At 36.9% G+C, this 72,089-nt stretch overlaps 1 protein-coding gene across 1 annotated transcript; it reads right to left on the reverse strand.

The window, feature by feature from the left end:
- Positions 1 to 21,614: 21,614 nt before the first annotated feature.
- On the reverse strand, positions 21,615 to 55,791 carry Crispld1 (cysteine rich secretory protein LCCL domain containing 1). Its single transcript, XM_076924290.1, has 15 exons — positions 55,328 to 55,791; positions 54,195 to 54,514; positions 38,373 to 38,491; positions 37,927 to 38,059; positions 36,980 to 37,095; positions 36,127 to 36,227; positions 33,988 to 34,128; positions 33,529 to 33,589; positions 33,354 to 33,420; positions 33,017 to 33,147; positions 31,037 to 31,080; positions 30,882 to 30,954; positions 27,769 to 27,844; positions 24,549 to 24,679; positions 21,615 to 22,773 (listed from the first exon to the last, which is right to left on the reverse strand). Exons 2-15 carry the CDS (start codon positions 54,450 to 54,452, stop codon positions 22,722 to 22,724), a joined length of 1,503 nt encoding a protein of 500 aa, XP_076780405.1. The 5' UTR covers positions 54,453 to 54,514; positions 55,328 to 55,791; the 3' UTR covers positions 21,615 to 22,721.
- Positions 55,792 to 72,089: the final 16,298 nt, after the last annotated feature.

Here is a 72,089-nt window from a genome sequence, read left to right on the forward strand (position 1 = left end):
TTACATCATTCAGAAGCTCAACCTTGTGAAGACAGCATGGAAGATTGGCAGAGGCGTCTTCCATGCTGGCATCTTGTGGGTGGCAGGGCTGGGTCTCTGGCCACCTGAGCTGGTGGCCTGAGCCAGGAGCAGAAAATACACTGCTGCCACTCATGACCTCAGGCCTAAGCTGGTCAGGAAGATGGCAGCTGATTAAGAACAAGCCAGATTGGATGCAGCCATTTTTAAAATATTACAGTAACAAGCCTCCTTTTCGACTTTCTCAATAAGCTTGCTTGAGGGTCTCATAATATTACTTCTGCACTTACTCAAAAGATCTAGAAAAATTGCCAAGGACCCACCTCAGGTTGGAGAGGAGCTCTGGGAGTGGTGAAATAAATGACTGAAAGTTAAATCATGGGTCTGAGCTGGCAACCAATGTTTTGCTCAAAACAGCTTTCCAGACTGTTCTCTTTCTCTCTCTTTCTCTTCTGTTTGAGAGCTTTTCAGACTGTTCTCTGTGCACTCTTTCTCTACACTGTTCTCTGTGTTCTGCTCTACTCTGCTCTATTCAGTTTTCTCTTGCTATTCTAAAAACTCTCTGAATGGCACATCTCTTGCAGATCAAAAGCCTAATTTTTATTATGCATATCAATTCAGTCATTACCCTAGGTTTCCTTTTGAAAACTTATGAATCAGCATCTCATGACCCCAGCCCCTTGATTCTTAGAAAGAGACAGCAAGCATAAGCACAGGCAATAAGGTGGCTGGGTGGGATGCCACCCTGAAATTACCATTCCAACCACATCTGGACCTAAATTAGCTCTGTCCCAGATTGATATTGGACCTTGACTTGAGTCCCCCTGCATTTGTAAGCATAAACAAAAGAACTTAGTTGAAGGGATCTTCTTCCCTTATGATCACCATTCCTTAACTCTGCTTATCTCTTTCCTTAGTATCTTTCTGACAATCTGGCTCATAGTACAGATGCCTCTGTTCCTTTAGATCTGTGAAGCTCCTTATATAATTCATATTGCATTGTTATATTTTGCATAGATGAGAAATTATATATATTTCAAACTCATGTCTTCAGCAATCTTTCTCACTGCCTTAAGGGCTGTCCTGAAGGTCTCAACATTCTACCATTCTGCTGAGATATGGACACCCCCTCACCTCCAGGACTTGTGCTGTCTCTGATTATTAGGAAGTCATTAACCTTGTCAGCAAGAACATTTCTCAAAGGAGGAATATGGAAATATGTACACAATTATACAGACAAGCCTTATGGTCATATCAACCGTCCATGGAGGCCCATGCCCTGCTTGCTCTGTTCCAGGGGCAGAAACCATGTCATGCTGTACTTTACAATGCAAAGCCAGACTCAGTAGAGAATAAACATTGTTCTCCAGAATTTAACCTTAGAAGTTATATGTTATAATTTCTGCCATAGTATGTTGATCACTATACAGCAGGAGGATGCATTGGGAACATACACTTTAGCAAATCTTACTTGGGATGGAGACTAGTTATTGTAAAAATAAATAAATAAACAAACAAACAAACCCAAAATAGAAAGTCCACACTTTTCTAGATATGATTAATATCATATAGATATTTAGAAATGAATAACAGTACTTAGTGCAATTAGTACTTTATACATCATTAATCTACTTCACACTTGATAAAATCTTATTTAAAAATGTTGAGGCTGTTGCATAACTAAAGAGCAGTGTTAACCTAAATGAAATGTTTGAAGAGAAGCTGGGTAGAAACATGTGCTCTTGCAAACCAAGCAAAATTATAATAAGAGAGGATTAAAGAGCACATGAAATGTAAAAGTTTGGGGAAAGGGATGCAGAGCTAAATGTGGTGATGAGGTTAGAAAAGCTGTTTAGAACAGCTTTCACTAACCTGAGGTTTTGTTTTTTTTTTTTATTCCAAATGAATTTGTAAATTGTTCTTTCTATGCCTATGAAGAATTAAGGTGGAATTTTGATGGAGATTACATTGAATCTATAGATTGCTTTCAGCAAGACTGTATTTTTATTATATTAATCCTGTGAATCTATGAGCATGGGAGATCTTCAATCTTCTGAGATCTTCTTTAATTTCTTTCTTAAGAGACTTGAAGTTTTGTAATACAGATTTTTCACTTGCTTGGTTAGATTCATACCTAGGTATTTTATATGATTAGTGACTATTGTGAAAGGTGTCATTTCCCTAATCTCTTTCTCGGCCTGTTTATTTTTTGAATAGAGGGAGGCTACTGATTTGTTTGAATTAATTTTATATCCAGCCACTTTGCTGAAATTGTTTATAAGGTTTAAGAGTTTTCTGGTAGAATCTTTGGGTTAGCTTAAGTATATACTATCATATAATCTGCAAATAGTGATATTTTGACTTCTTCCTTTCCTATTTGTATTCCTTTGACATTCATTTGTTGTCTAAATGCTCTCACTAGGAATTCAAGTACTATAATGAATAGGTAGGGAGAGAGTGAGCAGCCTTGTCTAGTCCCTGATCTTAGTGGGATTGTATCCAGTTTCTCTCCATTTAGTTTGATGTTGGCTACTGACTTGCTGTATATTGCTTTTACTATGTTTACGTGTGGACCTTGTATTCCTGATCTTTCCAGGACTTTTACCATGAAGGAGTGTTGAATTTTGTCAAATGCTTTCTCAGCATCTAGTGAGATGATCATGTGGTCTTTTTCTTTGAGTTCATTTATATAGTGGATTACATTGATGAATTTCCAAATATTGAACCATCCCTGCATTCCTGGGATAAAACCTACTTGATCATGATGGATGATTGTTTAGATGTATCCTTGGATTTGGTTTGCAAGAATTTTACTGAGTAGTTTTGCATCAATATTCATAAGGGAGATTAGTTTGAAGTTCTCTTTCTTGATTGTGTCTTTGTGTGGTTTAGGTATGAGCACAATTCAAAGAACAAATTGGGTAGTATTTCTTCTGTTTCTATTTTGTGGAATAGTTTGAAGAGAATTGGTATTAGGTCTTCCTGGAAGGTCTGAAAGAATTCTGCACTAAAACCATCTGGTCCTGGGCTTTTTTTGGTGGGGATACTTTTAATGACTGCTACAATTTCTGGTGCAATTATGGGACTGTTTAGGTGGTTTATCTGTTCTTCATTTAACTCTGGTACCTGGTGTCTGTCTAGATAATTGTCTATTTCATCCAGAATTTCCAGTTTTGTTGAGTATTGGCTTTTGTAGTAGGATCTGATCATTTTTTGAGTTTCCTCAGTTTCAGTTTATTTTGTCTGCCTTTTCAGTTCTGATATTATTAATTTGGATACTGTCTTTGTCCCTGCTGGTTAGACTTTGTAAGGGTTTATCTATCTTGTTGATATTCTGAAAGAACCAGCGTCTGGTTTTGTGGATTCTTTTTTTGTTTGTTTGTTTGGTTGGTTTTTGTCTTTATTTTGTTTTGGTTTGTTTTTTTTCTCTTTTTTCTCCTTTTTTAATCTCTCTTTTTTTAAATTGGGTATTATATTTACCTTTCAGATTTTATCCTCTTACCCCACTTCCTCCCACCACCCAGAAACCTCCTATCCCATCCCGCTCCTCATGCTTCTATGAGGCAGTGCCTGCACCTACCCCCCCACTACCCACTCCCCACCCTCACATTACCCCCCCACACTCTGTGTTCATTTTTTATGGGACCAAGAAACTCCTCTCCCACATATGCCTGACAAAGCCATCCTCCCCTACATATACTGTTGGAGTCACGGGTCCCTACTTATGTGCTCCCAGGCTGGTGGTTTAGACCCTGGGGGGGCTCTGGTTGTTTGGTATTGTTGCTTTCCTCCTGGGGTCACAAACCCTTTCTGCTCCTTCAGTCTTCTCTCTAAGTTCTCCATTGGGAAATCCTTGATCACATCAGTGGTTAACTGTGAGCATTGTCCTCTGAATGTGTTAGTCTTTGGCAGGCCTCTAAGGAGACAGATACATCATGTTCTTGACAGCATGTACTTCCAGCCATCCACATCAGTGTCTGGCTTAGGTGACTGTACATGGGATGAATACCCAGGTGGAATGGTCTCCTGGTGGCCCCTCCTTCAGTTTCTGTCCCATGTTTTGTTTCCATGTTTGCTCCCTTGAGTATTTTTGTTACTCATTCTAAGTAGAACTGAGGCATCCTCTCTTGGTCTTCCTTCTTCATGAGCTTCATGTGGTCTGCAGGTTGAGTCTTCGCTATTCCAAACTTTTGGGATAACATTTGCTTAACAGTGAGTAAATACCATGTGTGTTCTTTTGTTATTGGGTTAACTCACTGAGGATGATAATTTCTAGATCCATCCATTTACCTAAAAATTTCTCGAATTCATTAGTTTTAATAGCTGAGTAATACTCCATTGTGTAAATGTACCACTTTTTTTTTATCCATTCCTCTGTGAGAGACATCTTGGTTCTTTCCAGCTTCTGGCTATTATAAATAAGGCTGCTATGAACATAGTGGAGCATATGTTGGAGCATCTTCTGGATATATGCCCAGGAGTGGTATAGTTGGATCCTCAGTTAATGCTATCTCCATTTTTCTGAGGAACTGCCAGACTGATTTCCAGAGTCATTGTACGAGCTTGCAATCCCACCAACAATGGAGGAGTGTTCCTCTTTCTCCACATCCTTGTCAGCATCTGCTATCACCTGAGTTTTTGATCTTATCCATTCTGACTGGTGTGAGGTGGAATCTCAGAGTTGTTTTGATTTGCATTTCCCTGATGACTAAGGATGTTGAGCATTTCTTAAGGTGCTTCTCAGCCATTTGAGTTTCCTCAGTTGAGAATCCTGTGTTTAGCTCTGTACCCCATTTTTAATAGGGTTATTTGGTTGTCTGGTATATAATTTCTTGAGTTCTTTGTATATCTTGGATATTAGCCCTCTATCAGATGAAGGATTGGTTAAGATCTTTTCCCAATCTGTTGGTTGCCGATTCGTCTTATTGACAATGTCTTTGCCTTACAGAAGCTTTGCAGTTTTATGAGGTCCCATTTGTCAATTCTTGATCTTAGAACATAAGCCATTGGTGTTCTGTTCAGGAACTTTTCCCCTCTGCCTATGTATTTGAGGGTCTTTCCCACCTTCTCTTCTATTAGTTTCAGTGTACTTGGTTTTAAGTGAAGGTCTTTTATCGACTTGGATTTGAGCTTTGTACAAGGAGATATGAATGGATTGATTTGCATCCTTCTACATGTTGACTTCCAGTTGAACCAGCACCATTTGCTGAAAATGCTGTCCTTTTTCCACTGGATGGTTTTAGCTCCTTTGTCAAAGATCAAGTGACCATAGGTATGTGGGCTCATTTCTGGATCTTCAATTGTATTCCATTGCTCTTCCTTCCTGTCTCTGTACCAATACCATGCAGTTTTTATTACTATTGCCCTGTAGTATAGTTTGAGGTCAGAGACAGTGATTCCCCCAGAAGTTCTTTTGTTATTGAGAATAGTTCTTGCTATCCTGGGTTTTTTGTTGTTCCAAATAAATTTGAAAATTGCTCTTTCTATCTCTATGAAGGATTGATTTGGAATTTTGATGGGGATTGCATTGAATCTATAGATTGATTTTGGAAGATGGCCATTTTTACTATATTAATCCTGCCAATCCAGGAGCATGGGAAATCTTTCCATCTTCTGAGATCTTCTTCGATTTCTTTCTTCAGAGACTTGAAGTTCTTGTCAGACAGATCTTTCACTTGCTTGGTTAGATTCACTCCAAGATATTTTATATTATTTGTAAGTGTTATGAAGGATGTCATGTCCCTAATTTTGTTCTCAGCCTGTTTATCTTTTGAGTATAGGAAGGCTACTGATTTGTTTGAGTTGATTTTATATCCAGCCACTTTACTGAAGTTGTTTATCAGGTTTAGGAGTTCTCTGGTGGAAGTTTTAGGGTCACTTAAGTATACTATCATATCATCTGCAAATAGTGAAATTTTGACTTCATCTTTTCCTATTTGTATCCCTTTGACTTCCTTTTGTTGTCTAATCACTCTAGCTAGGACTTCCAGTACTATATTGAATAGGTAGGGTGAGAGTGGGCAGCCCTGTCTAGTCCCTGATCTTAGAGGGATTTCTTCAAGTTTCTCTCCATTTAGTTTGATGTTGGCTACTGGCTTGCTGTATATTGCTTTTACTGTGTTTAGGTAGGGGCTTGAATTCCTGATCTTTCCAAGACTTTTAACATGAAGGGATGTTGAATTTTGTCAAATGCTTTCTCAGCATCTAGTGAGATGATCATGTGGTTTTTTTCTTTGAGTTTATTTATGTAGTGGATTACATTGATTGATTTCCAAATATTGAACCATCCCTGCATTCCTGGGATAAAGCCTACTTGATCTTGATGGATAATTGTTTTGATGTGTTCTTGGTTTCAGTTTGCGAGAATTTTATTGAGTATTTTTGCATCAATATTCATAAGAGAGATTGGTCTGTAGTTCTTTTCTTTGTTGGGTCTTTGTGAGGCTTAGGTATGAGTGTAATTGTAGCTTCATAGAATGAATTGGGTATTGTTCCTTCTGTTTCTATTCTGTGGAATAGTTTGAAGAGAATTGGTATTAGATCTTCCTGGAAGATCTGATAGAATTCTGCACTGAAACCTTCTGGCCCCGGACATTTTTTGGTGGGGAGATTTTTAATGACTGCTTCTATTTCTTTAGGGGTTATGTGACTATTTAGATGGTTTATCTGCTCCTCATTTAACTTTGTACCTGGTATCTATCTAGAAAATTGTCCATTTCATTCAAAATTTTCCAATTTTGTTGAGTATAGGCCTTTGTAGTAGGATCTGACGATTTTTAAAATTTCCTCTGCTTCTGTTATGTCTCCCTTTTCAGTTCTGATTTTATTAATTTGAGTACTGTCTCTGTGCCCTTTGGTTAGTCTGGCTAAGGGTTTGCCTATCTTGTTGATTTTCTCAAAGAACCAGCTCCTGGTTTTGTTGATATTTTGTATAGTTCTTTTTGTTTCAACTTGGTTTAGTTCAGCCCTGAGTTTGATTATTTCCTGCCATCTACTCCTCTTGGGTATATTAGCTTCTTTTTATTCCAATGCTTTCAGGTTTGCTATCAAGTTGTTAATGTATGCTCTTTCCATTTTCTTTTTGTAGGCGCTTAGAATTATGATTCTTCCTCTTAGTACTGCTTTCATGGATTCCCACAAATTTTGACATGATGTGTCCTCATTTTCATTTAAATATAAAAAGTCTTTAATTTCTTTATTTCTTCCTTGACCAAGTTGTCATTGAGTAGAGCATTGTTCAGTTTCCACGTTTATGTGGGCTTTCTGTTGTTTTTGTCCATGTCAAAGAGGAGTCTTAGTCCATGGTGGTCTGATAGGGTACAAGAGATTATTTCAATCTTTTTGTATCTGTTGAGGCCTGTTTTGTGACCAATTATATGGTCTATTTTGGAGAAGGTACCATGAGGTGCTGAGAAGAAGGTATATTCTTTTTTTTTTAGGATGAAATGTTCTATAGATGTCAGTTAAGTCCAATTGGTCATAACTTCTGTTAGTTTCATTGTGTCTTAGTTTAGTTTCTGTTTCCATGATCTGTCCATAGCTGAGAGTGGGGTGTTGAAATCTCCCACTATTATTGTATGAGGTGCAATGTATGCTTTAAGCTTTAGTAAAGTTTCTTTTATGTGTGTGGGTGCCCTTGCATTTGGGGCATAGATGTTCAGAACTGCGAGTTCCTCTTGGTACATTTTTCCTTTGATGAATATGAAGTGTCCTTCTTTATCTTTTTTGATTACTTTTGGTTGAAAAACGATTTTATTTGGTATTAGAATCGCTACTCCAGCTTGTTTCTTGGGGCCATTTGCTTGGAAGATTGTTTTCCAACCTTTTACTCTGAGGTAGTGTCTGTCTTTTTCACAGAGGTGAGTTTCCTGTATGCAGCAAAATGTTGGGTCCTGTTTATGTATCCAATCTGATAGTCTATGTCTTTTTATTGGAGAATTGAGTCCATTGATATTAAGAAATATTAAGGAAAAATGAATGTTGTTTCCGGTTATTTTTGTTATTGGCAGTGGAGTTGTGTTTGTATAGCTACCTTCTTTTAGGGTTGTTTGAAGATTACTTTCTTGCTTTTTCTAGGTTGTAGTTTCCCTTCTTGTGTTGGAGTTTTCCACCAATTATCCTTTGAAGTGCTAGATTTGTGGTAAGATATTGGACATCTTTGCTCTCTTTTATACCTATTATCCTTAGGTTTGGTCTTCTCCTTGTGTCATGGATTTCCTGGAAGTTTCAGGTTAGGAGCTTTTTACATTTTGCATTATCTTTGACTGTTGTGTCAATATTTTCTATGATATCTTCTGCACCTGAGATTCTCTCTTCTGTTTCTTGTATTCTGTTTATCCTGCTTGCATCTATGACTCTTGATCGCTTTCCTAAATTTTCTATCTATAGAGCTTGTAATTTCTTTATTGTTTCTATTTCTATTTTTAGATTCTGGATTTTTTTTTCATTTCCTTCACCTGTTTTGTTGTGTTTCTTGTAATTCTTTAAGAGAGTATTGTGTTTCCTCTTTAAGGGCTTCTACCTGCTTGCCTGTGTTCCCCTGTATTTATTTAAGGGAGTTATTTATATCTTTCTTAAAGTCCTCTATCATCATCATCAGATGGGATTTTAGATCAGATTCTTGCTTTTCAGGTGTGTTGGGGTATTTAGGGCTTGCTGTGGTGGGAGAACATGGTCCTGATGATGGCAAGTAGCCTTGATTTCTGTTGTTTATTCTTGCACTTGCCTCTAACCATTTTTTCTTCTCCATTTTAGCTCATCTTGTTGTCTCTGACTGTGGCTTATCCCTCCTGTAATTTTGTGTGTCAACACTTCTGCAAGACCAGTTCTCTCTTAGAGGAATTTGGATATGGAAAGCTGTGGCACAGTGTCAGCTCCAGGGCACAGAGGGAAACTAGAAGCCCATGTCAAGTCTCATAAAAGAAAGCATTTCATTTGGTCTTACATACAGTTTCAGAGGTTTAGTTCATTATCATCGTTGTGGGAAGCATGATAGCATACAGGTAAACATGGTGCCAGAGAAGGAGATGAGAGTTCTACATCTTGATCTGACAGCAGCACAAGGGGACTGTCTGTCATTCTCAGCAGAGTTGAGCATATATGACCTCTGAGCACACCCCCACAGTGATATACTTTCTCCAACAAGACCACACCTTTTAATAGTACTACTCCCTATTGCTGTGTATTGAAACACATGAATCTATTGTGGTCATACTTATTTAATTCAACACAGACAGATAACTGTCTATCAGTCTGGGACTGCTCTTATTTAATGATGCCTTACAGACTTACAGGCTTTTATTAATCTCCAGTCTTAAGGTGATTTGTTTTCATAGGACAATTATCATTGTCCAGCTCAGATTTTCATCTTTGCAGCCTATCACTATGCTATTATGGCTTACCTCCTAGAGGCCCAACAAGCAGCTGAAAGAGTCAGATGCAAATACTTAAACCCAAGGACTGGACAGAAGCCAGGGACCCCTCTGGTTGAATAGGAAAAAGCTGTAAGTAGCTGAGGAGGAGGACAACCCTATAGAAAGACCAGAAGTTTCAACTAACCTGGACCCCTGAGATCTCTCAGACACTGAGCCACCAACCAGGCAGCATACACCAGCTGATATGACCCCCCCTCCCCCCCCCAACACATATACAGCAGAGGACTGCCTGCTCTTTCCTCAGTGAGAGAAGATGTACCTTACCCTTGAGAGATTGAGGCCCCTTAGTATGGAGAGTCCTAGTGGGGTTAGGGGTGGGGTGTGGGGATATCCTCTTGGAGAGGGGAGAGGAGGTATGTAATGAGGACCGGTCAAAAAGCAGACTGGGAGGGGAGAGCGGACAATGACTAGATTGTAAAAAAGATTAAAGAAGAAAAGAAACAACAGCAAACCACAGCTGTTTCATTCTGTGCTTGTTTTCTCTGCATCCTGCCTTTCACAGTGTAATTAGCAAATAACCCAGTTTAAGAGGGAAATTACTCAGCACACACCAGTCCCTGCCTCTCTTTGGAGGGTGCTCCACAATTTCAAACTGCACAGATCATTGTGATGGGATTATTTGAGTTTTCCTGGTCCTCTGTTGGTTTTCTTCACCAACTATTATTCTCTATCATTCTGACTTTGTAATTTAATACTAAAATTTACAAGTTTTCTATGAGAAAGAGATACTTGACATTGGGCTTACAGCATGTAGGGCTTCTTTTCATCTGTAATGTGGGAATTTGAATCCTGGCATCTCTCACAATTTCTATCTGTTTTCAGATACACTTTATTTTTAACATGATTATTATAATTCTTGACATGTATTTGTTTTCATATATGGAAAGAAAGTTCTGTGCTGAATCTTAAAATGCAAATGGAAAAAGAGAGGGTACCAGTTGGTTATATAGCTCTAAATGATCGTCCCTGAAAACATACATACAAGCAATATTGTACAGAGTGAGCAGGTTGTATCTAGAAATGTATGTGTATATTTGCATGTAGCAACAATTAATGAAAAATATGCCATGCATTTGAGGAAGAACAAAGAGCAGTATATAGATAGGTTTTAAGTACTAGTTCTCAACTGTGGATTGAATGACCCTTTTATAGGAGTCACTTAAGATCATCAGAAAATATAGATATTTACATTATAATTCATAACAGAAGCAAAATTATAGCTATGAATAGCAACAAAAATAATTTTGTGGTTGAGGGCTACCACAACATAAGGACCCATATTAAAGGTTACAGCATTAAGAAGGTTGAGAACCACTGATCTGGAGGGAAAAAAAGAAAGGTGGGAATAACAAAACTATATTACAATCTAAAAAGAAAGTAAAAAATAATTTCTAAAAGTCTAAAAAAGGAGAATAATATAACAGACTAAACCATTGTCCATATACAAGAATGAAGTAAATTGAAACTGTTGTGTTTAGTTGACATGAAGTTCTAAGAAGAAAAATCATACAAGGTTGGTGAACAATGAAACTGGAGAGGCATTCTGGGTCTAAGTAAGAAAATAGCTTGCACTGCTTTCTGAGTAGTAATTTTGTTTTTATAGCTAATGGGTACCATTAATGAACTTTGGCATGGAAATCTCATAAAATACAGGTGTAAAATTATCATATAAAATAACCCAATTATGGTGTAAAAATTAACTTGAATGAGCAAGGCTAATAGATAAGTGAATCAGATCAGCTAGGAACACAAATGTAGTAGGGCTACAGTGATGATGATGATGATGATGATGATGATGATGATGATGATGACTACAACGACGGAGGAGAGAATATGAGTTGGATAAAGTCAGCATGATTTTGTGGTCAAATGTAAGCAAAGGAAATCAGAAATGCTTAAGTTTGTGGCTGATTGAACAGGTTACCTTGCAATTATAAATTGGTATAGACTAAAAGCACATCTGCTAATGAAGAGATTTGTTGACTTTAAAGAAATTTGAAGTGTGGGACTTAAAACCATGCCAGGAAGTTTGGTAAGGCAGAGCAGGTGTTGACCCAGAGGCTCTGTGGGCACACAACTGAAGCTTAGGTCACTCCCAGCTCCCAACACAACTTCTAACTTGGAACATGTGCCATTCTTATCACATAGAAGACACATGATCTGTGGCTGTGTAGGCTCAAATCAGAGTTCTCTATGCTATTGAGGTACCTAGAGGCTCTAAGGGCTTATCTAATAAGCTTCTCTTCCCAGACATTCCTCCCTGCAAAAGGTATTTAATCTCAGGCCCACCCAGAGAAGTGTGGTTTTATGTATCCATTTTTCTCCATGACAATAAACTGTTTAGAACCATGGACTGTCTCTTTTCACCAAGATCCACAGTGGGGAGCCATAAAGAAGGCCTTTGTCTACAGTGCTGCTTCCTAATCTTCTGTAGTAGACCAGCCTGCACTCTCAGACAACTGCCACCAAGCCTGCCTTTGCTAAGCTAAGTACAATCTCCACACTGGGACAAGCCAGAGTTCCCCTCTTTTCCCGGACCCATGCTAGACGCTTCCACCAGCCCTAGTTCCCCAACTCCATTCTCTACTATTCCTTGACTTCCAACTGCACTTGGATGTTCAAGAGTCTGAGAACCCTTTGGCCCCGAGGCAGCCCCAGCTTTCCCACACCTAAGACTGTCCTTTCCCAGCCCAATCAGCGCTTCCCTACAGTACAGCACCTGAACTGTTAGTGGCATGGGACAAGGGCAAACTCCCTGAATTCTGCCTCCCAAAGTGGCCCTGCCCTGTGGTAGCACAGATGTGGGCCAACAACCCTACATTTCTTTTACAAGAACATTATTTATAAGTAGTATTATAATGGTGTTTCTAAGCATTAATAAGGACATCAGAATTTGATGTAAAATGTAAAAATATTATTCAGGGCAGTGTGGAGATTCTTAATAAAGACTAGAACCTAGACAGGTTCTTCACTGTCCACTAGCAAGGAACCAAGCTTGATTATCAGTTCTTCAAAATTAAATCAAGGTAAACCCCCCCCCCCCAAGAACAACTTTTCCCCTGAAAATTTGTTTATTCATTTGCAGGTTTATTTCCTACACAGTCTTCTACCTCGAAACACAGAAAGAACATTAGAGAGAAATGAAGATCTTTCATGACAAATAAATAGAGGTTTTTTTTTGAAAAGCAGTTTTACAGTTCATAAGAGAAATTTTCTGTAGTCAAAGTAATTCCTGTGACATATTAAATTCTTCTGTTATTATGTTAAGTATTAGATCATTTATTTATTCATGCTTATACTATTTATAATTTAAATATAGTTTTTAAAATGGAACTTTGCTTGTGAATTCCACTTCCTGAAAACTTAGGCTTTCTGCTTCTCACCTTGATAGAGAACAGGAAACAGACTTCACTTCCAAACATAAGTGCATTAAAGCTTGGAAAATTCATTTAATATCTGGTCATTAGGAAACATAGTGTCTGAGACAAAGAAAATAAACAAACAATTCCCCATTTCTAGGCTTTATGTTTTGAGGTGCATCGTAAGTGCAAGTAAGAATGCCCAGACAGAGTACCTTGTCTTTGTTGCACAGAATGGTAACAGTAAATTGGCTTTTAGAAAAAAGTACAACAAAATTATGAAAAGACAGTGAGATTCAAGCAAGAAACTATGTGAGCATACAACAACATGATGTCAAAGTTGTTATCACATATGAAATAAAACAGATTCAAAAAGTTAAATTAATTTCATCTGTCTGAGATTCTACAGAAGCTAATGCAATCATGGCATAAGACAGGGTAGTGACTGTAGGATTAGAATGGTGACAGACAGGGTCAGCAAACCAGCATCAAAGAAGCTTATGCACTGATGGAGACAGTGGTGTTTGCTAGTTAGCTATGCATTTGCCAGTCATTAGGAAATAGTATACTCAACATATACACTACAATGTACACAAATTAGATCTCTAAAAAAGTTAAATAAATGGGTACAAATGGACCTTTTGTGCTCAATCATAAAAAGCCTAGAATAATATCAATCAAATTACAACTGTAAAATAATTAATTGAAACAAAGAACTTTGAGTACCTATTTTCTATATGTAAATCATACTATAATACATTTTCTTAAGATAATTGAGAATAGTTCATGAAAATCTGAAATAAAATCAATACAAGTTATAAGAAAATTTAATATTTTAACTCCATCATCTTATTCTGCATATTCCATCATCTTATTATGGACATGTAATGATAATTTACATTTTAATTTGGAAGTACTAGGTAATTTTAACCAGGTTCTTCCATTTAAACCTCTTATATATTTTGAGAAAGTTGTGACCACATCATTAACTTTAATAAAAGTTTACTAAATCTTATATGGTATCTAACAAAAAAAGGGAACAAAACTGATATGATAACATAAAATGTCTTCACTAAACCTCCATGTTCAATCAGGATTTGCTCTGAGTTTCACATGTTATCACAATTTAATATTATCATGCAGTTGGATAAATATACACATTTTGTTTTAGTTTCAAAGGCAACATTTTTTAATGTATTCCTCTTCTACACTGGTATTAAATTCTTACTTTTTGGTCATACTTGACCTCCAGAGCCAATCTTTATCTCTCACAATCAGTCACTGAGCTTTAGCTAACCTCCAAAATCTGGTACTTCATTTCACTTCCATAGTAGCCTGCTCTTGCTTGGTAAGTATATTTCTTAGAAACACTCATCGAAGCAGTTGATGTTTTAAAATATGATATTGTAATCTATGCATCTTGGTGTCAGGTGACATAAGATTTGTCTACTTGTGTTTATGTCTGTTTAGTCCTTCCATTTAAATGTCTTGAACATATTTGAGGGTTGTAGAACAGAAGGGGTCTGAGGAAGAATGAATGATGTCTAAGAAGACACATTCTGAAAGTAGAAAGTATATTATCAAATTGCGAAGCTACTATGTTTTCAGGATACCCACTCTTTTATGGGTATGTGTAATGGTAAATAATTTAAAAGCCGCAACTCAGGCTGGCTATCCTGGCAGTGGTGTGGCTCTGCTTAGCTCAGGCCACCATGTTACATGGCCAGAAGCCAAGCACATTACAGCTGGAAGCGGCCAGAGGCCACTCGTGTCACAAATAGAATCGACCAGGGGCCATGTATGCCACAACTAGACCCACAAGATGCCATTGTGGTGGCTAGATCAGCTAATGCACCATGCTGTCCACAATGCTTGGCTGAGCCCAGATAATACCTATCATCTAGCGGTACCCGGTAGAATGAAGACCCATAATACTTAATGGCTATCCAATTGGTACATATATTTGATAATGCTCAATTAACAAATGCCCACACAATTAGAATTGTTAACCCAATTAAGTAACCTAGATATGAATAACTATCTGAGACTGCTAAAGACACTCGGACATCTCCAGCCAACTACTCCTCCTCTTCCTACCTTCATCTTCTCCCCTTCCTCTCCTTCTCTCTCTTCACTCCTCCCACATTAACTCCACTGCAAACAATGTATTAGCAGCAGAAAACCATCCTGCTACTGGTATGGTATTTGTATTTCACTTTATATTCTGTTATTTTATGAATCAAGAGAGGGAAAATAACTCATTCTATTTTCTGGGAAAAGTAGTCCACTCATTCAAATTTTATGGTTGTTTGTGTGATTGCCTCCCAAGGCTCACGTGTTAAAATACTTGGTTCTCAGTTGATATAACTGTTTGGGAAGAATTAGAGGTGTTGGTGGAGTGTTTCAGTGAGGATAAGCTTTGAGGTTTAAGAGAGTCCTGTTATTACCAATATTCCCTCTGCCTCCTACTTGTGGTTCAAAATATGCACTCTCAGCAGTTCCTGCTGCCATGGCTTCAGTCAGCCAAGAGGCTTCCAGCCATCTGGAATCATAAGCCCAATTAAACTTTTTTAAAAAATAGTTTGCAGTGCTCATGGTGTGTTATCACAGCAATAGGAAAGTAATAAGGACAACTAGCAGCCTACCTTTCTGGTTGCTGTCTCAGCCATTTTCTTGTTAATCTATTTTATGGACCAATTTTAAGAAAATTAAAATCTCTATTCCTCATTTACAATCTTCCTGCACACAGCAAATTCATGACATTTTTCAGAGTTATAAAATGTCTATTTCTCAGTGAAGTCATAATCTATATGATGAAGAATGGCATTGTCTAACAAAGATCATCAGCTAGCAGGGATAAAGATTTTAAATATAGAGAAATGGAGATGAGAATTATTTATAAACTCTGGTCCCTAAACAACGTTACTCAACAGTGGGAGTGTGGACTAGTACCCAAGGGCAGGAATACAACCTCCTATCTCTTGTTTCTTATTAGAAACAAATGATGTGTAAGATTGTAATGACATCTCTTTCACCCAGTGCATGTAATTCTTTCTCCCTAATATACTCATGTATAAGCATTGCTTACAAATATGCCAGTTATATTAATTGGCAGACTTATTGGATCCCAATAATGCCAACTACCTCACCCTTAAGTAATATAAGCTCTCTAGATTGATGTTATTATAAAGCACATATATTTTTTTCAGTCAAACTCTGCAGACCAGAGCCCAGTGAATATATTGTGTGTTATGTCATAGTGGTGTCTCTTTAAATTCAGCAATGTATATTTAACCTTATAGAGCTGGATAATGAGGTTCATACTTGGAATCTCAGTATTCTAGAGTTGAGGGAATAGGATTGCCCATATGTTCAAAGCAACTTGTATTCTATAGCAAGCTCTAGGCTTGTCTGGGGTATAAAATGAAACACTATTCTGAAATAGAAGGTCTTTTGAGGGATTGAGGATGGGACTCAATGGTAGAGGAGTAGTCTAGTAAATACAGTTGAGTTTGATCCCTAAGTGAGTACGAGGCTGGCTGGGGAAGAGATGATGCTGGGTTTTCTCTGCTCTAGCACTTACTACTCCAGAATTATAAGATACACTATCTCTTTGTATCTGCCTTCATGATGTATCTGAACTATTATCTTTAACACAGTTGTCGTGTCTAGAATGTCTGCAATAACTTGCATCTTCTGTTTGTTTTTATGCAGGAATTGTTCTTCTCCATTATCATACTCCATCTGTAAGTACTCAGCATTTACTATCAGTACTCAGAAACTTGTCTTTACTGCCATTATACCATTGTAGGCACACGGTGCTACAGTCTTCACACTAATAGCGCACACTTGATTAAATCATGATATCTATCTTGCTAACAAAAATCTATTTTTGGAGAGCATTTGTGTTTCTGAGAATTTCTACAGTATTTAATATAAACTATAGAAGATTGAATAAAGTTTAGTGTTTCCCAATAAATGGAACTAGAATGCTCTGCAAGGCAACATTGTTTATTTACTGCTTTTGCACTATATTTTTCCTATCCATGCTGTTCTCATATGTGTCATTTAAAAATTATTTTTGTTTTAACATAAGGACTCACTCAGTCTGTGCTTTCTCCCTTTGAATTATATTTTAAGTCAATGAATGCATTTAGGATGCAAACATGTGATTTCCACATCTTCTCTACATTTTTTCTTTTGAATTGAACTTATGCATTACATATATGTGGGTCCTCTGCTTTTTATCATCCTGACTGTAATCATAACCATAGTTGATAACCAATACGGTTTCAATTAGATAAAATTACTCACTATTTTGGGTACTGTGATGCAGTGATCAGAAGAAAGAGAACTGATTTATTCAGCATTAGCTGCCAAATTATAAACAGCTTCCACCTGCCTTGTTAAAATCCAAGTCAATCTTAATGCTAGTGAACTAATGAAACTTTTCAGTGCTCTATTTTAGTTCCTGAATTTAATGTTGCCAGGGTAGGACTCACACCTCATATAATTTCTTTATACCAACTAAACAACAGAATTTTTGCACAAAAAAAAATTGTCTTAAATTCCAAATATAAAATTTGGAGATTCAAAAATGATAGACTGTTTCTTTGATTAGGTCCCTGTATTCATAGAAAAATTTATGTAGGAAAAATTATGGCTTTCCAAGACTTTAACAAATATTAATGAGTAGTAAAGATTTGAAAATTACATTATTGAATACAAGATGGAAATCAACAGTAAGGGAAAAGAGAAATAGAGAAATGGGTTAAACAAACCCAAGCATGCACAAGGAAGCCTTCTAAACTCCTAGTGCATAAGTTACACACACACACACACACACACACACACACACACACACACACACTATGCATAAACATTTATTTAACCTGCATGGGTGAAGAAAAACACTGCTAGCAGAAGACAGAGATTGTTAAATGAAAGTCTCAACACCACCAGACATGCACAGGTTGAAATATTGGTCAGGTATACACCAGAGACACTCAAAACAATGCAGGTTGTTATCACAGTTTTTGTTGCCCACTATAACTAGGGGTAAGACCCTTTTCTGAAGACACCATGCATCTAGGTCTCAAAACAAAGGAAAGTTAATCTGAAACTGACCAGGAAACTTTCTCACTACTAGGTTTCACAGTACCAAAACATACTATGCAGACTTTTGCTGGGGATAAAAGGCATCAGTGCTCTTACCCAGCTCTGAACTTTGCATGCTACAATATGATTTGCAAGGCAAAATATGCCCAAGAACGCAAAATGGTAAGAATTTCTACCGGAGTAACCAACTGCTCTCCTGATTGAATTGAAGGACTCCTCTTCCAGAGGGAGGAATTCAGCCAGGTCATCACAGCTAGGGAAATTGTCAGTTCTAAGGGTGAACCTATTGGAGTTGATTTTATGGTAATTTTGATTGTCAAAGTGTTTCCTACTAAATATTTGTGTTTTCATTTATGGATTTGTGCTGCTCTCAACCTTGGTCAGGGAAGTTTCCCACTGAGGTGGACAACAGTTAACACAGAGAGGTAACTGTCCATAGTGCAGGGTGCTGGGAATAAATGATTGAACATGCTAAGCTGGAGATGAAATCTGTTCTTCAGTACTGGCACAGCCACCCAAGGCTTAGGGCACATTGTAGAGGGGGCGGGGAAGAATTTAATATCCAGAGGATGGGGAAAAGTGCTGTGACATGCTGACTTCTGGATGTGACCTCAGAGCAGCTGTAGTTACCTGCACAGACCTTCATGAGTTCAAGTCAGTCAAAAGTCCCAGCATGGATGGAAGAGAGGCTCTTAATTTCCCAATTCTATTAGAAAACTCATTTTAGCAAGTGGTAGCTATTAAGGGAGGGAAAGTCATTCTTTTTGGTGCTGGGAGGATTAGAAGACTGCTCATGCCCATAACCCCATGCCTATTCATCTATGAGAAATGCTAACTGCATTTAGTGGATTATATAAAACAGATATGAAATTGGGAAGGAGTTGTATTGGGGGAATTGTCCTCAGGGGAGTTGTAGGGATGGATTGACAGATGGCTGTGACCAAATGAACTGTGAACATATATGAACCGTTCATAGAATAAAACATTAAGAGAAAAAAATGGCCACTGGCATATGTAAACTACCTAACAAAATCAGGATGATTTGTTTTTGGTTAATATACACAGATTAGTTCAATAGATGAAAAACTATACAGTATGTAACATGAGTTCTACTCAGGTTTACAAGGTCCAACAGTGATACTAATACTATTCTATAAACATTGGCCTTTTAAAAAGAATCTGAACACAGACCAGCTGGCATATTAGTAGCTGTGATACTTTAACAAGTTAGCTTCTATTATGATAGTGTAAGAAGCATTTATTTATGTCATCCCAAATAAAATAAGTAACTAGTATTCATTCAACAATATTGACCAGCTACTTGTAAAAAGCAAATTGGATTGGAATAAAAATCAGTCATATAATTGTACTGTATGACAGAAAAATGGGGTTCTAGGTTGGGTAGAACCTAGATTCTCAGAATCTACCATTCTCAAAGAATTTATTCTTTTAAAAAAAAGAGAATTACAATTTTTCACACATATGCTGTATATACCAACAACTCTCAAACCTCTCCCTTACATCTCCCCCCACAAAATCTCAAGTTCAAGTCTATTTATCTTTTTTTGTGACTCATTGAAATTAATCAAGAGCATCTATATGACAAATGGTATGTAGCTATGCACACCCTAGTGCGCTCAGCAGTAGATACACAATTAAAGACAGAGACCCTTTCTTCTAGAATTCATCAATGTCCACTGGCTCAGGGCTATGCTGCTTCCTTTTTTTTTTTTTTTTCAATTTGATAGAAACTTGAGTCACCTGGGAAAAGGGGCTCTCAGTTGAAGAATTACCTCTATTAAATTGGCTTGCATACAACTCTATGGGACACTTTCTTAGTGACCAAATGATATGGGAGAATCCAGATCACTATGCGTGGTAACAGCTGCCTGTAAACAGCTCACCTCCATGATTTCTACTTCAGGCTCTTGCATTGGATTTCTTCAACAACCCAAAAGCCAAAGAAATCCTTTCCTTCCCAAGCTTCTTTTGGTCTCATTAACAGAAATCTAGCTAATACAAGAGGTAAAGGTGGAGAGCCATGAGTGTGCCTCCTTCCTTGACTGATTTTTGATAATGCATTCTTGTGTGGGCCCAGTGCAGGTAACTACAGTTTTTATGAGCTGAGAATGGCATTGGTTGGAGAAGTCTGAAGAAACATGTTTCTTAGTTCTGTACCCTATCTTCTATCTCAATACTTCATACTTTCTCTTGCACAGTGTGTCATGAGCCTTACAAGAATAGTATCAGTGGCTTGTATAGAAGTGGCCCCACAGCTTATACTTGAAAGGCCCCCCAAAAACCCATTAGATTAATATATATATTAATATATATATATATATATATATATATATAACACATAATATATAATATAATATATATATAACACATAAGGACAATTTATAATAATATATACAAATTAAGGGATTTATAGTAGACAGTATTTAATTCATATTAAAAGAACTGAAGGGAAATTTCTGCAAGATTTTATATTTAGTGAGACATCCATCAAAAGTTGGATGAACTTAGGTGAAAAGAATGGTGAATAAGGGATAGAGAAAGTAATGTTTTGAAAGTGATCAGTTTTTAATATGTTCACCAGTAGAAGCAGTATAATATGGTAGGTGAATAGTTTTCCCAAAGAAAATGAAGATAAAAACTAACATATCCTGATGGCATACTGCATGCCTATTGTCTTTTACCACATCATACATGATATCTCAATCTCTACAAGGTTTTACATGTTCCACTTTACAGGCAATAAGATGGAAGTTTAAAGTGAAAGACACACTTTATAGAGAAAATAAACTATGGGATAGTAAGTGTCTTAAAAATAGGGCTAGTTTTCCTAGGCATTGGAAACTCAAAGAAGGGAACAATTCTACTGTTGTTTAGCAGATGTCCTGGAAAGGACTGGAGCAGGATCTAGGGATGAGGTCAGATGGAGACACTGCAACAGTAGAAAGGATTCACAGTGAAGCTGAATGAGAGACCAGTCTGAAGGACCTTAGCCTGTCCAAAGTGATGGACATTCTCTGGGGACAAAAGTGACCAGAACACAAATAGGGTGAAAGACAAGTGCACACATGTACACACACAGGAAAGTTACAATTAAACACTTGTATAAAATGTCCTCATGAAATACAGTTCTATATACAATGAAAATATCCCAGTACGGAAAAAAATTGGTAATGTGTATTTTGGGGAAAAATAATTCTAGAAAAGTATGCTTTATAACTCTTGAACAATTTAACTGTCTGCCAATTCTCAGCAAATGACAGTGCAATTTTGCCTTATACTTAAACTACTTTTCTGAAATCAATTCTGGGTCTCTGGTTTTCATTTTTCTTTTGAATTGCCCGGTTGCTTTCCCTGATCCCTACATGCAAATTATCCCCATTGTTTTGGCTTCTACATCCCTACTCATTTAAAAATATTTGAAGTAGTTATTTTCTATTCTGCTCTTTTATAATTATAATCATTACCTTATCATCGGATACTTCTTTTCTCTTTTATAAAATTCATAGCACTTCTCTTACTCATCATTTCTCTTGTTATAATGTTTCTAAATCAATGACTATTTTCCCCCAAACAAATCTCTGCATAATTAGGTGGACTTTGTGCATTTCTACTAGGAAGAACTTATTTATATTGATGTCAGTAAGTCAAATTTAGAAAAATAAAATCAACTCTGGTTATTTATTTTAGAATGATTCTAAGTCAAAGCATGCATGCAAAAAGTAAAAATTATCTTTTGAAACTGATTAATTTTAATATTCTTACGGAAAACAATTAAGTTCACCAGCAGAAATTAAAAAAAAACCTAACATTTTACAGAATTTCAGTATCAAAGCACAATATATTTTCATAGAAACAAATACATCACTACCATAGGATCACACTAAAGAAAGGTTTTTACATAAAGCTGTTTGCCATTATGAAAACCAGTGGTAATAATAATGTAATGCACCAGTTCATCCTTGTTAGATTTTTTTAAAAATACACTTCCTGGCCTGCAGGAGTATTTGCCAGGATACAAACAAACAAAAAAAAAAAAGTAAATTCAGTTCTAAGAACGCTAGCAAGCTCTGTCTGTTGTCTCACCCTTTAGTTATGACATGATTCCAGGAGTGTTCTCACAAAACTGCTTGGGCTTTCTCCACATGCCTGTGTGGCCCTAGCTAAGGTACCAAATATTTTCACTTGGAAATTAAAAGATTATTTTAATACAAAATAAAAAGTGCAACATCAGGACTTAATATTTGGCACAATGCAACTTAATACAAGAGACAAACTGCCCAGTTCTTAGAGTAAGGCAGACAGAGATTTAGTATAGGTCAGAACACAGTACTGGACTGGTTTGGGAAAAAAAGTGACTTAAAAGTTTTGTTTAGTTTTAGGGCTGATTGTTTTTCAATGCACAGATAATTCTCTAAGGGCCATTCACAGTCACTTTAGATACACTTCATCAGTGGCATATACAAAGCACCATATAATATAAGAAATGTAGAACATCATGATTATATAATTAACTGTAGAAATAACTGCTAAGAAAATATAGCAATATTTAACACAGGATTTCTAAAACCATTAAATGTTCATTACTTTTCCCAATGCTAATGTCCCATGTTTTATTTTATACACTTTGTCTATCAAGAGTGGCCCGAATTTGTACTCTGGAGGTGGGCTGACAATACTTGCTCTCTTCTGTACAGTAATGTTACAGTCGTATACAGACGTCAGAAATGTGGCATTTGGAATGGGCTTCTGTTCCCTTCCCAAGTGTTCTCAGTCAAACAACAGCAAATACCCGGAATGCCTTTCCTCCTGTAGGGTTCTGTAAACTGCAAGAGCACAAAAGACATTAAGGTCATCTGTATATATAATCCTCCCAATAAGTCATGCTCTGTGAGGACATTCAAGCAAGTAGCTCCACATAGCCAGATGGCCCAACTGTCTCAGACTGTCAAAATTTACTGTTCCACTGAAGCTCTGGTAAGGATGACATAATCCTCTAGGTAGCAGTTGCCTGCTGGACTGAACATTACTAAAGTAACTTGAGAAGCTCATGAAGGCCAGTAGCCACTATACAGTTTCACAGCCCCTGGAGCATGCTATCACGAATTGCCTCCTTCAGTTGTAATACAGTGGATTTAGGCAGTGGCCCTTTCACCCTTGTTGTAAGGATACTGAGACTGCACTTTACAATTGGTTTATCTCATTAATAGTTATTTACAACATAGAGCCTGGCCGATACTTAAGTAACATGGTAGAGTACTGGCTTATTATCATTTCTTAACTTTAATACAATACAAATATAGACTGTATCCCCATCACTCAGTGTAAGTCATAGCATTGATAGTTTTGAGAAAAATGACAGTGAAATTTAATGATCGAATTTGGAAAGAACTAAAATATGGAAATTCTTTCTTTCTCTCTCTCTCTCTCTCTCTCTCTCTCTCTCTCTCTCTCTCTCTCTTTGTGTGTGTGTGTGTCTGTGTGTGTCTGTATCTTTCTCTCCACCTAATACCATTTGGGGTTAGTTTTATTTTATAGAAAACAAAGTAATGCAAAACTATGTATTTTTATTCTAAATACAAGGCTTATTTGTATTTTATACAAAATTTTGTTTTGTAGTTGATGAACAAAATAAACTTCTTTTTTATATTTATTCTCATACAATAAGTAGGGAAAGAATTTTAAAGAGAGAAAGTAAGGGTACTGACCAAAGTAAGCATGCATGACACACTGACATGCCATGCCAGGCATATATGTACATGGAAGACTAACTTTAAAGTCATTTCAAGGTCATGAGCCAAGATGCAGAAAGTCTTCTTCTCAGCCATGGCTTCCTGATATATTCCCATGTGAAAAAAAGGCACTCAGTGTATGAATCTTCATTGGGAATAGCAATCTGGACTCTCTATGGGCTCCATGGGATAGTTTTTGTGTTTTTAGAAACTACTAGAAGCCCTACTTTTCTCTGCTATAATTTTGAAATATGTTTCAGGAAATATCTAAAATTTAGGTATCTCCATAAATAAATGGGATATTGATGATTTTAAAAATTCATTACAAGTTTATATTTATCTTTAATAGTTTATAAACTGAGTAGATAAATTTTCCAAGTCATAAAAATATGTCTCACTAATTAGCTGAACAACGTAAGCTAGCCTGAAAAAGTTTATTTACATCACACTAAGCATACGCTTTCAAATCAAAAAAGAAATTATTTCCAGGGAAAATAAGACTCGTTGTGTTGGTCAAATACTTTGTCAAATAACTGGATTAGAGAAATACTCAGTGCCTTGCACACCTAGAAAGAAACATAAAAACTAATCTAGAAAATATGAAAGAGGATGAAGGAAATGTCTTTTTTATAAGATCAATTAACAAAAGACTGGTTCTCTGGGTAATCCGATTTCCATGTTGTTTTTTCATAAGCCTACAGGAGACAGCTACGTCTGGTACTACAGTTCCTCTCATCCCAGAAGGAACAGCAGCCATGCAAGGGCTCAAAGGAAACTCATAGTTCCGCATTCTAAGTAGAACTGCAGAGCAGCAACAAGTAAGACAGCCAACTAAAATCTTACATAATATGTGTTTTGTTGGACTTTACCTTTCTGAGAAGATTCCGTTCTGAAAAGAAGCAGTGTACATCTTTCTTTTATCCACAGGCATGACATCCACATAACCACCATTATTTCGAACCACCCCAGCATGCACCGCTGCTCTGCAGATACTAGACAGCTGAGCAAGTAAAAACAATAGCCATCATTAGGAAGAAATTCCATGCCAGACTTGCCTATTCTCTGCTCTATAGTGCAGCCAGTAAGCGGCTGTTGCATAATATTCTACTCATTAAGGGGTATTTGGGAAGTAATGCATCAAACCAGCTCTGAGCAAGTTTGAATGTAGAGGCTAAACATAGCTGGCATCGCAAAACCTCACTACCATTAATATTGTTCTGTCCCAGCAGAATTTTAGAACCAAAGGAGTACACAGCAAATTAATTCCTTTTAATTCTTCAAGCAGTTTTTGATACCATTCATAATTCTCAGCCTTTGCTGGTAGATATTGGGACATGTGCAATGGAACAATCACAATGAAGAGAAAATGATGCTCCCTTCTTTCTGATTTTACTTATAAGCAACTCAACTATAGCTCTTCACATGTCTAAGATCCATTTGCCAGAATGCAGGCATACATGAAATGGAGGGGTTTTTCTGCTGACGAAAATAATCTATGCACATCCATCTTACTATGCCATGCTCACATACTCAGCTACAAATCTAAGCTAAACAGGAATTCTATGAAGGAGAAGCTTTATTTAATGTTTCTGATCCAAATTTTCAATGTTTAAAACTATCATCTTCCCAAGTCAAATCTTCTTTTGGACCGTGGAAGTCTTCCCTCAATCCAAACATTGGCTTCCATCAAAATATTCTATGGAAATGTACCAGTAGCTGGTTATCAAGGCAATGCTGGACAGGAAGGATCTGGCTTGTTTCAATAACCCACAATCCATTTCACCTCCTGATAGTCTTTCCCCAACCTGCTGCAGGTGGCCATTTGGTTCTTTTCACAATTCACAATGGAGATGATTTCATAAGGGTTTTAATGTTCACACAAGCGTGAATGTCTGGCCTGACCTTGCTTTATCATAGTGCGCTGACCCCTGAGCATCAGTCAGGATTTATTAGCTCCAGGAGCCTGAAGTCTAATCCTTCCTCTGTTTTTGCTCTATTATAAAATGCAGTCTGTCAAAGACTACATGTCCTTCCACAGAGGAGGAGGCATCTCACATAGCAGGTTTAAATCCAAAGTGCCTTGGTCACTGGATGCAGGATGCTCATAATAGATGAAATTAAAAGTAATTTTTGGACATTTCAGTATTCCTCTTGTATTATTAAAATACTGTAATCAGCATTCTCCCCTCAAGGCACTGGAAATGCTTCCATGTGATGATCATTAATCCTGTAGGTATTTTAGAGTACTGTTTTGCTCTTAAGCATGTAGTCAACAGGCATTCTCCCTGAGTTCAGAGGTTAAGTTTCTTCCTACCCATCCTTTAGAAAAATATATTATTGAAATTATGCATTTCATTTGTGAATATAGAGGAATTTTGAACAAAGTCAGATTAATACAATCTGTAGTGAGCTACAAAAAAGATGTCCATAGTAGCAGGATACATAACATATGTTGAGCTCCATAGGCAGAAAGAGAGCAACACGCAAGGGAGGAGAAGGCAGCAGGAGAGAAGCTAGTTGATTCCTCTCTTTCTTTCCATACCAACCTTAATTGGTTTCACATCTTGTGAAAGCAAAAACATTTGGGACGCTTAGTCTATAACTCTGCAGTTACTGTGTGATAATAATCTTCCAGCTCACATATTGTCTACAGCTTTAGATAGGACCTAAAAATTATCTAAGGGCAGAACTTTAATTAGCAAGCGATCCCTTACAGACAGAATAATGGGGAAGGGATTTTGAAAAACTTCATCAGACATGACTAAAATGAGAAGGTAGGGAAATTAAAGGGAAAAACCTCTAAGGAATGACTCATTTTTGTGTTCTATGTCCTGAATCTGCATTGCTTGGCAGACAAAAAATAAGCAACTGAATTGCCCAGCTGCTGCCTCCAAAGAACTCTGCAATTAATCATCACAAAGGTCACAATGCTGGTAACACAGGCCAAAGTGAGAGAAGAGTTAAAAGAAGGCTGGTACCTTAGCTCACTATGCACCTCACAAAGCAAGTGGTAATATTTGAGAAATAAAGAGTGTGACAATGACAGGAAATTTTCAAAAAGATGTATTTCAGGTCTAAGAATTTGATCCCAAAAGCATGGATGAGTGAATTCCTGAACCAAACCCCGGGCCAGAGGCTTAGAAAAGACATCAAAGGGGGAGTTGAACTGGACAGGATTTGGACTTAACTGAGTGATAAGAACATTAAGAGGAAGAACATAGTTCAGGTTTCCTTATGCAACCAAATTTCACTGACTTTATACATCACCAAGAGACTTTCTACACTTGTTTTTGTAACTCCTTTCAAATCTGCAATGCCTTCCAAATATCTACTGCATAAAATTTGAATTTATCATCATGAAAACACAGAATCTCTATCTCCATGGACTAGTCATATTCCTTTTTTCTCTCACTCTTTCTGCTTCCCTCCCTTCCATAGGCGGCAGTTTTATGTGTACAGAGCCCAGCAAAACTGTCTTTGTTGCATGTTGAATCTCCATTCACCAACAGTTCTAACTAGAACTGATATTCCTAAAACCCTCTAGTAATCAATACTCCAAAAGGCACCTGCAGTGAGTGTATTCATTCTGAAGCCATTTCTACTAGAGCTCCTGTTCCAACCATCCTAAATGTGCTGGCAGATAGTTCCCTTTATTATGTACATTAACAAATTACCTGTTTGTGACCCTTTATTATTTGTCAAATGCCTCCTTGGCAATGAGCATATGAATATATATCTATACATATATATATATATACACACACATATCAAAAATTATCAATTATCCAGTTCACATTTCAGACACAGAAGAACCAAAAGAAAGATTAGGGAGAAACAAATTGAATTTTTTTTCTAAGAATGCTTGTTAAGGTTCTGATATACAGGCAAGGCTTGCAGTAAAATAGTGAAAATAAATAATTATACAAGCATATTTTATGTAAATATTCATTTATAATTAGCTATTCTGAAAGTATGTATAGCAGTTCAGAAACAATCCCATGACTCTGTAGGGCATATATGCACATATAAATGAGCACATGTATTTAGATCCTTGCAGATCTTGGGAGCTGCATAAATCAGCATACTTACATCAGAATAAACTCTGGATCCGATTACACGAGCATAATGTGGATTTGCCTGCATACAGTTGTGAGGACAATACACTCTGAAAAACAAACACATAAAGTAAGCTGCTATGTTCAGTACGTCTTATAAATGAAACCCATGTAGAAAGGAAATCAACATTGCTGGGTCTTCTTACCTTCATCTCTCCTATAAGAGATCAACGACATGAGCCAGCACTCGACAAAGTGCCTCCTTTCACTTAACTCCCAGTTTTGTTGTTGTTTGGGCTTTTGTTTGCTTATGTTTACTCACACTTTGGAATTTAAGCAGATAAAAAGTGTAAACAAAGGCCTATGGGACTGAGTTTGGAACTCAGGGTTGGCAGAATTTGGTAAAGGCGTAACTTGGCAAATCAGTGTGTCTGCCTGTCACTGTATGCTTCATAGCACATTTCTTCTCTGTGTTCACAACTTAGGTGTCTTGTTCAGGGTCATAGTCTTAGTTTCATCAACAGTTAATTTCCAGGTCACATCTCTGGCTGGAATGTCTCTGTTTGCACTGCGAATGCCTGCTGCTTTCTCAGCACTTCCTCTTACGTCTAATAAATATCTCAAACTTATCTGACACAAAATAAAAATTTATCTCCCATCAAGTCCCTGCTCTTCTGTGAGCTTCCCATCACAACACAATGTAAATATATTATTGCAGAAATCTCAGACATGGCCTTCATTGTACCTAGGTTCCTCTTTATCTAGTCCCTTACATGGCAACTGGACAGTAATTCTTACCACTCGTATTTAATGAAACCATGCTCCGGAGATCCCTTAGTGAGCTTTAACCATCGTAAGTACACATCAGACAGTTTGTGACTTACAGCAGCAGCCTCCCTTGTAATCTTGCTTGACTTGATTCTCCTCAATCAATTCAGATGTATTTAAACTAAAGATGGAAATCCTAACATACCATCTGTCCCTTCCAATTATCCCACAGGCTTTCTCCCTCATTGAAAATAAATGAACAGGTCCTTACAATATTTTCTGCATTTGGTAAATTTATATATAGTTCTTCTACCTTATTTCCAAGTTCCTATCAACTTATTCCTCCAACATACAAAATATGCTATGTGCTCATGCCTCAGGGCCTTTATGTTTCTCTTTTCTGCATGGAATGCTCTTTCTCCTGGTATCCTATTGCCATTGTAATATCCGATTGGCTGTGCTAATTTTCAAGAAGTTTCCAAAAGCTTGTTTTTAAATTGAAAAATCCAGTTCATAATAATTAAATACATTCTTAGAATTCAAGAAACCATCAATTCATATTTTTAAAAAAACAATGTTAATTCTTAGTTGATATTCTATGTGTCTATGTGTGTGTCTGTACATGTCTCTGTGTGTCTGTATATAGTTCTTCCTCTCCACATATACAAATAGGCACTTAAAACTGAAAACATTATTTTACATAGTATATGAGACTTAACATTGTAACTATATGAAAATAGCTTGAGAATGATCACATCCGTGTGTTTTCTAATTATATCAGTGATAATAATAATAATAATAATAATAATAATAATAATAATAACAATAACAATAATAACACTTAAATTGAATTTATCCTTACCAATTTAGATATATCCTCCTCAGGAGATAGCTTTAGTTGTTATTTCTAAAATTTGTGTGACACCATATAACACTCTAAACTGTGTATACTTTGTCAAATATATAAAGGTAAATCATAAATAATTTTTGGAGTGTGGATTATTATAAAGAACAAAGCTAGAGGTTCTGAAAACTGAAATATATCCCCACTGACTAGAAATGATCTCACTAAATGTAAAAACTACTGAGAATTCATCTTCTTCCTATGGCTGTCAAACTACCTCCCTTTCCCTAGGCTCATGCTGTTTGTATAAACTGTGCCTTACTCCTAACTCTCTGCATTAACGGCTTGAACTCTTGAACGGACTTGACCCTCTTCCTTCTTGAACGAGTTCAAGTAAAGAAAGGTGGGGCGGGACACTTGTTTATGCTGTTTTTACTATTATTCCTTATGTTCCTGAGAAGGGGTGATCTAATAGCCAGTCCTTGACTCCTGTTTGCTCTATGCTGTGAATAAAATTGCTAATCGCTCACTTTGACTTTCAATAGGTATTTAAAGTTCTAATTATTCACAGTGAGGCATATAAGGTTTACATCAATATTGAAGAAGAATAATTACTTATTATGTATTTAATATTTACTTCAAAGTTTACTTCGGATATGGAATCCCCGAGGACATGAAAATACAGTAAATTGTGGGTCTTCACATTCTTTTTGAGGTAATTCCATTAAGGATATAGAATAGCTATGTCTATGTTTAAGATCAGTTTTTCACACTGAAAGTGAGCCTCCTACAGACAGAAAAGGAAGAATCCTTTTCTAATCTAATTGGCTTTATTTTCAGTTACCAGCTGCAATTCAAGTCCTCTCATTTAGGAATCGCATAACAATGTTAAATGTGAATCATATTGATTTCTGTTGGAAGAACTTGTTGTAGAATGAATGTTATTGACAGTCCTACATGCATCTTACCCCACATTATTCTGGAGATAGGCAGGGCCTTTATGAAGGGAACTGGGCTAAATGATGTCAAAAGAGAAGAACCCTTATCCAATAGGATTAGTGCCCCTGCAAAAAGGGTAGATGGGAAAGAACTCTTCCATCATGTAAGAACACATGTAAGAACAACTGCAAGCTAGAGTGTAAGTCACATCAGTGACCAAGTCAGTAGCGCCTTGATCTTGGACTTCCAGTGTTCAGCAATATGAGAAATAAATACCTGACATTTATTATAATAGTTTATGTGAACTAGTACAAACCCTGTCTGACATATATGAACATGTGATCATGCATAAATTGTTATACCATGGTATGGCCAACACTTAGAGAAGGTACAATAGGGGTTCTGGGTCACATGTAATGTGCAATGTTTAGGGAGCAAGTCTAGATCATATACAATTCTATACCTTAGAACCAGAATTTTATAAAAACAGGTATCACAGACCAAAGTGCTACATATTAAGTGACTATGCAGATACATGTGCACATATACAAATCGCTATATTTATTACAAGGATAAGAAACTGTGCAAAGGATTACCTGGGGCAATGTGAAGCAGGTTTATGAAATGGACAAAGTTGTTCCACTGTAGTTTCACATGTCACAGCTTGAACTGAAGTTAATTAAGCAAAAACAAGTGAATTCCTTTGCAAAACATCCCATTCAAGGCAAGACAACAAGAAAATAATACTAACCTGTTACTTTGGAGACTGTGAAAGAATTAGCAGAACGATATTTGCTGAGAACAACAAAAAAAGTCAATCATTTTGGGCATTAGCAACAATGTAGCTCCTGGTACTGTTAAGAGCTTTAAATCTTTAAAAATGTTTGTTAAAATGTCTGGACAAATGCTGTAAGCACACATCATTTTTTCACATTAAATCTATACACTCATGTCCTTTCTTTACAGAGCCAGTTCAAGCCTTTAAAACAATCAATATAGAAAAAAATTGCAAAATGACAACTTTTTCAAATGGGTAGTGGTTATTTATTCAATTATTTACTTTTGTTAAAAGAACTAGAGTAAATGAATGAACATATTCTTTTTCTATGAATCATCCAGTAAAAAAGTAGTTATAAGATTAGACATACCATGATAGATTAAAATTTTTAACTGGTTTATGTATACTAAAATTTTAAGAAAATCATCTGCTATTGGGCTATCGTTAATTTGAAAGTGATATTTCAACATGATTTATCCATTAAGTTACTTGCCTAGTATTAAAGACCTTAATATTTTATTTCTACCACTTTCATATTTAGTGCTTAATATTTCTCATTTCTAATGTGATCCTACAAATTAAGATCTTTCTCTTTACAAAATGAAGAAACTAGATAATGTATCACATTTCATATTTCATTAGCATTTCTATAACAGTCAATCCAAAATGAAGTTTAAGAGAGAAAGACTGTCCCTTAGCACGTCGTCACCCGTATCTGCTTTAATAATGACTATAATTTATTAAGGATTATTTCTAAATTTTGCTAAGTGAATAAACTAATAAATTGTACTAAGAAGAAACATTGCCAATGAGTAAAGCCACACAATTTGTACACACAGAACGTCAGCACACCAATTTGCCAGGAACATTCTAAAGATTATATTTATAATTATGAATTCCATTTTTTGTTGTTTTTTTCAAGACAGGGTCTCACCATGAGCTCTGACTGTCCTGGCACTCACTGGCTGGCTTTGAACTCACAGAAATGTGCTTACTGTGCCAAATGCTGGGATTAAGGAAGTGCACCACTATAACCAGTAATGAATTCCAATTTAATCTATGAAGGTTCATGCAATTGTACGCTTACAAGGAAAGAGTATATGCTCCAATCCCTAAGGAAAGTTTCTTCTGTCACATTCAGTATTATCTTTTATATAGAAGGAAAATGACACTACTCAAAGACATTTCAAAAAAGTACACTACTCTACCTTGAAGCACACATGAAAATGTTCTCTTTTAGAATGCGACACATCATACTAAATTTGAGAAGCACTCAGAAAGTGATCAATGCTTTTCCTGTGTTTAAATTACACTTAAATAAACAAAAAAGACAAGAGTACATTGCATGGTTAGAAAACTCTTCAAAATCCTCTCTTCCTTGGTAATCATATTTATTATATTAGTCAAATTACCATTATGTGAAATAAGACATCATTTCATTGCATAAAATAACATGCAATAAATTAGCCTTCTTTAGGTTATTTTCTGTCATAGCTGAAAAATTTACTCCTTAACTTTAAAAGATAGCAATAATTTAAAAACATTTTTATTTTATACATGTAAGAGTTTTTTCCTACATGTATTTATATTCATCATGTGCATGCTTGATGCTTGCCAATTCCATGAGAAGGAGTTGGTTCCCCTGAAACTGGAATTTCAGACAGTTGTGCCCTTCAGTATGAGTGCTGGGAGCCAAATTCTGATTCTCTGAAAGGGTAGACAGTGCTTTAAAACACTGAGTCATCTCTTCAGCCCAGAAACTAACTATACATTTATATATACTTATTGAACCTCTTGAAAATTAAAAACTTTATCATGCCTCTAAGCAAAAAGATCTCCATCATTTAATGTATGAGAACTATAAGCTAAAATGAACTTTGAAAAAATTAGTAACTTCCCTTCCATAAATTCAATTTCATTTTATCTGAGAGAAAAAATAGTTTGGGCTCTTACCCAATTGTTTGAATGCCATTTCTGTTGGATTTGATGAAGTAATGTTTTCTCCCTTGTCGAGTGACATCTACCCACCCGCCATCATTGTCTATTATCCCATAGTGGATGGCAGCTCTGCAGATACTGGATTGCTTTCAGAGAAGGAAAAGACAGAAGATATTAAAGAATTCAAGCTCTATATGAAGAAGCAAATGACTCTTTATACAACTTTAACCTAAACAAACATTTCTGAAGAAAAATATCATACGATATACTTGATACAAGTTGCAATTTTCACATTAAAAATAGATACTGTATGAAAAGGTTGCACCCTGAAATAATTGTCATTTCTACTTACCATTTCATAGTGTACACTCCCAATGACTTTAGCTTTACTGTCCAAGCAGCCAGCAGGGCACTCATACCTAAGTGACAGTTGTGGGAAAGAAACTTTAGCTTCTCTGGATACCGGCACAGAATGCACGCATTTCTTTTATCTTGTCAACTGACGTTGGACTAACAGTGACACCCACCTGTTGCAGGTGGTCCCTTTACACTGGTCTCGTAATCTTACTTCACAAGAAACAATCTGAGCTAAAAGAAAAAAGAAACAAACAAAACCCAAATACTTTTAATAATTTCAATGCTTCTAAAATAGGTTTTGCATACTATTAAAACATGCTATTTTTCTTTCTTTCTTTCTTTCTTTCTTTCTTTCTTTCTTTCTTTCTTTCTTTCTTTCTTTCTTTCTTTCTTTCTTTTGAGACAAGAGTTTCTCTTTGTAGCCTTGGCTTTCCCAGATCTCACTCTGTAAATCAGGCTGACCTCAAACTCAGAGTTCCACCCACTTCTGCCTCCTGAGTGCTAGCATTAAAAAAGGTCTGTGCTGCTCAGCTAAAACATGTTTTTGATAGTTTGAAAATGTGCAAATAAAACTGGACAGTTATCATCTTTGCAAAGTCTAAGCATCTGATATGTGATTAAGCTCTTACACATCTGCTGAGTGCTGATGACTTCATTTCTGTTACTATCGTCTGATCTTGTCCGAACATGGGAATCATGGACTTGAGACTGCTGCCGTTCAATTTCATTTGTTTCTTCTTCTGGAGAGGTATAATACCTGTCTGACCCTTCTGCCAGAAGGAAAAAATTAAAAAATATGGACTTTACTTACATGAGGAAAAATTATTGACCAATGCTTTTCTACACCTATTAATTAAAAATTATACATTCAGTACTGTTTTTGGCACGGGCTGTTGCACAAGGTCATGGTTGTATGTACCACACTGAAGTGAAATACACATATTAGCCTTCAATTTATATGTGTGTGTGTCTGTGTATTTGGGCCTAGCTAATGTCCAGAGGACTCATCCCTAATCTAGTTCTAGTATGGCATCAATGTTTGGTTTTCATAAAGATATATGAAACTGGCCCTGTTGCCTAATAGCACCAGGGCTTAGGAAATCTGTATCTCTCCCATCCTCCAAATGAAAACATCCCCTAAAGGGTGGGTATACCCTTGGTATCTGTTCCAGATCAATTCCTATGGACTTTCTGACTTTTAAAATAAACCTCAAGGTGCAAAGATTTTCATTTTAAATAGAGAATAGTTTCAAGCTTGGCACTGAACTCTCCCAGCCTGGGTTGGCCTATAAGAAGAGCTTATTGCTGTCTTGCTGTCAAAAGGTGTTTATTTTCACTTGTGTTCCCAAACTCAGAACCTAGAAGAAAGATGTGGCTAAAGAGGAGTGTTGGTTTTAATAAGGATGCACCAATTACCGGTGAAGGGCAGAGAAGGTGCAGCTTAGAAGGTGTACGTACAAAGACCATCACAGGAGTGTATGCTTCAAAGTGGGCAAAGAAATCAAATCCGGATAAATGATAGAAACGGAGAATGGGGGCAAAAAAATCAAATCCGGATAAATGATAGAAAGGGAGAATGGGTGCTTCTGGTCTTATCACCTCCAAGGAACATTCAAACACAAACGCAAACAGCACATGGCTTTCCATGAGCATTGAGCAGGGAGGGAACATGGTTCCAGTTTCTTCAGCACACCCAATCTACATCAACCTTCATTTTTGTCATCAAAATAGAAAGTATAAGGTAAAACATAGCCACATGGATGCCCAAGACCACAGCTTTACCCAAATCCTTGTTATACAGATGATATCTCCAGGCATCATTAACAGGGCATTATATTTGTATTATGTGCTTCTGAGACACGATTGCAGGTTTTTAGGCTGGCCTTGAACTTACAGTACAGCTGAGCATGAGTTTGTACTCCTGATTCTCCTGCCTCCACTTTAGTAGTGCTGAGAGTAAAGGTGAGTCTGACTACTCTTGCTGCTAGTGATTCAGTCCAGGACTTCATTCATGTTAAACAAGCATACTACTACCTGAGCCCCATATTTTCATGTTAAGACTTCAAATATATTTGAGAGCACCAATTTTATAAGTTCTACAATGTAATCACACTCTTAAACTTGCTTCCTTGTAAGAAACATAGTCTATGGTGAGAGATGGAGAGGGGGGAAGGGGGATGGGGAGGAGGAGGGGGAGGGAAAGGGAGAGAGAGAGAGAGAGAGAGGAGAGAGAGAGAGAGAGAGAGAGAGAGAGAGAGAGAGAGAGAGAGAGAGAGAGAGAGAGATGTCTGACTCACTATGCATGGGTCAGTACAATATATAGAGACATACATTTGTTCAAACTTTCAAAGCATTAAAAATTAATTAACTTAAAGTGCTAAATCTTTAAACATGACAGTTAAGGAGAGAACTCCTAACAACACATTAAGAAGCTGTCTTTCTGATGTAGGAATAAGAGTTAGAAGCAGCTGTTTAAAACTTGCTACTGTTCTGTAGGTACATGACCCCTGTCATGATGGATTCTTTATATGAATCTTTAAAAAATAAGTTGAAATAATTATTCATAATTAAAAATACCTCTTCAAAATTCATCTGGAAACTAATGCAGGTTTAAACTTCTTTTTAATTTCTTGGCACTGGGGATGCCACTGGAGGCCTCATAGACATGTGGCAAATCCTAGCCTTTTGCTACACCTTGCAAGAACATGCACAATGCTAGACAGCTGACAAAGGTTTCAAAGTGAAAACTATAGCCATGAAACACTGACCTTTGTAGCACAAGTTTTCTCTACAGCCTCCTCCAAAACTAGGTGGGCAAGCAGAACAAGGTCGTCCGTGTTTGTAAGGTGCGTGGCCCCACCAGTTTCCCCTAAAGAAATGATGCACTCCGTTAAGACACTGTCTTACAGCACTATGAAGACATTGCAATATTCACTACATAAACATTTCCAGAGTAATGAAGCAAGCATCTTAAGATAAAGATTTCTGTATATATTTGGTGTGAGTTCCTTTTGGTCTAGACTTACGTATCATTAAATGCCTCCTTATATTGAAACTTTCAAAGTAACTTGACATAACAGTTATTAAAAACTTAAAAATCAAACATTTATCCAAAAATGAATTCAGAAGAATGTTTACCTGTTTCATGCATCCTAATAATTAATAGTTGTTAGTTGTGTGAGATTTTTAACATAATCTTTCATGTCTTCTTTACATATGTAAAACATATTTCTCAACTATGTGTAGCTGAAAACCTCTCATCAAAATTAATAAATATGGACACATAAATGGCACAGCAAATGAAGCTTAAAACACAAAACAACGTGTTTATTTCTTTAGATTGTAATAGTCCATTCCTTTTTTAAAATTTGATATTTTATTTATTTACATTTCAGATGTTATCCCCTTTCCCCATCTCCCCCCTCCCCAGGACAGATTTAGTCTATTCCTCTTGTGCATTGACTTGTGCATTTCAGCAACTATAATCACTTCCATGGAAGATAACTGAATTAAACCAATATGCTTTATGAATACACCTTGAAAATTAGAGAAATCAGAATTACAAAATTATTTTCACACTGAGAAAACTCTCTATTACAAACTAATGCCCTGTCTACTTACTTGGGAGAGTAATTGCACACCAAGTAGACGGCCTTGGGCCATATCTGCCCCCAGATGTTCATGTTGTGGCACAGACTGATGGCACAGCCTATTCTGCTACTAGTAGCCCACACCAGCTGTGTTAGAAAAAAGAGAGGCTCAGGGAGGGCTGAGATGAAATGAGACAGTAGTGCATCACAGGAAATGGATAAAAAACAAACTACAGATGCCCAGATCATTCATGCTAGAGATGTGTCCAACATCCGTCTTGCCCGTAATTAGGTTTGTGGTTTTTATGCAATTTATAAATAACACTTACAAGCAAAGAGCTCTCACAGCAGTACAATGTCAGAATTTTCAAAATACAAACCTACTAAATAATTCAAGGTTACATCTCCATTTTATGCTATGGCCACTTCTATAAAAAATGCTTACTAACCAAAGTAACAGAAGTCTGTATAAGAAGTAAACATGCAGTGCTCAGAAGCTCCCCCATTCTAGAAACAGGGCAACAGTGACCTTTGTCTACTCAAACCTGTCTTCCTTTGTTTGACTTAGAGATTAGGAATACATGCAATTCTAAACATGAATATGAAATATAAAATATATCCATACATATTATAAATTCTGCACATATGTAAATAGTGGAAATCAAACATAAATTATATTTTTGGCATCAAGTTATTTCAAAGATGGCAAATTGTTCCTTAACAATATTTACTGGGGCCAGAGTAAATTATTTTATATGTGAAGTCATTAAAATAACCCTTTAAGGGAAGTGTTTGGGCTTCTGTGATAGTGTTATTGCTTCTAGAAATCTTTTTGCCTATTCCAAGGGATTAACAATGCTACATGTTTTCTTAAATAATCACATTAAGTAAAGAAGAAAGATACACATGCTTATATGTTCTCTGGTAGTTACAGTAGCTAAATTGGAAGGAACCAACTGTAACTCATACAAAGCATACCTGAGTGTAGTGTGTACAAACAGGGCCAGAGCATCTGAAAGGACAGTAAGGGTTGCATTCATGTTCATATGGGTAGCTAAAGTCTCTCACTTCATCATACCATGCTTGTACATGAAAGGTTGGGGGTCGGTATCTGTTAGAAAAAAAAATCAAAGTAACAAGAAGAGTAAGAGAAAACATAAAACTAACATAGATTGACAAAGTTTGACAGAAAGCTCCTTCTGTGAAAGCTACAAGTCTTAAATATACAAATGATACAAAAAGAAGCTAGGAAATCGGTGACTCTTCTGATGGGATATTTGAGTTTTCTTTGTTTTGTGCTCTGATTTTTTAATCCTAGGCAACAAGCCTTTTTTTAATCCTAGGAAACTGCCAGTGATAGATTAATCAACATTTCATTTACTACATTTGTGTTTCCAAAAATTAAACGCTGTGTTTTCCACTACCTTCCCCAGTGTGCTCCCAAATTCTGTCCAATGGAGGGCAGCAGGTTCTCGGGTCCATGCTCCCACAAACACATTTCAGCCCAGGATTCTGCAGATCTTTCCAGGTCCACATCCCATGTCTACAGGGTAAACAGAAATAAAGCACAGACACACAATGTTCACACTGGACATTTCTTCAACTACGCATCATGGGCTCTTGTTTTCTCTCTTCTTTCTTAAGTGAATACATTGGTCTGATTTTTCTTCATCTGTCACAGAGAATTTTTTCTTCACCAGATTTCTCCTTAACTTCCCTGGCTATACCTGTTTCTCTTCTAGTGTGCCTAATTTAATTTTTTTAGAATTGCCAGAGTGATAAGAAATGAATTTACCTGACTCTTGCTCTTTAATGTAGCCAACAAAAATCCCACAGGTATCTAGAGCAAGGTTTCCTTATAGAGCCTGTAATACCTTCAGGACTTGATCCTGGTCTAAGCATCCTTTGGTGATTTGCCAACCAGGAATCTATCCTTAGATTTCTGTCCTACATTATCTAACATGGTGTATATGTTACCTTTTCAACTCCCCCCAAAGTAAGCTCTGCCTTCCATAATGCTCTCAGAACTTTGTTACATTCTTTGTTCGGCACTATTACCAAGCATGGCGATGTTTATGTCCACATCTACCTCTCCCAAGAGAGTATGGGTTGCCTGGAGGTAGTTGTTTTATTCCTGCTTGGACCTTTGGCCTATTTCCTGTGTTCATTATATAGATACAATGACAAATAAGAACATGTTGGATATATGAATAAATATTGATTTTGACTACAATAAAGTTTACACTACTCTTATTTACAAAATTCAGTAATGTTGATTGACTCATTTAAAACTAAGTTATGAAAATCAAAATGCAAATTGATAACAATGAAATTTTACAAGTTATACATTTAGTATTCAAGTTTTTACTGATTCAAAATGGGCTGTCCATGAAACATATTATTAAAATGACAAAACTATATATAAATGAGTACATTGGCACTTTCAGAACAGGACTCCACGTGAAAAGAGAACAGAAAAATAGTCCCAGGATTAGAACATTTGAACAACTTAAGGGATGAATCTGTAGAAGAGCAGACAGGACAAAATAACACATAGATATGTAAATACTTATGAGTCGATAGGTGACTTAATTAAGCTGTCAAAGAAATAAATGATGGAGTAATACGGTTGCCACAAAGGGATAATGGAAATAACAGGCATATGCCATATGTCTGTGTATTTGTTTGGTGGAATTTCAGAAGGCTGCAGTGTGCATACTGAGAGGCTAGTGATATGCAAGCCAGTAGACTGTAAGAACATGCAAAAGCAGTTCTAAAGAAAAAATATCTTCTGATGACTTAATTTTTTGGTTAATTATGTAGAGATAAATAACTTCTGAAAAATGATATAATAATATAATATATTATATATATAATATAATAATGAGAGTAATAAAAAATAAGTCTAGAATTATTAAACTCAGAAAGAAGATAAACAATAAGATAGTATTCTTTTTTAAGCCAAGAAAAATACACCATAAAGGCTAATGGCAAGTTAAACTATAGTGAGAGCAAAGAGATTTCGGGGCGGGGGGTGGGGAGGGAGATGGGCAGTAATGCGAAGAGAGCAAGACAGGCGGCTGGCTGAGCAATAATGGATGAGTAAGAGCAATTCAAGGTCAATGATGGAGAAATCTGGCCATAAAGGTTAGAAAGCAAGTGGAAAGCAAAGTCACGGACACTGAGATAGTTTAAGGCTGAGAGGTAGAGAACCAAAGAAAGGTAAAAGTGGGGTCCAGAAGACATGTTTTCTCTCCTTGATTTTAGAAACCAAAAGAACCGTAATATGACCAGAAGCTGAAAGATCTCAGGAAGGAAACTCAGCCTTTCTATGCTCACGTCCACACACACACACACACACACACACACACACAAACACACACACACACGTATATGTGCTGGCATGCACACACAGGTGCACATCCACATGTACATGCATGCACACACCCTCATATAGACACATACAAATGCATGTTCATTTATAAACACATATAGGTATGGAATTCTTTCTTGCTCACTCATATTTTTTATAATGAGCATTTCTTCCCTTTCTAGCCTTTATGATGTATTTTTCTTGGCTTAAAAAGAATACTATTTCATTGCTTTTCTTCTTACCAAGTTTAATAATTCTAGACTTATTTTTTTATTACTCTCATTGTTCTATATCGTTTTTCTGAAGTTATTTATCTCTACAGAGTTGTGAATATAAAATATGGAAAATGTTTTCACTATAAAAAGTAAAAGTTTACATCAAGTTACTATACTCTTGTTATAGTATGCCTTTATTATTTATTAAAGTACTAAAACATCTCTACATTCAAAAATTAAAGAGTGGTATACAATATTTGATTATAACTAAAAACTTTATTTTTATTTTCAATTAATATCAAATATTCCAAATTACCATAGACACCATAAGTATAGGCTGTCAATAAATATTAATCAGGTAAGAACTTTATTTGCTGATGTAAGTATGCTATTAATTAATTTCATTATTTAAGTTAAATTACACATTTTAATTTATTATATGAAATATTACTCAAGTGACTGTTATCTCTTCAACAAAACTTTACAAAAAAATTTGAATTTGAATGAAATCCTAGGGGATGAGCAAAATGCTGTATTCCTTTTGCATTCAGAAAATTGGAAAATAATTAGGTTTCCAGGCAGTCACCTAGAAAGTAAAGCATCCTTAAGAAACAACAATAAAAGGTTTGTTGCCCATCTTGAAACACAAGATTGCAGCCTTTCCTACAGTGCTTTAAGTCACATTGAAAAACCACACGAATCCATAGGTTTTCCAGTAGGCCAGCCTCACACTAAGGAACATCCAGAAACAGGAGGAAAACCACAAATAGAAATTATATGGCTAAAAATTAAAATACCTAGAGATTATTGTGTTGATTTTAAGATATTTATCTTACACAAAGTGTTGCAGATTTCTTGTCTCTCCATTTCAGTGAGAGCTGCTGTGACTTACTGCTGACAAATGCAGTGAGGCTTGGAAAATTCGGGGACTAGGTTATGAAACAGAGCTTCTATTTGGTTCTCTTTTCAGATACATCTTGCCTAACTTGAGCCAACATATTATGCAGCCAACCACAGGGGAAAGTTGGCAGGAAGGACACTGTGGAGAGACCACACAGGGGGATCAGCAGCTATGAGATTTCTTGGCCCAAGCTTGAGAACAAGAGAGTACAGACCCTCAGGTGATAGTGGCCCAAGTCCAGTAATAAAGAAAAGCCTCACCCCCTCCACCCACTCCCAGAGACCACCCAGATGAGACCATGGAAAAGGCCTGGAGACTCTATTGAAAGCCAGTTTCTTCTTGCTTTGCACTTGACTATGTACTCTGGCCTGTGAGGTTTTCCATAGTAACTGGAACTTTTGAGAGAAGATACACAACTGCTTCTAAATTCACAAATTTGTGTTCTCCAAAACAGTGTTTATATCTGTTATACAGAAAGTGAAATAAAATTTGAAATATGCTCAAACCTGTTTGGCTAACATTCCTTAACTATAAAATGTGTCAGATAAAATACAAGGTAACTCAGAAAGATGTCTTAAGGACTAAAATGTATTCATTCATGAACATATACATACAGGTATAATGTAACAACAATGAATGAAAACAGAGGCTGTGAATTTGAAAAGGAGAAAGGAGGAGCATGTTGGAGCACTTGGAGATAGAGAAATGAAGGGTGAAATGATCTAATTATATTATAATCTCAAAAAATTTTTTTTGAAAAAGCAACAACTAATTTTGCTGCTTAACACATTGAAAACAAGAGAAGAAAGTTAACAGAATCTATAATTTATCATTTATAATATATGTATATGTAAATATATTTATAAGGACTAAAGCAGAAAATCATGTAAATAAATTTAATTTTAAAACCATATTCAATAAATATTAATTAATAATAATTTTAATGTGATACTTTACCAAATTTAATTATGCCTAAGTGTTTAGGTGAAGACATACAATATAAAATTACTTTAAATTTCCAGAATAAAGTTCTAAAAATATAGTTGTCCTAGAAGAATTATTACTAAAGCCTAATGACAGCATGGTATACATATACATAGTTTTTAGTACACATATATTTGAGTACAGAGGATATTTCAGACTTTAGACTGCCAATAACTCATACCCATACTATTTAAATGAAGGTTGGACTGTTACAGATTTCTATTTGATTTTTGTTTTGTAAATCAAATCAAGATGGCTTAAGAGGCTTTTTTCTTCCTCAGAACTATTTACACGACCCTAATTTGAAGTCAACCTATACTAAACTTACCATTTCTTCATAAAATAGATGTTTGAGGTATGTAAAAAAAAAACAGTTATTTCCAAATTACATATAACACACAAACACACACACACACACACACACACACACACACACACACACAGACACACCTATGGGAAAGGGCTGTAACACATTGCTTCCGATTTGGGGATGACTTTAGGTTGTAACTACTCTGCCTCATTAGTTCTGAAGGACTCTGTAGTGCAAGGGAACATTCAGAAGACTCAGTGGCTAAGAGGCTACAGAGAAAGCAGCATTACCCTGAGGCAATGGATGTTTATTAATGCTTCCTAGAAACCACAGAGATACGACTTGGGCGTCTCTTAAAATCTACTTTCAAATGAAGCCTCTACAGTCATACAGAAAGCAGCAACCTAGCTATTTAGAACAATGCTGCTTCATTTTATTAATTTCCAAAATGGAAATTTAATATTCAGATAAACTCAAAAGACAGTATCAGTAGTCTGATTTTCCAGGAATATTATTTCAACATCATAGACATTAATGAGCCTGTCCTCAGGGGCTAGAGCAGACGTTAATCTGACACTATGCCTATATTTATCTACAAAATTTGTACTTACTCATCTCTTGCAATTGTCGAGGCCTTTATAGCCAAACTTTCCTCCTTGCTGGCCCACTAGAGCTTTCACTACCACACTTTGAAGGGCTTCTTGTCAAAATACAAATTATGACTCAGTTGTACAGGACGGAAGTCATGGCATGCCCAACACCTGGAGCCAAGACCAGTAAGAACACAAAGCAGCAAGGTTTGCATTTGTACACTCATTTTTCTTGGATGCTAAATTTATTAGTCTCTTTCCAAAGGGATTGTTTGTTCTTTTTTTCCTAAATTACCCAGAGATTCTCTTACGAACCGTTCACTCCAACACTCTTTACCATACTACTCTCTCAATCTTTTTAAACATACAATTTACTAGTTGTTACATTTTCTTCTTGCTCTGTCTCCATTGTTCTGAATCTTAATTCCCAAATGATAATTTTAAAAGCAGAACTCTGTTGTGATGTCTTGTGAGATTTCTGTGACTCTTAGTAATTCCTTCAGAGGAGATCTGATTGTACAAGTGTGTTTGTTCTGTGCTTCTCGTCTCACCAGATTCCCAACAGTGGGTAACAACATACTTGGGTGAGTTAGGTGCAAGTGGTAGAGTAACCATAATGAGCCTGTGTTATGCAAAAATAAAGCTCTGCAAACTTGAATTCTTTTTGTGAGTGCTATTACCTTTTATTAGACTTTTGGGTAAACCAAAGACTACATTGCCTTCATTACATTACTACAAACAATGCCTTCATTATTCATATTGATATTTTATTAAGATGGGAGTAGTATGTACTGAAGATACTTTGTCTCAAAAATAAGATGCTTAGTGATGGAGACACCCAGTGTTGACCTCCAGTCCCCACATGAGCATGCACACACACACACACACACACACACATACACATGCACGCACACACACACATGCACACACACATGCACACACACACATGTATACAATCACAAATGTTACACACACAAAATAAACAGACAAAAAATAATGATATAACTTATTGGTCTTTTACAGCCTTTATATCTTGATCAGTGGATATGGGATCAATTTGTGACAATGAATTTTTTTCATTAAGTATATTTATAGCCCAATAAATTTTAGAAATAAATTTCATTAGTTGTATTTATATCCCAACAAGTTTTAGAAAGTCAAACCTAGAAAAGTGTAGGATGCAAAAAAATTCTCACAATAAATTACAATGCCTATCTACATATGGTATTAGTTATTTTGCTCATCACTGGGACCAAAGAACTTGTCAGAAACAATGTCAAAAAGAACAGATTTGTTTTGGATCAGGTTTCTGAGAATTATAGTTCACCATAACTGTGAAGGTACTGTAGAGCAGCTGGCTTGAGGCAGAGTGACAAGAAAGCAGTAGCTTGTTACGTGGTAGCAACTAGAAAGGAGTGAACCAGAAGGCAACCTGACATGGGAATAGCCATCAAGTCCCATCCCCTCCATGTGACAAAACTCTTCTAACCTCCCAGAGCAGCACCATTAACTGGAGCCCAAATATTAAAACAGGTGAGATTTGGGGTGGCATTGTACAATCAACCTGTGACAAATAGCAATAACTTAGGTTTTTAAAGGTGAAGAAAATGCTAATTATTTCTATTTACTGTGAGTGAAAGATCTGTGGTTATTTTTTTAAAAGATTAAAAATGAAAAACCTCATTGAATGAATTAGTTTTAAAAAATCTTATGTAAACAGAGAAACTAAAACCACAATTTACCCCAAAACTTTCAGTTAAACCAAAGACAAATGCGAGTTTACACGCTTTCAACACAACTCTCTGTATTTGTATTTGTCCTGTACTCTTTGATTCTCTACACTGCTATTTACATATTTACATTGCATATATTTACATCCTATGCTGTTTATATTCATAATTATTCCATAAACGTGAAAAACCTGTATCTTTCCAGCCAGTGAGAGATATATACACCCAGTTCTATACACCCAGTTTCCCTTAATTTCTAGAATTAAAATTAGTTTGATAAGCAGAATATTTTTCATGAGACTTTTAAAGACTACTGAGGAATAATTTTTCCTGAACAGTTACAATATAAATGATGATACTGAACAAGGACAATGATGGTTTACATGTATGAGTTACATGTATATTCTCTGTTCCAATTCACCTCCTTGTCTCATATGTTCTCTGACTTCTGAACTGTGGGCACTGTGAAACAAGAGCTTACTGGAAAGAAAATCCCACTTACACTCAACTCCACCAAGATACCTTGTACAAAAAAGCCACAGACACTGTTTTCCAATATTCCCTCATCAGAACCTCTTCATTTTTTATCTGCTCAGACTCATCTGATGGATTTTGCTCTAGAGATCACTGGGGAAATCAAAAGCATTTACACAAATATAATCTCTTTTCTTTATCAACTGAATCCAATGGTTCTCACACTTGTAGCCTCAGATTTGCTGCTGAAATGAACAAAATCACATCATGGAGGCTATACCTCCTCCCTACCATGTAAGGTTCTTCATCAACTTAACACATTCGCTCCTAAACTGAAGAGCAAAAGTGTTCTGATCTTACCCACTAGTTGCCCTCACTTCTCTTGTGTCCCCAGGATCATCTCAGGGAGTCAAGGTGATATCACCACCTGCTCCCCTCACTCTTCTATCCCTTCAGTAGGGTTTCTGGGCACAAATCAACTATTTACGTTCTTTTAATGAAGGTTACCAAGGGATCCCACACTGATGAAACCACTGTTCATTTGTCTTCTTCATCTTATGAGCTTTTTAAGAAGACTGAAATACTGTTGAACTCTTCGTTATCTCTCCTCCTGCCTTACAGGAAAGCTGTCTATGTCACCTGCTCCTCTAACCTTGCTGAGGCTTTGCACTCTGTGTCTTTTTTAGCCTTTCCTTTTGATTTAACATCCACATATCACACTTTGGGCCAGTCCAAAGCATTGAATCTTCAGTCTATAACAAGCTTCTCTTTGATTCAGGCAGTTTCAGCTCAGTGAGGATAACCCCTGACAATATCTACAACCCTCCCATTAGTATTATCTCAAACCTCACCTCTTCACTGGACACTAAATGCAATTTAGGAGAGTGTGGCCCTTCAAATTCAGTCTTCTCCAAAAAAACCCTGTGATGTCTTCTTCACTGTGCCCTGTTTCTCCTTCTGCCACAGGAAATGCTTCAATTATTCATCGAGGAGCTGAGAACTCTTAACATAACCTCAATTTTTTTCCTTATTCTTTGTCCTTCTACATGAAGTGAGTCAACAATATCAAGGAAACACATTCCAAAACTACCTGTGTCACTCCATCATTACCAGTCTCATGATGGTCCAAAGCATCTCCCTGAGAGTACAGTGAGGTCTTTCTAATTTAATTCTGTCTTCTATTACATGCTTGTTTAATCAGAGTAATTTTATGACATTTCACAACTCTAAGTAAAACACACCGTGTACTGTTTTGCATTTACTCAGAATAATATAATCCAGCTTTCTTTTTACTTGAGAGAAAAAATGATTCTAGCCAATGCTTATGTAACTACATCATTTTTTACATCTCCAGTTGTTGGAGAACATTCAGTCACTTTGGACTGTAAACCTTATTCCACTTATCTTATTCCATTCTATTCTAGAGTAACAGAATTTCCATATTGTCTTCTTTTTTTCTGCCTGGTACAATAGCCTCTGCTTCTGTGATTAGCTGAAGCATTGTAATCCAGTTGTAATTAAAAGTCATTACCAAGCAGTAATAATAATAATGGCAGGCTAGTTTTTGTCATTTTTATCACCTCGCTCAGCTTATGTTTGTGAACCTGTTGAGTTTTCAAACATTTATTCATTTCTGACACTCTAGTACAATGTCTGGAGCAAAAAAGTACAGCCAATATCTACTGAATATAACCAATTCCAAACTTTCTGACACAAATAAGTTGTTTAAGGAATTATTATAGCTTTGTAACATACTCTTACAATTATAAAGACAAAAGGTAGACAGAAAACTTAGGTCAGTGGTTCTCAGCCTGTGTGTTGCAATCCCTTTGAATCTCATTACATACCAGATATCTTGCATATCAGATATACATTATGATTCATAGCAACAGAGAAATTCCAGTTATTAAGTATCAACAGGGTGATTTTATAGTTGGGGATCACCATAGCATGAAGAACTGGGTTAAAGGGTCACATTAGTTGAGAACCCCTGACTTTGACTTGTTATAATATCTGTACCAATGAAATCCTGTGCAATGTTTTTATTATATAAATTCCTTAGAAAGATGTGTGAAGAAACAAAATTTGCAAAACAATTGTTCTGAAGTAACATTGTTCATAACTAAGTGTATTTATATAAATATATACTTATATATAAGTATATATTTATAAAAACTATAAATATTTTCAATTTCCCATGAAGGTACACAATATAGACAACTGAATATGCAAAGAAATTGCATTTTCTTTTAAACTGTCACTAAATTTGTGATGTAGTTTATAATTGAAGTTGAAAAGTTTGGGCTTGAAAAGATTTAGCACTGTGACTATTACCAGGCTATATAAAATGATGCTGGTCTGGAAAGAGAATGAAATAAAAACCATGCTAATTTCTTCTACTCAATCTTCACTGAACCAGCCTTGGGCCATCTCATCATTCATTGGTTCCCACACACCCTTGATCTCCTTTGCTCTGAGATTTTAAAGAAGCAGTTGCAAGAGTTACTTACCTTTCAGCTTTCCTCCATTTTGTATTCAGCCCAACCCACTATCACCCCTCACACATCACTTCCTAACCCTCCATTTCCTTTGTACTTCCTTCCCTTTGTACACACTTCTCGTCATAAAACAGTATCAAGAGACGATCTTTTTGTTGTAGTTTTGCTTGGTTTTGATTTTTTGTTTGTTTGTTTTTTTCAGAGAGGGTTTCTCTGGGTAGCCCTGGCTTTCCAGGAACTCAGTCTATAGACCAGGCTGTCCTGGAATTCACAGAGATCCAAGTGCCGGGATTAAAGGCACGCTCCACCAACCTATGCCCAACGGCTCAACAAGAACTCGTGTCTTAAATGTTTCTATTTATGAGGATCTTTGCTGTCCTCCTGAGTTGACTGTCTGAATGCTCATGAACTATAACTTTATGCTGCAGACTGGATACCATGAATTCTACTGCTGATTGTCCAACCACAGTTTAATAAATTCATGTGGATTTCTTTACAATGTCCACACTGAGCTCTAGTTTCCCCCCCTCCAAAAAAAGTTCCCCAAGAACACATAGCCACTAGCCACATGCAAAGCATAACAATACTACTTCAAAAATGAGCTTAAATGATCCACCCATGATAGCACAGTGATGATGACCTGGGAAGAAATTAGCCCCTGTGCTGTTCTGCATATCATGTTACAGTTTCCATTTTCCTTATAGAGGAAATTTCCTTATAAACAAAATATGAGACAAAATTTGGTTTGGAAAGAGGATGTCAGAGCAGGTAGGAAACAACTAGCTACCTTGTCCTGGGAAAGGAAGAGCTAGAGTATGGATTCTCCCTCCTTTAGTCTCCTGGGATTATACTGAATGCCATATAATCAGCATTCTACAATTTTCACAACATTCTAAAAGTCTTTGCTAGTTTGTAGGATGCATAATGTTTTTCATTCATGTGTAATATAGAGTGAAAACTACCACTGCTCTTCAAAATTCTGTATCATGACTTGGATAGACAGGCCTTTCACGAGGAAAGGAAATTATGTCTCCTGCTTCCTGCTAGCCAGGTCAATTCTATGTATCTTAAAATAAGGCTTCTTTGAATTTTTCAGGATGAATGAACTATAAGGAAGCAATATTTATATGGCCATCACTTATCACCCCTTTCATGCTGCCATGCACTCCTGGTCACTATCAACTTGACAGCCACTACAACACCATTTTATTGTTGTAGACAGTTGAGTTTCAACCACTTAAAGCCTAAACCAGTGATGCTTGGAGCAATCCTAAAATCAGGCTCTCAAATTCAAATTCAAATGCTCAAATGTTTTTATTTATATGTACTGACTGAAGGGAACTATATTGTCCCTTCCAATTAAATCTCTGTCTTCATTTTCTCTACTACTTCCCAGGCTCACTCAGTCACACAGAACAACATAGTGAGTCTAGACAGTTAAGGGGGTGGGGGGTTGGGAGCTTGCATTTGCTGCTAAGCCCTAGATATTGCCTCATATAAAGGAACCTCCCAAGGTATGCTGAATTCCAGCAAGTACTCCATGAATACAAACTTCAGTAAAGCTAGGCTTTTGTGTTATTTCTTCCTCCAGTATTGATATCATTGGCAAAAACTTCCAGAGACAAAAATACATTAATTTTAAAGTGCAGATATTTTTACAAAAATATAAGTCCCATAAGTTTTAAGTTTTGTAACTAAAGATACTTTTGAAAATATAACTTTATTGTTTCTAAGCAATACTATTAAAGAAAAAATTAAAACACTATTGAGAAATTAGCTATCCTGTTTATTATTTTATCTTTTTATGCTTACTCTCCAGAATTGTCTCAGACATTGTCTTACTTATTATTTTTCTTACATCTTTATTTAACACATATATTTTAGAATTGAATTCAAAGTCTAGAAAAGAAATAACATATGCATATATTTCACTGAAACTTAAGTATTATAAATAGGGTACAATAAGGTATTTTAGAATGGGGCAATGAATGGGTCTACTAGAAGATTCTTTGGAAGAAGGATGGCATTTGAGCTCAGTTTGAGGGATACACAAGAGTCTGATAAAAAGAGGTGGAACACAGGTATGTGAATGTGAAAGATATCAAATGGATGAAGAAGCTCCAGAAGTAGGTCCTTCATTCAGAACAGCAAATGTGTCAATGTGAACACAGACTACAGGTGTTTCCTTGCCTGAGTTAATTCTAGAGCCTTTAACTTTTGTTCAACTTAATGACCCAAGACAAGCAAAGGGAAAGGTCAGCTTTGCCAGGCATGAAGAGTATGCACTAGGCTGTAAAACAGGAATGAATTAGTGCAGTCTGCCAAAAGGGAAGATGCGATGCCAATGCAGATTTGAGTAGAAAAACAAAGGTGTGAATGAGATAGAAGAGGTGGGGCTCAACAACATCCGTAAGGTGGATGCTAGGACTAGATTAGCAGTCGCACATTCATGTGTGTGGTGTGAAAATCAGATGTGTGGACTTGAATACAGCTATTTGTCTGTCTCTTGGAGAGGACTGAATAGACATTATAAGGCCCTTGGCTTTCTTTTGAAGTTATTGTAGAGCGAGTCTACATGGAGGCCACCGCATGCATACTAGAAATACATGAAGACAGTACAGAGACCATTGCCAGATGGAAGTATGGAAGATGAAGCCATGGAAGCCTGGGGATATTTCAATTGAATTGATAAAGCAAAACCCAAAGAAAATATTATCCAATGGTGAAAAAAGAAAGATATAGACAATCACACAATACTTCACAGTCATAAATCCACAGTAAGGCAGGCTAGAAGAAAGTACATTAGTTCAACAGAATCACTTCAGTGCTACCTCTGGACTTCGGATTTTTCCACTAGTTTTACCACTGAATAGCCTGGGACTAGAAGGCTAGCAGACTATTAGAGTTCACATTCCCATAAACAACAGAGACAAGATGTGAGCCTGCTGCCAGTGTTTATACTTGGTAATCTCTTGTCTCTTCATTTGATGCCCTAAGGCTCATTTTCTTAACCCTAAACCAAACTCTCCCTAGAGTTTCCAGTTTCTATCATCATGTCTGTGGTTCCAGATTCTCCCCCAACTCTGGGCTTGCACCTACCTAGTCTGATTCTCCCAAAGCAGGCTGTCTGTGCCTGGCAGCTGCATTTGTCTGCTTTTCCACTTCTTTTCCACAACCTCTCCTCTTACCTTTAATGGTGCTGATTACCTTTATGAAGCAGGACACCTCACAGGTAGTCTGGAAGAGCTCCCACAAAAAGGAACATTTCAATACCCTCAGATCAAAGAATTTTTTGCCCCATGTATGCTAAGATTTTAAGCATATCTATTTTTTTTCCTTAATCAAACTATGTCTGGCTTTCAATAGTTAAGTTTAACTCTGCACATTAATTGATGATAATGGTAAGAATGAGGATGTGACATCAATAAGTCAGTGTATGGTTTGGCTGTTGTAGGACTATAATAAGTACCAATTACAAATATGGAGATTGGCTGTTTCAACAATTAAGCTGAAAAGACATATAGACTGTAAGAGGACATTGAAAGTTACACAGAAAATAGCTCTTTGGCCAACTATGAGATTTGAGCATTATTCCTTAAAATAAATGAATTTCAAATAATCAATCTAACCGTATTATAACAGACTGATCAGTATCAGTCTTTTATTTTTATGAAAGTAATAAAGTCATAAAAGTACTAATGATTATTTTTAAATACCCCTTTCAGTGTGTATTTTAAAATTAATGTTCCCTACTTTCACAGTGGAGCACAGAGACCTGTAGCCTGGTTAAAGCCAGTCCACAATTCCAATGTTAATCATATCTAAGGGCAACACAACATAAACCCTGGCTGGTTTCTAAGTCTACATTTCAATGATAGAAAGAAAGCAATGAATCAAAATGGAAATCAAACAAACATCCCAGACTAGACATTCTACATACTCTGCAGTTACTGTTAGTTTGTTTGTTTTTACAAGTAGACATGAGAATCATGAAACTTATTTTTCATGATTTGAATATTAAATCAGACACAGAGACTATCACAATCCCTTATGTAGGATTAAGCTCCTAAGTTCTTTTTTATTTTAAATAAAAATCAAATGAAGAAGCCAGAGAAATGGTTCAATCCACAAAGTACTTACCACATAAACACTAGGACATAGGTTTGGACCTTTAGCACTCTCATAACCTTCTAAGCCAGGCAAGGTGATATAAATTGATAAAGCTAACACTGGAGAAGCACAGACAAGAGGAAATATGATTCTCATTGGCAAATCTACTCTGGCTGATTTGGGGAATCCCAAGTTCAGTGAGATACCTTGTCTCAAAAATAAGGTCTCGGGTGATAAAGGAAGACATCTATTTTCAACTGGTGACCTCCACATGCATGCACTTACATGTGCAAATGCACCTACAAACACAGCATGTGCACACACATATGAACATTTACATACACATACACCACATACACACAAGCACACACACATACATGAAGCCACTTAAGAACTACCATCATCAAATAAACTTAGAGTGGTCAGCTTAGAGAAGATCCATAATTTGTTCTTATTGAAGGCTCACTACTGAAGGAACTTAGAGAATTTTTCCCCTTAAACACTCCAAAAGAGACATACTTATTTTGTATTCAATATTATGGCATCACATCCTGTATGTAATTTTGAGAACTGAACAATCTCTTTAGATACCAAATATAAATAGTTCTAGGAAGCCTAAAAATCCAATCCACATTTCTTCATGATATATTGTCACCTTATAATATTTATCTTCAAGAATTAAACCACAGGCTAGTTCAGTTAATTATCACAAACTCTCTCAGCATGGCCTTAAAGAGCATGCAGCAGAGAAATATTAGTAAGTGGCCATTCAGACAGCCAATGAGTGATGAGACCAAGATTTCTACCTGCAACATGGGTCCCAAAATCCCAGTTTCTGATGAGGTGTCTTGAATGCAACCTTTCTTTAGCATAAGGGCTGGAGAGATGGCTCAGCCGTTAAAGGCTAGGCTCACAACCAAAAATATAAGCATAAAACATTCTCAAATACAAGTTAAAATAATGTACTATTTTGTAAAGGGTAATGAAAAGTTAGAACTGCCATGTTTCTATTGATTTATTTAAAGGAATAACCAGCAGAACTAATGTAAATACAGGATGAAAAGGGACAATGGAAATGCCCTAAAACTACCTACATCACACAACGTGCCTAAAGTGGCCTTTGAATGTGTTCATTAAATAAGTTCTGCTGTCACTGACGTATTGGCTGGCTGTCTTTGCTAGCACAATGCATTCTGAGTTCATGGGAATAATATAATAGTTTGAAAGCTTGTCTAAATATGTAAGGTATGCAAAAAGAACTAATTTTGCGTCCCAAACCTATTGATTTATATGAAGCAATTAAGAACAAAATGAATCTTTAAAATTTGATTCTTTGGCAAGGGTTTTATTTATACTTTGAAGCTTATAAACGATAAATTGGCTAAAGAAGTTGAACATAAAATAAGTACAAAGTGATTTTCATATTTGCAAGAAACAAAAGTCTACTTGGGGACATCCATGTGTACCAACAATTCAGAACTCTTCACTGAGTCTCAGTCTGAGTTGTGTAGATACACTATTTACAGGAAGGTCCTATGGGGCCCTGAGCATAATCTTTCTACTAAGTAGACTGAAAGTCAATATGGGGGCTGGCCAGATGGCTCAGCGGATAAACGCCAAGCCTGAGGATCAAGGTTTTATGACTAGTTCATGTGCTGAAAGAGGGAACTAACTGACTGCTGAAAATTGGCCTCTGATTGCCACCCCTTCATCATGGCATGTGACCTTCTACACAAAGGAATTAAATGTAAAAAGAGACATTTAAAGTTGATACAGCAGCTATTTAGGAACGGGGTGACCTTTCTTCTGATCAGAGCAGAATTTAGAATTCTTAGGAACAGTGGATCTGAAGGTGCTTAAGTTTACACTGAAATTGAAAGGGTTCGTAACAACAGAAACATGAACATAAGAGTGTGCAGATAAGGATATACTTGAAGAAAATGTTTAAAATTAAAGCAAAATGAGTGGGAAAAGATTAAGAACATCATGAAGGAATTTACCTATGCTGTTCTATGCACCAAGAACACTTCTTTGAAATACACCACGTGAACAATGTCTTACCATATACTCCATATTAGAAGCTGTTGGGTACACCTGACTTCTCAGTTTATTGTGGAGATCCAAGATGCTCTGCATGTCATTGTCTGTGATGGCTCTTTTCCCTCTTTGCTTAGCTGTCCACCATTCACCATCTTCATCCATGTACTTTTCCAAAAGTTTCTCCAACAAAGTGGCATTAGGAACCACCATAGCTGGAACTGCTCTAGCCATGAATAGCAGTGCGGTCACTCTGAGCCACTCCCGTGCCTTACACATCATAATGAATGGCCTCAGGGTTTCCACGGGAAAATCTCCAAAACAGGCTCTTCCACTCCTTTTGGCTATAAGACATGTCACATGATTCAGATGAAATTATTTTATGATAGCAAACACCAATACGTAAGTACTCTGATTTTGAAAATCATTGGTTCTCTGACGCCTCCATTTTCCCATAAAGAACTTTTACAATGCACTGGCACAAAATATTTTTCCAAGCTACCCACTAAGCCAAAAGTCGAGAGCAAAAGTAGCCGGGGAAGTTCAAAGCTTGAGAATAATCTCTGAATTACAAGGTTTTAAATGACATACCCTGCAATGAGTACTACTTATATAGTGTTTTATTTTTGTCTGGAGGCTTATATATTCTGTAGAAACTTTAAAGTTTTTATTTGTTTTGCTTTATTTTATTTCATTTTTAAGGCACAATATCCCAGCATTTCGTCTCTGGTTCATAGCTATTCATACACTACTCATGCCTGTGTTCCTGGGTACCTGGAAAGGGCCCCGTGATTCACTGCAAAATGAATGGCTCAGGTCCCTGTAGCAACTTTTTTTTTTCACACATGGGCAGATGGAGAAATCAATCATATTCCCATATTCATGTGCACTATACCCTACCAAGAGCACTCCTGGAGAATTTCAGAGCATATCTATCCTTCACACACAACAGGAGCCCACAATTCACTGAACCCTGCAGGGAGGGCGCCCCTAGGACAAGGTGAAACCAAGGGTTTCTGCCCTGCAACCCACTTACCCTGTCTGGGCCAGACCTTTCTCTACAAGTCAGTGTTTTTCCTAGATCATGTTTCCAAGTGGGGAACCAGGAAAATCTGGCAGCTGGACCAGTCTGGATGCAACTTGTGCATCGCCCTTACCTCTCCAGTGTGATGTTCTCAGAGAGCAGAGCTTCGACTTGTCTCTGCAGCTGCTCCCAGGCTTGAGTCTGCCCACAGAGGCGAGGAAGGGGAAGAACCCGGCCACTGCAGGAGTCTGATTGAGGAGCTGGCTGACCCCTTGGGGACAAGAGCCCCTACCTCCCTACCTCCGCGATTCTTCGCAAGCCCGAGAGGAGCAAAGGGCACGGACTCCTAAGTTAGCAGAGTGATCCCAGAAAGTAGCTCGCAGAGTGGGCTCCCCGGTGTTCCAGAGCTGCAGGATGAGGTGGGACAAAGGGAAAACTCCTCGGGGACCTCCTGCTTCAGCTGGGTGCCTTCTCAGCGTGCAGACCCCTGGCGCCAGGCACTTCCGCCGCTCCTCCGATCTAGAGGGCATTTATTGAGGTCCCTGTGCAGACACGTGATGCCAGAGCCCTCCTTGCTCACTCCCCACCTCCACCTCCACCCAATCCTGGCCGGAGTCCCACCGGGAGTCGACTTGCAGAAAGCCTGAAGCTTTCATGGGCGGGCTCTGTGCCTCTGAGAGTGGAAGCAGACAAGGTCGGGACCCTGGGGTGGAAGGGGAGGAGGAGGGAGAGTCCCTAACGTCTGCTGCCTCTCTCAGATCACACACCCTTCCCCTAGTTCCTCTCTGATGTGATGCTGAAATTCCTTACAGTCTAGCTGCAAACGAGCTAGCCCCAGAACTTGAGGTAGGTGGGCATGGAAGTACGCTCAGAACTTCAAGTCTTGTACACACAAAAGGAAATCTAGGGTGGAATGAAGAGAGACATGCATTTTACTTTCTCTAATGAGTCCCCATTGGTCTCTAGTTTCTAGAGTCTTTCTTTGGCTACTAAACCTTAATGAGGACTAGATGGAGGAGTTTCAGAAGACAATTGAAGCTGATATTGCTTGACAGTTGAGACCTGTACTTTTAGTCATGAAACATGCAGCATTGGCTTCTCAAAAGGGATCACAGGCACTTGACATTTGTGAAAATGAAAAAAAGAATACGTTAAACAATATATCATTGATAGACTGTCAGGATCTCAAATCTCAGTCCCAGGACAGATACCTGTGTTGCATCCAAAAGTAGGAATTTACTAATTTTAAATTCAAAAAAATATTGCCTGCCCTACTGAGTGTGGTGCAGTTTGTACAAGCATACTTTGTTTTGAAGTGGATTATCTAATTGCCCTGTCTTTGCATCTGCTCCTTTGAGAGTCCGCATCTCAAAGTTCTGTCTCTATATCTGGAATGTCTCACAAGACCAAATAAAAACTCTGTAGTAGGGATTCTCAGATTGTTCCAACCATTCCCTGCCTCTTTCCACTATCCAGCTGCTCTTCTGTAGCCAGACCCCGAAGTCTCTGGTGACAGGAGTCCTTGATGCCTAGAACAGCAAAGAATGGGGACACGGGTCTATCAGAAAGAGGAAGTTGTGGGCCACACCGAACCTTCTCAGGTGTAGATTCACAAGTTTTATCTTTAGCACTGTACACACAGAATGGCTGCAAATTTGTAGTTTGGTAATATTAATTCATAATTCTTGCCCCTGGCATTCAGGAAACAGGACTTTTGCATCTGAAACAGGCAAGTTCCCGGTAAAGGACGTGATATTACTAAAGATGGGGACCATGTCTACACCGAACACTTTATATGTCATCGAAAATCATAGAGAGAATTGAGTTAAACCTGTTAAAAGAGATTGCATATATATGAAATATTTGAAAAGGAATTTAAATAAAGATGATAAGAAATTTGGAAAGGCAATTATTATACTTTGCTATAAGAATGACCTAAACATCCATCATATTAAACATTAACCTTCAATAATCTTGCACTTCCAATTAAGTATATAAGCTTTTCTGACACAGTTCATGTTTTTATTTATTATTACAATGTCTATTTGTCAGCAGAAGAAAACATCTTATCCATGCATGTCAAAATGACATTGTGGTTTATGGGTGAAGCCGTCCTTTGTAAAGCCATGGTGGGTTGTAGCATTTCTACTCTATTGTGGCAGACACTGTTGTGTACTTGGCCAACACAGGCTCTCTTTATTGCATACAAGTCTGTAGTCTCTGGTTTTACAAGGGGTGCCCACCTTCTCATCAGCAGAGACCTTAGGAAGCAACTGTTGCTCATTCTAAGCAAGTCTTCAAAATAGATCCCTGGAGCAGTGATTAGTGTAGTGAGAGACAGTTCAAACAATACTTGCTCCTACTTCCAGGAAGACAGGGCTGTATTTAGAGTTGAGGAAAGGGGTTGCAATGGTTTTCTTTTGTGATCGAAAGAAAATATATCTTTGAGTGCTAATTTGTGAGATTTGAAAAATACAACAGGTGCTATTGAGCAAAGACAAGGGACAAACTAAAGGAATGACCTCTTTACCTGCTGAACAAAAGAATAGTGTCTGTCCCTCCCTGCTCCTGACCAATCACTCAATTTTCTTGTTATGTGAGATAAGAAATGCATGTTTAAGCCACACTGGCTTGGCTTGGGTATTAGCTAGTTATAGCCTAAAGCACTGCAATCCACATGTTTCTGCAAAGATGATTCTCTTTTACTAGTGATATATTCCCCATGCTGTAATTATCCATGTATTTAAAATGTGTGCTAGCCTACTTCTGAATTTCCAAGGGAGTACATGTTGTAGACGTGTCAGTTACTCCAAACTGCCGTAACCTCACGTCCAGTTTATCAGGACATTGTTACATCTCTTTTGCTGGTGATATGTAATGATACATTTCTTGTGTTTAGTACTTTAATAAATAGGGCTTGTATGGATGTATTCATTTATCTTATAGATTTTTTATTTTTCTCTTCTGTGTACACGTCAGTGCCTGCATATGGATATGTATAATACATAATACCTGGTACCAAGAGAAACCTTTGATGAATGTATGGTATAAGTGCCTGCATGTTTGTGTATATATGCAATATATATGATGCCTTGTCCCCAAGGGAGCCAGAGATAGCTACCAGTGCTCTGGAACAGGAGTTGCAGGAGGTCGTGAGCCACCAAGTCAGAGTTGAGAGCCAAACCCAGGTTATGTCCAACAGCAGCACCTGTTCTTAATCCCTGAGCCACTTCACCAGCCATGGACCCTGTAAGAGAAATACTTGTCTATCCCAAAGTCATGAAGAAAACACTGCTGTTATGTTTTAATTGTACTGCTAGTCATTTGCCAATCATGTCTTTGTTCCATATGGGGTAGATTTGTTCTCTCATGTGAAGAAGGCACTTCATTTAAAGTCACTCTCATGAAGTTCAGCATAAAGTTCAAATTTCAAAACTAAGATTCAGAAATAAATCCCATGTCGAGGCCAGCTTTATTATGATGCTTCAGTTGGGTTAGTAGAGACTGTAACTACTCAGAGCAACATTCATGTTATAAGTTGATACATTTTTTAGTGTGACTTGGGTATAGGAAAAGAGTTAGCCTGTTTTAGATTTGAATTAGACACTTTGTTGTTACTTTGCAATCAGGGTGCTCCTCATTCACTACCTTCAGGAGCTCTTTTTTAAGTTATCTTTGCTCACAGCTGGACCACTCTCTACGCATTTATAAAGCATCCAGTAATTTCCTTGTGCTTCTTTGTCTACCTAATCTGCCTAAGGAATGTGTAACATTCACTCTGACTATCTAACTTGAACTATCCCCCGCCACAGGTTTACATGGTGCAGCCATCCCTTCTGTGACTTTCCTGTCCTCTTCCACTTTCTCAAGTGAAAGCTACTTGTATACTTGCCCTACTCCACAACAATGGTAAAATTCCTTATAGAGTAAGTTGTGTATCTGCATTTTTATCTCTTACAATATATATTAAATACACAGACTTATGAGACTTTTGGAAATGCAAAACATGACCTTGAGAAAGTATGTTAGTTGATTTTTCCTATTGCTTTAACAAAATGCTATACAGGAGCACAAAGGAGAAAGGGTTTATTTAGGTTTACAGTATAGAGTGGATATAGTCTTTCATTGCTGGAGGTATGGCTGAAGAACAGATTAAGCAGGAAATGACTGGTCAGAGATGGGAGCCAGAAGTAAAGAGCTTGTTCAGGAAGCAAGGAGTTCTGGCCAGAAGGAAAGTCAGGCAATGACCCATAAGGCCCAACTCCAGTGCCCTTCGTATGGCAGCTAGGCCTCATGTCCCAAAGTCTGTACAACCTCTAAATACAATAGCACTAACCAAGGACGAAGTGTGTAAACACATTTGAACCTAAGAGTATGTGTGCTCCAGGATGTGCACAGCAGACAAATCAGAATCTACAAGATAAGCAAAGCTCACCGTGCTTGAGATGATTGTCACCTAAGATATTTCCTTGGGGGCAAAACATTTATGACTGAAGAAAGTATGTGGCAGACAATCATGCAACAGAGAGAGGGGCAATTATTTTAAAAGTAAAAACTAAACAGGACATTAGCAACTATAGGAAGTAGCTCCAAACCAAATAAAATTAATAGATTTTCAGTATTTTCTAGTTAAGGAATATTGTCCTAAGACATTCATTTAAATCAAAATTTATGGGCATAAACTCTCTCTTAAATAAATAAATGCACTGCACATCTAAGTCATTTATTCTTTTCCATATATGATCTGTAGGAAATGTTTTATAACAGTAGGAAGGTCACATATTTCAGAGTGCTATATTTGCGTTATGAATATTATCTCAATTAGTGGATTATGTTTCTACATATCACCATATAATCTATATTACAGCATCAGCAGATTTTTAATCTAGATATAAAAAGATACATTCATTGACATAAAACCATCCATCTGGTCTGAGCAGTATATTTTCACTTCCTTAAAGCACACCATAGAGAAATTCAAATGTATTTTCAAATGAAAGAAGTTGTAGGTCACATTCAGGAGTAGCCACTCCTTATCTAGTCCTGCAGATGTGCTCCACAGAGTGTTTGGGGATAGAAGTCATCCAGAATTACTGAGAAAAAACTGCTGAAAGAGGAGCGTTGTTACAGGGAAAGTCTCCACCCTTTCATCTGTAGAATTACTGGCTGAAGCAAGTTTTTCATTCCATCCTAAAAAACATAAAATCTTCCTCAGCTGTCATAAGCTAGCCTATGAAGAAATTGTTAACTAAAGCCCATATTCCACTTTAAATGACAATTTTATAGAAACATGCTTAATTAAAGTGAAAAACTCTAGTATCTGATATATAAATACACTCTACAATTAAGAATGCACATGTGTGAGTGTGTGTGTTTGTGTATGTGTGTGTGTATGTATTTAGTACCTTACAAATTATACAAAAAACACTGAAAATAGGGAAGATTTCAAACAATCTTTTTTTTTGTAATATATAACCTCCAATTATTTTCCTGAAAATAATCCCAAAGATTAGTATGGATCTTATCAATGCTTTCTACCTAGAAATGATTACTGGGGAGATGGATATGTCAATAATGCATTTGGCCTGTGAGCATAAGGAAGTGTGTTTGGATCAGAGCCCTTGTAAAAGCTTTACTGGTAGCACAAGAATTAGATAGGCAAGGGCAGGTGGATCCTTGGAACTCAGTTTCCATACGGCTTGGTTAAATCAGTGAGCTCCAAGTTTAGTGAGAGACCCTGTCTCAAAAACTAAGGCGAAGAACTAATGAGCATGACAGATGACATCAGCTGCCAGCATGCATGCACATACTATGTGCATTCAATACAAACATACAGAATGACTACATAATACACAAACACAAAGAAAGAAGTGTGGAGAAAGGGAGGAAGACGGCAAGTAGGAGAGGGAGAAGGGAAAATAAATACAGAGAGTGGGGAGAATTACTATAAAATAAAATATTAGATAACCAATGATTTTATAAGCAACAAGCCAAGCATATGGGCAAATAGAAAATATTGAATTACTTGCTTAATTAACCAGCTTTTGCAAACATATCTGAAACATTCATAATATAATTATTTTAAAAATGCATCATTGACAGGAGATGCCTGTTTCTGCATCTGCTTTACTTTCTTTAATCATCTTACTTTCAGTGCCAATTTTGGTATCTTCCTGCTTCTAAATATTTCTTTCTTTACACCATGTGTGCAAATTATTTCCCAAACTATAATATATCTCAACAACTACAGTTATCTCTTAGCTCTCTTCTTTCCTTTTTTCTCAAATCCCAACTCTTCCAAAAACTCTTCATGGTTGTCTAACTGTAAACATATTCTACTTACATTCTAAAATCTGCATACAGCCTAAAATGGTTAATGAAAGATAAGTACAACTATAATTTCTTTTAGACTTAAAGAGACTTGTAAAATTTAATTACAATGGGGATCTAGATTTGAGAATCTTTGAGATATATCGTGTACATGTATGTGAGTATTTGTGCATTCATGCACATATGTGCATTTGTATATAGACACCAGCAGTTGATGTCACATGTCATCCTCACTTGACACTTACCTTACTTTTATAAGCTTTATTTTAGCTATTTTTAAATCATTTGTTTGTGTGAGAGTGTGTAGGTGGTGGGGAAGTATGTACACATGAATCCACATATTTACAGAGAGCAGAGATCTTGGACATCCCTAGAGCTGGAGGTCCAGGTGGTTATGAACCTCTAGGCATTACTGTTGGAAATAGAATTCAGGCCTGTGAGAGCAATATGTACTCTTAATCACCAAGAAATCCCACCAGCCCAGGTCACCATATTTCTTGAAACAGAGTTCTTGATGTTGTTTTGTTTTTGTTTGTTTGTTTGTTTTTACTAAGTCTGGAACTCATCAGTTCAGCTAGACTGTCCAAGCAGCTAGACCCTCCAAGGATCCACCCATCTTATCTTCTCTAGTGCTGCAATTACAAGGATGTCACAATACCTGATTTTGTGTCAGGCATCTAAACTCAGGTCCTCAGCCTTGTGTAGTGAACGTAATAACTGATCCATCTCTCTAGCCCCCAAATATAATCTATTTTACTTAAAATAAATACATAGCAATCTATACTCATAATAAGTACAATTAAATTTAATATGTATTTGCTGTAATTTGGATAAAAAAGAATTCTATAGAAAATTTTTATCTTTCTTTCTTTGAGTATCTATGATAAACTCAACATCCCTCCTGTAGTGATTTATTGAGTTCTGTCCACAAATCATTCTCTTGCATTGGCTTTGGGCTTGACCTTGTGACTTTTATTACCCAATTGAATGTTGGCAGAAGGGACAGAGTATTGATCACCACACATGAACGTTGAGGAGACATAGCAACTTGAACCCACTATCTTGGAAGTCCTTCTTATTGTTGTGAAATGGTATGCCAGGTTTATAGTTGTTCTTTCAAGATAGGCCTGAAATAGACTATCAGCCACAGAATTCAGTCTGTCCAAAACCACACAGTCCACCTACCAGATCCATGAATACCCTGAGTATATTAATGTAAGTTCCAGAAATTTTACTGTTGTATTCTGCACGTGAACCATTAGAGAAAAGGCCTTGCTGAATCCTTAACACTGTAAGTAATGAACTGGTCATACAGAACAAGTGTTGTTGAGGTTCAAAAAGATCAGGTAACTAGAACTTACTAGAGGTAACTGAATGACCCATCTTTTCCTCAAAATTAATGTCCTTACCAGAGCACTCCCATAACTAAACCTTCCTCCACTAACTGCCACTTTTTTAGATATGCAAGTGAAAAACTGACATCAGAGGTGGGAGGCAGTCGCAAGCTCGCAGAGAACATCTGAACTAACCATCTTATTTTGAAGTTTAGACACTTTGCTTACTTCTCACTTCACTAGAGGCCTGTTGTTAGAAATGTTGCAGGATTTTTGTTTTGTCAATAATCCAGTTAGTGTCTCTTAACCAAACAATAAATAAATACAAGGATAATTGTATGTAGGTGATTCAATTTTTTAAAATGCAGGAAATAAAATATTGCATCAAGCTATGTTCCACAGCTATCCTTTCTAAGAGACTGTTCACTTGGAAGAGTTGAATTGCTTTTTCTAACGAATTTCTAGATTAAAAAAAAAAATGTATGATTTAGTTAATCATACTCTACTGTTACATAGTATTTTAATAAATGAGATGTTTAAGAAAAATATAACCCTGAAAGAAAGTCTGTTTTTGGTAAGAAAACCAAACAGAATTTCTTACTTTTAAAAGAGCTAGTTCTGCAAAAAAGAACACTCGTTTGACTAAAACAAAAAGTGAATGACAGGAAGCATGCAGGGTCAAATCCAAGGTGAAACACATTTCTTGATATGGAAAAATAAAATGAAGTACAAAGACTGTCTGCCCTCAACATTATTATATAAAGGAGGCAATGTTCTGCAGAGTCAAGTTAAGCTTGTGCCAGGAAGGAAGTAGTAGGTGTATGTTTTGAGACGTGAACAGTGGCTGAGATCCAGATGGCCAACAGAATGGCTGAGCAAGGAATCAGAAACATTCAAGACACGCTTCTCCCCTTGCCAAGGCAGCCTTCTCTCCAGCTCATTCAAGATTTTATAGAATAAGTTGGGGTGCATCTGTGATTTTATTATATACTCTAAATATGTAAAAAATCAAGACTACCTACAATTGTAACAAGATTACTTGAAAGGGAACATGTAAGAAAAATTATCCACTTCATCAAATCCCAGAAGATGGATTTGATTTCTACCTTAAATTAATAACTTTTCTGTTTGTAACAATTCAGCTCACAGACTGTCTATTACAAAGCTGAACATTGCTCCCACATGTTGAGCAAATTGCCTTGCTCTATCTAACCAGATTTCCTGTTCTATTTCTGGAGTCTCAAGATTTGTTTAAAGTAGACTCTTGGCTCAGTTTGCTAATCCAAGGGACAGGGATAGAATTAAAGGAATGCAAACCAACAGAAAAATCATCTAAAGAACTACAGACACATTTTCTTTCTCCTCATGTTTTTACTATTTTACCCACTATTTCCCCTTTCTTCCTATGTCTTTTTCCAAAGACAACTTTTTCTTTGTGACACTCTGTGCTACTTTGTGCATTAGCAACTTTATATGTCTCAACTGTTTTCTAAATGTCTCTAAAGCTATTTAATTTGGTAAAACATATGTTGCAATTGATCTTCAGTTTGTGGCATAAACCTGGCATCACTCTGTTTCTGGAACCTTCCAAGGTTCCAAGATTTCCTTAGAAGTAGCTCTGTCTTGGCATTTCATGAATACTCAGTGATCATGGCTTCCTGCTTCAGTCCTGGGACTCAGTGCTTTCCACTGATAATCAACACCACGAAAATACCAATGAAGGCTCATAGCAACCCTTGGGAAATCTATCTTCCTCATTGCATAGCTTTCACTTAGTCATTCATGTTACAATAACATGGTAAACACCTTTAGCTGGTTATAAAACTGAGATACTCCCTATCATTATAGATCATAAAGTGTGAAGAAAATAAATTCTCTTTATTATTATTTTTTTTTTTACTAAAAGGCAAGTATAAGACAAAGAAATGACCATTCTCTGTGCTGTTATGTACATACATTTACTCCAAGCCAAATTTCTATTTAATTTAAAAATTAAAACTATGTAAATGTGGGGCTAGGGAGATAGGTCAGTCAGTAAAATGTCTACTGCATCTAAGCATGAGAACCCAAGCTCAGATTTCCACCATGGAAAAATCCAGGCATGGCAGACCAAGCCTATAATTCAGTGCTGGAGAGACAGCAATACAAGGTCTCTGGGGTTCCCTGGCCATTCAACTTAGTCAATTTGATAAGCTGGAAATTCATTGAGACATCCAGTCTCAAAGAATAATAAAGTGGTTTATAAAGGCACCTGAAGTTAAACTCCATCCTCTGCATAAACATGACAACCTCACAAAAATCTAATCTAATGTTTACAATTTCTTACCAAGAAAATGTCAAAATTTGGTTTGACTTGGTTTGTTGTGAAATGCAGAAATCATGAGTTTTACAACTATGAAAAATTATGAAAGCCAAGGTCAATCTAGTTTTGAAGTAAAACCAATAAAGATAATATCTCAAAAACCCAAATGTATTCAAGGTACTAAATTCATTATAACATTTCCTTAATTAAAAGGAACATTCAAAGGCCATAGTATCTCCTAAGGACACAACCTTCGTACTATATTCTGAGAAACTATTTCCACCTATTTTTCTAACTTCATCAACACTATTTTGTTTTAGTTCATTGCTATTTCCAGATTTGCAATACAAGAAACTACTTTTGCTTCTAGATTCAAGTAGGCTAAAATTGTACTTCAATCATTAGAACCTTAATTCAAAAGACTAGGTATACCTGGTCATTTTCTATGGTCTTTATTATGTTTTTGAAGCTATTCCAATTTATTCTTGCTATAAATTGAAGAGTAAATTTACAAATAAAACCCAACCTATAAATATTGTACAATGTTTGCCATGTTGTGTCTTGAAGTTCAGGGTTTATAAGTCTAGGCAAATAATCTTCCACTTGATAAGACTTTCAACAAACTGCTTTGGATGAAATCTGAGATGACTCCTTAAGGCTATTACAGATGAGGGTCTCAGGCATGTCCTGACAATGTAGCAGCCTTTCTTTTGCTATCAAGACCAGATGGCTTACATACCACAGATGCTCACAGCAAACAAGGTAGATAAGGAATTGTACAGGGTAACACACATCTTTTGATGGAGTGAATGTGTGAGCACCCTGATTATAAACCTAGAACCAATGAGTTTCACTCCACTATTTTATGCAGGCACAAGGTTTTTATATATACCATAATTATTTTTAATAAATTGAGATGGTAAATTTTCATAATATATAAGAAGATTTTATTTTTTCAAATATAAAAATCATAATTTTTACAGTAAGAAGGCCAAACAAGGCAAAGCCTGTCCATACACACAGAGTCCATCTATGTATCAATCCTTTGGTTGGATTGATTAGGACAGAACTCAGGAAGACCAAATGAGCTCAAAAGTTATGAGGGTCAGGGATAAAATTCCTGGAAACTTTTCATAAGGATTCCCCCTGCAACCCCTCCCCAACACACACACACTCTCTTCTTTCTTCATTTCTCTTCTCTGTCTCTGTTTCTCTCTCTCTCTCTTCTCTCCTTTAAAGATATAAAAGATGGCAATATCTTACATTTTACCCCTGACCCTCAGAACTTTTGAGCTCTCCTGATAGTACTGCTGAAGATACCCATAGTAAGTTAAGAAATGGCATTTGCCTTTGAAAAGACAATGAAAGAGACAGTACAAGATCCTCATTGCTTGCTCAAAGCCATCAATGGATGGAGTCCTCCAACCAGACTGTTGTGGTCCAAGATTACATTCTATCAAGGCCTCTGGCTGGTTGTATCAGGAGACAGGAGTGTACAATGTGGATTGAAGTATAATCCAAGTTCTGTCATTTGTCAGCGTTCTGATCTTAAGGATGTCATTAACGTTGTGTGCTCTCTGCATCTCACTTTATTGTCCTCTTTTAAAAAAAAAAGTGTTAACAAGCAGACACTTGCTGTGAAATGCCATGTATCAATTCAAGATTACTTGAAAATTTTTTTTAAAACAGGAAATAATTTTTTTAATTAGCACTGAAACCCCTATTTCTCTCCTAATAATGATGTCTTCATTGTCCAGATAGGAAGCCAGAAGTTAAGTAAAATGGAGACATTTACCAAAGTTCCCAACAAACACATTTCCGGTGAGATGTTTCAAATACACACTAACCTCTAGGCAATGTGTTAAATGTTTGCTCCACAGGTTAGTGTTTTGGGAAGTTTCAGTTCTTAAGAGAGAGGGCCCAGAGAAAGCTCCTGGGTCCTCCAGTGTTTGCTTTCACAATTTACTTGCCACCCAACCCTTTGAGTTCTCTTGGGAAACTGGGTCAAGCAGAAATCAGCCTTGCCTTGTTCTCTCTTTTGCTGTACTTCCTTGTTGAAGATAGAATCACCTGACCTGAACAACATTACCACCATTGTCCACATCCCACCTGCTAAGGGCCCTCACCACACCTGAAATACTGCATATGACATGTTCTTGAATCTCCCAAAGTATGAACTAAATAAACTCCCTTCTTCACAGAAAGCATGTGCCAGCCTTTGTATACAGGGATGACAAGCTTCAAGGAGAATGTACTCTGCCAGGTGATCTTAAGCTGATTTTAAGAAATGATAAAATATATTTCAACTTATGTTACTATGTGAAACACTTCCATATCCCTTGATTATTTATTCCTGGGATAAATAATATTCCTTCCTCTTTTATATGACAACAATTTGAACTGTTTTTAAGATACAATAGAAAAATATCTCATTTTTCTTCTAGTATGGTTGATTAAAAAGCTATATCTAAAATAAACAGTTAGCAATAATTTATACCTAGTACAAATGTAGATGATATAAACCCATTGCTCCCATTCTAAGTAATGGATAACAGCCTAACTCACCTCCCATGACCTAGAAATCTCTGGCTGCTTCTACGTCACTGGACAAGAGAAGATGTGTTATAGAAGAGGAACCAGAATTGGAAGAGTTAAACTCTTAAAGGTTTAAAAAAAATGGTGTCTTTAATTTCCCCCCCCCCCAAAAAAAAAGTGGTAAAAAGAAAGGTAAGTGCGGATGTGTATGTTACTAGTGCTTTCTCTGGGGTTTGGGGTCGGGATCAGGAAAATCATTGACCCCCTAGTCCTGCTTTCCATCACTTCTTGACTGTGATGAGTAGCCTCTCAGTGGCCCATCTGTGGAGTCTTCTTTTCAGTGTGCCTTTTACCAGCCCAGATGTATGGAGAAAAAGGTAAAGTCAGTCATCTGAAAGGTCCAGGCACAGAGGAACTGTAGTCCTTTCAGCAGCCTATGCTCTCCTCCTGGTCCTCCTGGCCTTGGAATATGCTTAGTTGTCAAGCCAACTTGAAAGCTGGAAGACAACTGGGGAATTTCAAGTCATTCTCCAGTGGAAACTGCTGAGCAGAACATCACCCCCTTGCCAAAGTTAATACTCTCACTGTTAAAGAAATTAAAATCCTAATGCCATTTCATTCATGTTTATAATCATAAACACTGATGAAAAATAGTTTCTGTTAACTTTGGGAAGACCTGTCTGCTGTCATTAGGTATTTAGGAAAGTGTTTTAACGCTGTTGTTAAAAAATGTCTGTTGACTTTGTTAGAACTGTGCTGAAGGAGAGAAGTAAATGTGATGCACAAAATAATATTGTATACCACATCAATATGAACAGATAGCTCTATGAGTTGCATGGGACTGTAGCAGCTTAATCAATCTGTGCATGCTGGGTTACCATCATGGAGCAAATCAATATGTATTTTACCTTAACTAGGCACCCCATCTGCTGCAGTGGAAAGTGACCTCAGTGTGAAACGCAGCTCTTCTTGGTCTTTCCATTTAGGCCGCTAGGAAGACGGAACTGAAAGTTCAAATAGGGACAGCTTCACAGGAAGGTATACACACACACACACACACACACACACACACACACACACAGCACACAGACATACACACACTCAGATACACACACACACACAGCACACAGACATACACACACTCAGATACACACACACACACACACGCACACACACACACACACCCTGACAAACCACACCACAACCATCTTCACATTGACCTGGCCCTGTGCAGCCCTAATTCCAGTAACAGCCTTGGCTCATGTTCACTCTGTCCAAGCCTCTCTCCCAAGACTGAGTTAGCTGAGAACTATGTGTGGCTTAAAAGAGACACTGAGAAAGACTATTCAGCCACCAGCAATGTAGCAGAGCTTTCAGTTATGTGAGTCTTGAAGGGAGATGAGGAAGACAACAAAGAGATACTAGTTCTTCTTAGTTTCCAGGAATCAAGTTCAGAGGGTTTTCATGCTACAGACTTAACAAGCCTTCCCTCATCATAGCCCTGCCAAAATGTTAGTTCTGCATTTAATATTTACAGGTGTGTCACATGTTCATCTGTGGTTCCAGTTTATTAGTTCATGTATTTCCACAGTCTAATATTTAAACTGGGCAAGTATTACTTGAAAGACATGAGTAAATATAATAATCTCAATTATAGTGTAGAATGTGACACTGTAGGCATTGTCCTGGCCCTTTTGAGTTGTTAAGCAGCTGTAATTACCTGAACAAGATCTACACAGAATTAGGCTCCTTACTTTCTGCCATGGACAGGGGAGCGGCACAGAAGCACCTCATTCCAGGATTTCTAGTCAATTAATAGTTATTTAGACAAATAGATTTTATACCTTGAGTATTGTTACCAGCCACTAGTTGCTCATGTCATTGTAATTAATCCCAATTAATTATACCCAAAGCACACTTGGGTGGAAGTGTTTGTTGTTTGTTTGTTTTTTATTTTTCTTATGAGTGTCCCATCTCCAGTGAGTAGACACTTGCTAATTGTCTTCTCAGAAAAGGCTGCCACAACACTTGTTCTGTCTAGTACCATCCATAGGTACAGTCTAATTATGTCACAAACTAGATTGAAATAAATAGTTTCGTTATTGTTTAGGCTGTAAAATAAATGTTGATTTTTTTGAGGTGGTCAGTTAAGACAATATAATGTATACTATAAATGATAGTAAAAATGCACCTATTCAATATTCAAGTGAGTGTATTAACATAATTTTACACTGGCATTGGCAAATTATACTATTAAGATAATGTAAAAGCAAGAGATAAAACATGAAAAAAAATCTCACAATACCACTTGATATTTTAATATGTAAAAGGCCAAAATGGTTTTGGCAAATTGGAAAAAAGCAGTTGCTAAAGTCTTGCTATGTGAAGTCCTGCCTCCTAATTACATTTCTTTTTCCTCCAGGGCTCCATTTCAAGTACTCAAAGTCTCATTTAATTTCTTCAGGAAAAAGATTTAAAGGTAGCTCATTCCATAAACTCCCATTGCCCATGAATTAGTGTAAGTTAGAATGATTACTTTCCTTTATGTTTTATTTTAATAAACACAACATAAAACTTGAAGATGCCTAAGCACACTTACTTAAAACCATAGTTAGTGTTCTAAGGACTGATAAAGCAGGATAGACAGATCAAGCACCCACAGACTAGATGGACTGCTCCCTCTTCTGGTAGATCCATATTAAAAAGAAAAGGTAATGTGACTCTTTGGTGTGCATTCAGGTTTAATCAATCAAAAAACCTAACTGTACTATTAATTATTTACAATAGAATCCCATGAAGCTTCCAAGCTGAGTCTTTGGTAGCTGGACATGTATTTTCTTGCTTTTAGTAAGGGGCGAGGTTTTTCTAGCCTGGGGACACTTGAGAGGATTGCCAGACCACTGTTCTTTCAGATAATTACAATTCAGGTGGTATTTGATATGGCTGGAAGCACTTTGTGTATTAAAAGAATCTGCTTAAATATAGTTATTTTTTTCCAATTCGTTATGAGAAAGTCAAGCGCACTTTCCCCTGAGCTTTTGATTATTTTATTTTGCTTATTGTTAAACAGGGCTGATTAGAACCCAGGGCAATGGCCTGTGAATTCACAAACCACTAATTTGGAATTTTAATTTTTTTTCACAGAATTTAACTGTAAAATTGTGTTAGTTTCCTAAAAGTTAGATGAACGTGTATTGTGCAGAAGGGAGATGGTCATGTTCCTATGGGTGCAGGTATCCTGCAGAATGACTTGCCAGGCTGCTATGGAAGAGAAACTATGGTGCAGAAGAGTCTATCTACAAAGAAGTAATATCCTTCACCAACTGAAAGTGCACTGTATGCTAGAACCATGAGAACCGTAGGTGAAAGCCATAAAATATCAAAGAGAAGAAGAAAGGCAAGCTAACTAGCATCCTGTGTGTCAGGTGAGTGAAGAACATTTTTAAAAGTTCTGTAAAAACCCTTTGTCTTACCCTGCCCTACCACCACCTACACCCCCCACCCCCCACGCCTCTACCCCTGCTGCCATGTGAAATAGTGAGCACCCCGGTGCTCTCTACAGGATCATGTTTGAAATTGTTGAGGTTTGTGGCTTGGAAGTATTTTATTTCATGATTTAATTAGACAGAAGAAAGAAAACATACTCTGCCTTGCACTGGAACAGTGATCAAAGGTACTAGACAACAACAAAGATTTTATTCAAAGTGAGCATCCAAAAATTTTCTCTACCCAAATAGACTCCTTCTTTCCAAGTATGAAGATATCAGTTCTGGCCAGTTGACTTACTACTCAACTTGGTCATAGGAGTCTGGCTGAAGACCTCGAACACTCTTTGTGATCCTGTTCCTCCAAAATAAATAAATAAATGAATAAATAAATAAATAAATAAATAAATAAATATATAAAGTTAACCAAAGGACATATAACTGCAAAGTAATATGATGTTTTTTGTACTTTAATACAGCCATGATTTCTAAGTGTCACATATAGAAATGTGGTTAATTATAATAGCGAATAGAATGCCAGGGGTGGGCACACACTTCAAACTGTAAGTATTGCTGTCAGTGAAGCAAGGCAGTCGGCTAAGATGAAATGAAGGTTGTATAGCGAAATGCGGGGAAAGCGAGATAGGAAAGCATGCCCTACTTCTATGACTTTAAGGGAAAGCTTGGGAATTATAAGTTTACTAATGCATTCTAAAACTATTTTACTAATATAGTAAAGTTCCAGGTGATAGGTAAAGAATACGATAGATTGCAAATTATATTGAATTACACATCGATGAAGAAAAATAGTAGCATGACTATAAGACCCGTCACAAAACAATGTTGAAATGTTGATGAAATTTCCAATCATTTTGGTCGCATTTTGTTCAATATTTGATATTACATTAG

Source organism: Arvicanthis niloticus, chromosome 25 (genome assembly GCF_011762505.2).
Source record: "Arvicanthis niloticus isolate mArvNil1 chromosome 25, mArvNil1.pat.X, whole genome shotgun sequence".
In the NCBI taxonomy this organism is placed as follows: Eukaryota; Metazoa; Chordata; class Mammalia; order Rodentia; family Muridae; genus Arvicanthis; species Arvicanthis niloticus.

Excerpts from the sequence above, each read along its gene's own strand:
- Crispld1 (XM_076924290.1), bottom strand. The coding sequence starts at position 54,452 with ATGATGTGTAAGGCACGGGAGTGGCTCAGAGTGACCGCACTGCTATTC. Across the intron at positions 38,060-38,372 it reads TTGGGAGCACACTGGGGAAG|ATACCGACCCCCAACCTTTC; the intron begins GTAGTGGAAAAC and ends TTTTTCTAACAG. Across the intron at positions 27,845-30,881 it reads CCTGCTTCACATTGCCCCAG|AGTGTATTGTCCTCACAACT; the intron begins GTAATCCTTTGC and ends TTTGTTTTTCAG.